A 70,998-nucleotide genomic window follows, 5' to 3' on the forward strand; every position below is an offset into this window, starting at 1 on the left:
CTGTTTGACTACCTGATAAGGCAGATTGGATCTAACTAAAGCTTGTGACTGCCGCAGGATTGAACTCTGAGCTAGGGTTGCTAGATGAAAAGAGAAACCCCATAACCAAGTTATAGGTTAACCTAGATAGAAATCAAGCAGGAAAAGTGAGAGGGTTTTAAAAAGCAGCAACAACAACAGCAAAAAACTATTTGAAAAAGCAAAATTCACTAACAGCTTGTCATTCCTTTTTTTTTGTTTCCCTTGGAACTTCCAACCAGAGCCTGGGCTGCATCAGGAGAAGTGTGGCCAGCAGGGCAAGGGAGGTGATTCTCCCCCTCTGCTCAGCTCTGGGGAGACCCCACCTGGAGTACTGCCTCCAGTTCTGGAGCCCTTATTACAAGAGGGATGTGGAGGTGCTGGAAGGTGTCCAGAGCAGGGCCAGGAGGATGAGCAGAGGGCTGGAGCTGCTCTGCTGTGAGGACAGACTGAAAGAGTTGGGGCTGTTCAGTCTGGAGAAAAGAAGGCTCTGAGGTGACCTCATTGTGGCCTTCCAGTATCTGAAGGGGGCTACAAGCAGGCTGGGGAGGGACTGCTCAGGATCTCAGGTAGTGATAGGACTAGGGGGAATGGAATGAAGCTGGAGGTGGGGAGATTCAGGCTGGAGGGGAGGAGGAAGTTCTTCCCCATGAGAGTGGTGAAGCCCTGGAATGTCCAGGGAGGTGGTTGAGGCCCTGTCCCTGGAGATGTTTAAGGCCAGGCTGGATGAGGCTGTGGCCAGGCTGATCTAGTGTGGGGTGTCCCTGCCCATGGTAGGGTGTTGGAACGAGATGATCCTTGAGATGATCCTTGCAGTCCCTTCCAACCCTGACTGATTCTGTGATTCTATGATTCTCTGTCACGGCAATACAAAAGGAGAAGAGTTGATGCTTTAAGTGTTAGGTGAAGAAAATGCTGAGAAAGACTTGCCAAACTCAGTGACACATTCTGTGCCTTAGCACAAAATTAGCCTTGCTTCTGTGGCTCCTGTCTGTAAAAGCATCTCATTTCTCCAGTTAATCATCAGCTTGTTTTGATGTTTTTCATCTAAAGCCATTGTTACTTACATATAAATGGCTTGTCATAATGCCTGCCAAAAATCTTCAGCCTCTGAAATGTTCTTGTAGCTACTCTGATGGGGTTTGAACCCTGTAAATTAAGACATTACTACTGACAAGAGCAAGAGTGTTTCATTTTTAGTTAATAAGTGCAGAGAAAGTAGGCTTGCAGCAGGTGTGCCAGAAAGAGTGTGGATATAGAATCACAGAATAAGGTAGCAAGTCCAACTGCCAACCCAACACCACCAGGACCACTAAACCATGTCCTGAAGTGCTGTGTCTACCCATCTTTGGAACACCTCCAGGGGTGGTGACTACCACCTCCCTGGGCAGCCTGTTCCAATGCCTGACCACTCTTGCAGCAAAGAACTTGGTCCTAAAATCCAATCTAAACCTCCCCTGGTGCAAAGTGAGGCCATTTCCTCTTGTTCCATTCCCTGGGAGAAGAAACTGACCCCCACCTGACTCCAATTCCCTTTCAGGGAGTTGCAGAGAGCAGTGAGATCTGCCCTCAGCCTCCTTTTCTCCACACTAAACAACCTCAGTTCCCTCAGCTGCTCATCTCCAGGCCTGTTCTCCAGACCCTTTACCTGCTTCATTGACCTTCTCTGGGCCTGCTCCAACATGACAGAGTCATTCTGGGGCTGAGTGGCCCAGAATTGAACCCAGGGCTCAGGGTGCTGCCTTAAAGGAGAGCGTACCCATGATGTGGGTCCCATGCAGGACTCTTACAAAGAAAAGGTCATCCCTGATACTCTGCCCTGTTGAATTGCTACAGGCAAATCCCTTCTGATTTTACATTGATCAATAAAGTTCTGGCCTTGGTTATCTAAAAATAGAAGCAAGGTGAGACTGTAGGCTGAGGCAAATAATAATGCTATTAGGCAAAATCTCCTGGGCTGTGAGAGAAGAACCATCATGGACATATTTTATGTTTCTCATCCAATTTCACCTTGCTACATACAGCTCTCATGAACCTCCCCCACTAATATTCTGAAGTGTTCTGATCATGTTAGAAGACAGCAGTGATGTGGCATTCCAGAAGACATGACCCAAGCATGTCCTACTCCTCCAGACCCAGAACTGACCTCTCAAGGATGGCATCTCCCTTTCAGCTGTGTCCTGGGCCCTGTTAAACCTTGTCCTGGAAGTGGGAAGGTGACAGGTAGAGGGAAGGTTGGAGAGAAGTGACATGCAGTGTGAATTGCATACTCTGTAGTGACAGGACAATGGGTGATGGCTTCAAACTGGAAGAAGCTGGTTTTAGATAAGATATTAGGAAGAAATTCTTCCCCATGAGGATGGTGAGGCCCTGGAACAGGTTGCACAGAGAAGCTGTGAAGGTTCCAACCCTGGAAGTATTCAAAGCCAAGCTGGATGTAGCCTTGAGCTGCTTCATCTAGTAGGAGGTGTCCAGACCATGGCAGGGGGGTTGGAATTGGAAGATCTTTGGGGTCCCTTCCAACTCAAACCATTCGGTAATCTTGTGAACAGGCTGTAGAGCTGCCATGGTTCATTGAACAAGATGCAGACTGAAGGATTTCAGCCTATTTTTTTTAGCCATTTCTAGCCTTATGTCTCACTACTACCAGGCTGAAGAACATGGACCAGGACATTCTGAAATACCTGGAGACTGGGCAATTTGAAGTACTTGGCCAGGATTTGCGGTGTAACACTTCCAATACACATTTGAATGAGAGAATGGCCACAACAACCCCAGGCAGTGCTGCAGGCTGGGGTCAGAGTGGCTGGAGAGCAGCCAGGCAGAGAGGGACCTCGGGGTAGTGGTTGACTGCAGCTGAACATGCGCCAGCAGGGTGTCCAGGTGGCCAAGAAGGCCAATGGCATCCTGGCCTGCATCAGGAACAGTGTGACCTACAAGGGTCATCTAATCCAACTTCCTGACCAATTCAAGGCTGGCCAAAAGTTAAAGCAAGTTGTTAAGGGCACTTTCTAAATGCTTTTTAGACACTGACAGGCTTGGAGAATCTACTGTGGCCAGCAGGAGCAGGGAAGTCATTCTGCCCTGTGCTCAGCACTGGTTAGGTCACACCTTGAGTCCTGTGTCCAGTTCTGGGCTCCTCAGGTTAGGAAAGATGTTGAGATGCTGGAAGGTGTCCAGAGAAGGGCAAGAAAGCTGGGGAGGGGTCTGGAGCACAGCCCTGTGAGGAGAGGCTGAGGGAGCTGGGGTTGCTTAGCCTGGAGAAGAGGAGGCTCAGGGGAGACCTTCTTGCTCTCTCCAACTCCCTGAAGGGAGGTTGTAGCCAGGTGGGGGTTGGTCTCTTCTCCCAGGCAAGCAGCACCAGAACAAGAGGACAGGAGGAGGTTTAGGGTGGATGTTAGGAAGAAGTTCTTCATAGAAAGTGTTATTGGCCATTGGGATGTGCTGCCCAGGGAGGTGGTGGAGTCACCATCACTGGAAGTGTTTAGGAAGAGACTGGATGGGATGCTTGGTGCCATGGTTTAGTTGATGAGATAGTGTTGCGTGATAGGTTGGACTTGAGGATCTCTGAGGTTTTTTCCAACCTGGAATGAGCTCAAATCACAAAGGTGCTCCTGCCTCCCTGCCTGGGCTAGCAGACTGGTTTGTTTTCCCATTGAACTTTTCCACCACGTTTTTGAGTCACACCATTTCCCTTTTCTTCCCAAATTAATCCCTTCCCTGTTCCTCCTCCCTTATCACTCGTTCTCTGTGTCATTCCAGTGGTATTGTTTTAACTTCCTCTATCCTTCAGTCCTTAATCTCAGGCTCCCAGTGTGATGTTTCACCATGGAGCACTCAGGATTTTGCAGGAGCTACCTAAAATCTTGGGGATTCAAGAGCAAAACATCACCTGTGGTGGATTATCTAGGGCTGGTTCTTAGAATAAGTAATGAGAGGCCATTTGGGGCCTAATGGTATCAAGGCAAGGAATGAGTGCCTGTTGTCTCTAATGGAAATCACAGACCTTTGCTACAAAAGCCTAGTTAATTAAGGTGGAGATTCTCCTCTCCTATCTAGGTCTGCTTTGTTCTTTCATTTTCCTCCATGCATTTTGCAGACTGTGCTGCCACAGGCACAACCCAGGAGGCTACAGCACTTCTGCTCTGCCTCTGCTCCACTGCAGGGCTCAACACTGCGGTGCAAAGAAGGCTTCTTGTGGGCACCAAGCACCCTCTCCCTTTCCTCATTCATAACTTGAACTGTGCTTGACTGCTCACAGCAGCCAGCTAACACAAGCAGGGTAAGCAGGTCTCGTTCTAGAGGAAGTTGTTTTGCTCCTGGAAATCACCACCACTGCTTGCACAATCACTGGCTCCCAGAGCACATAATCACCTCTTGTTGAAGTGTCAGAGGACAGCTATGCAGCAAGTATGGAAGCTGAGGGCACTGGCTGTGGTTTCCCAGTCAGCCCAGTGCTGGCTTCTTCACTTGGGATGCATGGCTCACTTCCATGCTGGCCACTTAGGAGAGCATCATCTTTAGAAAAGACTTTCTAAAGTGGCTGGGCAGATCAGTGTATTTTGAGGCTTCTGAGCACTCATCTCAAAGGATTTTGCTTGGGCTCCCGTGGAACAGACTGTTTGACATGCTGTCAGTTTGTATGCCTCTGGCATCTCTGCAGCAGCATGTCCAAATTGAAGGTGTTCCAGGAAAACTCAGTGAGGATTAGTAGAGGTGTGGAGAATGCAAGCAGCATAAGTTGTAAACACAGATAAAGAGTGTGGCTAACAGATGATTAAAGCCATGTAAATTTGGTGCTTCTCCTTGGTGTTAATTTGGTGACCCCCACCTGAAATGGATCTTATGTAACACAAGAACCACTTAGGATAGTTGCTTTTGGAAGTTGTGCTTGATTCCTGTCAGGGAAATGGGTGCTGGAAGGCTATTAAAATCGAGCTGCCACACAACAGTCAGTGCTCTTGTAAAATAATGATTCCTGTATTGCCTCTCAGGTCCATGGCAAGATCATTTGAGCAGAGGTTGTTCCATGCTATGCACACAAATCATGCAGGACCAAAGGGCTACACCACAACTGGTGCAACAACGGCATGAAGAGGTGAGAGGCCTTGAGCACAAGCCCTATGAGGAGAGGCTGAGGGAGCTGGGATTGCTTAGCCTGGAAAACAGAAGGCTCAGGGAAGACTTTCTTGCTCTCTGCAACTCCCTGAAGGGAGCTTGTAGCCAGGTGGGGGTTGGTCTCTTCTCCCAGGCAAGCAGCACCAGAACAAGAGGACACAGTCTCAAGGTGCACCAGGGGAAGTTTAGGCTTGAGGTGAGAAGAAAGTTCTTCCCAGAGAGAGTTGTTAGCCGTTGGGATGTGCTGCCCAGGGAGGTGGTGGAGTCACCATGCCTGGAGGTGTTCAAGAGGGGACTGGACGTGGCACTTGGTGCCATGGTCTAGTAGTCATGAGGTCTTGGGTGACAGGTTGGACTTGATGATCATTGAGGTCTTTTCCAACCCTGTTGATTCTATGATTCTATGAAAATAACTTAATGTGCCAGGATGGTGAGGCAGAAGAGCTGCCCAGGAGAGGGGTGGTAGGAGCTGAAAGGAAACTCAGGCTGGTAATGCTAAAGATTTCACCCAGGGGAAAAGACCTGAAGGATTATCTGGTCCAACCTTTCTGGGTGTAGTTGAAGTGAGCTGGCCCAGCAACCTGTCAAGCTAAGTCTTGAAACTGTCCAGAGTAGGGGAATCCACTCCTTCCCTTGGGAGGTGATTCCAACATCCAGCTGTTCACATGGAGAAACATTTCCTTCTGGAGTCCAATGGGAATCTCCCCAGCTGTAACTTCTCCCCATTATGCCTTGTCTTGTCCATGTGACTCTTTGTAAAAAGGGTGTCTCCCTCCTCTTGTTTCATTTATAGAAACAATCCTTTTATTTATAGCAACAATTAGCTCATGGGTCTCTCCTATTAGTCTGATTGGAAACCATTTCACTGGAATAGGATAGGATAGGATAGGATAGGATAGGATAGGATAGGATAGGATAGGATAGGATAGGATAGGATAGGGTAAGATAGGATAGGATAGTATAGTATAGAATAGAATAGAATAGAATAGAATAGAATAGAATAGAATAGAATAGAATAGAATAGAATAGAATAGAATAGACCAGACCAGGTTGGAAAAGACTTCAGCGATCATCGTGTCCAACCCATCACCCAACATCTTCTGATCAACTAAACCATGGCACCAAGTGCCTCAGCCAGGCTCTTCCGAAACACCTCCAGGGATGGGGACTCCACCACCTCCCTGGGCAGCACATTCCAATGGACAATATCTCTTGCTGTGTCCTCTTGTTCTGGTGCTGCTTGCCTGGCAGAAGAGACCAACCCCCACCTGGCTACAACCTCCCTTCAGGGAGTTGGAGAGAGCAAGAAGGTCTCCCCTGAGCCTCCTCTTCTCCAGGCTAAGCAACCCCAGCTCCCTCAGCCTCTCCTCACAGGGCTGTGCTCCAGACCCCTCCCCAGCTTTCTTGCCCTTCTCTGGACACCTTCCAGCATCTCAACATCTTTCCTAACCTGAGGAGCCCAGAAATGGACACAGGACTCCAGGTGTGGCCTAACCAGTGCTGAGCACAGGGCACAATGACTTCCCTGCTCCTGCTGGCCACACCGTTCCTGATGCAGGCCAGGATGCCCTTGGCCTTCTTGGCCAGCTGGGCACACTGCTGGCTCATGTTGAGCCTACAGTCAACCAGTGGCGCCAGGTCTCTTTCTGCCTGGCTGCTCTCCAGCCACTCTGACCCCAGCCTGTAGCCTGGAGTTAATAGAAATATCTGCCTGGTTCCAGCCAGGCCACTTGCTGCCTTTGCCTTGCTGCAATGATCAGCTCCTCTGGCAATCAATTAAATTTCATTAAAAGGTGAAGGAAATGAGCACCACAGACAGAGGGGCAGCACAGCCTGGCCTTATGTAGTTGGGATAGCTAAACTGGATTAGTGTATAGAAGGTGAGATGCTAAAACTTCCAGCCCAGGGTGCATCCATCCCTTGCCACTTTGCTTTGAGCCCATGTCAGATCTGACTAGAATATTTATGATGAAAGCCTTTTTCCTCTGGATGGAAATTTTGCTTGAATGAGCTAACAGCTCTTGGGGGAGTGGCACTGGCACTGCCTTTGTCAAGAGCAATCATCCACAGTTTTCATTTCAGTGATGCTTGTTTGTCCCATTCTGACTTGATTTGACATGAGTTCAGACATCTAAGGAAATATTTTCCTCTGCCTTGGTCAAAGTGATGAAGAAGCATCTTGACTCTTCTGAGGATACATCTTAGACAAGTCAAGGAATTCTGCTCAGGAAAAGAAGTTTTCAGCTTCTCATTCTCTAGTGGAGGAAAACAAAGTGAAACCTCTGAACACTGCCCACAGAAAGGAAACTCCAAGGATCATCTCAGTTTCACAGTGACAAAATAAAACTTATGACTGTCACAGCATGAGATGAGACACTCCCCATGATTGAAAAAAATAGGACTTTTTTTTTGGTAATACAAGCAGGATTTTGTGCTTAGTTTGCACAACACACAGGAGAACATTTCCAGACTTGCCAACAATGTCTTGATAGAATGGAATGGAATGGAATGGAATGGAATGGAATGGAATGGAATGGAATGGAATAAATTGGAATAGAATTAACCAGGTTGGAAGAGACCTTTGAGATCATTGAGTCCAACCTATCACCCAACACCAGCTGATTAACTAAACCATGGCACCAAGTGCCTCATCCAGGCTCTTCCTAAACACTTCCAGGGATGGTGACTCCACCACCTCCCTGGGCAGCACATTCCAATGGCCAGTCTCTCTTTCTGGGAATAATTGCTTCCTAACATCCAGCCTGAACCTCCCCTGGCACAGCTTGAGACTGTGTCCTCTTGTTCTGGTGCTGCTTGCCTGGCAGAAGAGACCAACCCCCACCTGGCTACAACCTCCCTTCAGGGAGTTGGAGAGAGCAAGAAGGTCTCCCCTGAGCCTCCTCCTCTCCAGGCTAAGCAACCCCAGCTCCCTCAGCCTCTCCTCACAGGGCTGTGCTCCAGACCCCTCCCCAGCTTTCTTGCCCTTCTCTGGACACCTTCCAGCAGCTCAACATCTTTCCTAGCCTGATTTCACAGGTCAGAAAGTTTTTGTATCATTTTTTCCCTGTGCAGTGCCTTTAATTACCTTATTTACCTAGAAAAGGGATGTGCTAGTAGAAGCAAGATTTTAAGCTACTCTGTGATAAATTTGGGATATGGTGAGGTGAAGCCAGTGGTACAGTTGTGTCTGCATTATTATGATGCTCTTCTCTATGGATCTTGCCACATATTTGTCATTTGAGCTGTTCCAGATGTCCTTTGAGGACACCATAAAGAGCTGAAGTAGACTCCAGGGAATGCTTTAACTTCTTATCATTATCTTGGCCTTCCATCATTTCTCCCAGAGAAAACCTAGATTAGGAGTGACTAAATGTGAAAGCTTGGGTCTGAGATCAGGCTTAGGCATTCTCCACACGTCAGGTTTTGCAGAGGTGGGTTGCTTTACATTTTAATGCTTCTCCCTAAACCCTTCCAAGCAGATCTGCTCTCCTTGGCAAGCTACAACAGCACAAAGGCTCCTCCAGTGTGTGGTTGCAGCTAGCACAGCTGAGGCCAACATCCTGACCTGAGGTCTGCACTCTGAGAGCTACACAACTTGCTGTCTCAGTGTGTCTGCTGACACCAGGAGGTGTTAGGTTTTGTATAGTGGTCCTCAACAAGGCTTCTGCTGTGAAGTCTAATAGACAAAACCTGTCCTGTTCTGCCCTTCCACGGGGTTGGCCTCCTCTTTTAGCAGTTAACAGCCTGTGTTGCTCCTAGGGGGGCCCAGAAGTACCAAGACCTCTTGGTTGCAGGTTTATATTGAGGCAAGTCCCACCTGGTGGCTCCAGCTTTGGGGTCATTTGAAACTCTGAATGGTGTTTGATGTCAGCCCTTCCACTGCCTCCATATGAGTGCCATGGGTTTGTAGAATCACAGAATGTTAGAGGTTCAAAGGGACCTCCAGAGATGGAGTCCAAGCCCCCTGCCAAAGCAGGACCACCCAGGGTAGTCTGCACAGGAATGCATCCAGTCTGGTTGTGAAAGTCTCCAGAGAAAGAGACTCCACAACCCCTCTGGGCAGCCTGCTTCAGTGCTCCACCACCTTCACCGTAAAGAAGTTTCTCCTCATGCCAACATCCCTCCCCCACCTCTCAGAACTCTCTGAGGACTGGGTTGCATATGAACTGAATCAGAAGATTTAGTGCCTCTGAAACGTCCCTGAGGCCACTTTGAGCAACTTGAACTTTGCAGAGGGGACACTTCATGACAGCCACTCATTGCGTATTTCCGGAGGGGAACGCTCTAGGGTCAAAGCTGATGAGCACAGCATGCTAGGACTTCATCTGGATCCTAGTAAGGATGTAATCCATGATTAAAACTTATCAGAGGAGAGATGAAGTCAGAGAATGTTTTAACAAAAATCCAATTTTATTTGATATTTTACTTGAAAGGCCACACTCAGTAAGAATTAGGCAAGCAGCACCAGAACAAGAGGACACAGTCTCAAGCTGTGCCAGGGGAGGTTCAGGCTGGACGTTAGGAAGAAGTTCTTCCCAGAAAGAGAGATTGGCCATTGGGAATGGGCTGCCCAGGGAGGTGGTGGAGTTACCATCCCTGGAGGTATTTAAGAAGAGACTGGATGGGGCAGTTGGTGCCATGGTTTAGTTGATCAGATGGTGTTGGGTGGTAGGTTGGACTTGATGATCATGAAGGTCTTTTCCAACCTGGTTAATCCTATCCTATCCTATCCTATCCTATCCTATCCTATCCTATCCTATCCTATCCTATCCTATCCTATCCTATCCTATCCTAATTACTGATGGAAAAGAGCCTGGGGAGGAAGGGCAACCTGTCCTATCCTATCCTATCCTATCCTATCCTATCCTATCCTATCCTATCCTATCCTATCCTATCCTATCCTATCCTATCCTATCCTATCCTATTTACTGATGGAGAAGAGTCTGGGGAGGAAGGGCACCTATCCTATCCTATCCTATCCTATCCTATCCTATCCTATCCTATCCTATCCTATCCTATCCTATCCTAATTACTGATGGAAAAGAGCCTGGGGAGGAAGGGCAACCTGTCCTATCCTATCCTATCCTATCCTATCCTATCTTATCCTATCCTATCCTATCCTATTTACTGATGGAGAAGAGTCTGGGGAGGAAGGGCACCTATCCTATCCTATCCTATCCTATCCTATCCTATCCTATCCTATCCTATCCTATCCTACTCTATTCTATCCTATCCTATCCTATCCTAATTACTGATGGAAAAGAGCCTGGGGAGGAAGGGCAACCTGTCCTATCCTATCCTATCCTATCCTATCCTATCCTATCCTATCCTATCCTATCCTATCCTATCCTATCTTATCCTATCCTATCCTATCCTATTTACTGATGGAGAAGAGTCTGGGGAGGAAGGGCACCTATCCTATCCTATCCTATCCTATCCTATCCTATCCTATCCTATCCTATCCTATCCTAATTACTGATGGAAAAGAGCCTGGGGAGGAAGGGCAACCTGTCCTATCCTATCCTATCCTATCCTATCCTATCCTATCCTATCTTATCCTATCCTATCCTATCCTATTTACTGATGGAGAAGAGTCTGGGGAGGAAGGGCACCTATCCTATCCTATCCTATCCTATCCTATCCTATCCTATCCTATCGTATCCTATCCTATCCTATCCTATCCTATCCTATCCTAATTACTGATGGAAAAGAGCCTGGGGAGGAAGGGCAACCTGTCCTATCCTATCCTATCCTATCCTATCCTATCCTATCCTATCCTATCCTATCCTATCCTATCCTATCCTATCTTATCCTATCCTATCCTATCCTATTTACTGATGGAGAAGAGTCTGGGGAGGAAGGGCACCTATCCTATCCTATCCTATCCTATCCTATCCTATCCTATCCTACTCTATTCTATCCTATCCTATCCTACTCTATCCTATCCTATCCTATCCTATCCTATCCTATCCTATCCTATCCTATCCTATCCTATCCTATCCTATCCTATTGTAATTACTGATGGAGAAGAGCCTGGGGAGGAAGGGCAACCTGCTTCATTCATAAAGATCATCAGCCATGGTGGGAATTTTCCCAGAGAGGAGAGGAATGTTCCAGAACTATGGCAAAGCTGGGTGCCCTTGCACTCTTATTCACATTTCCAGTGAAAAATACCTGCTTCCAGCTCTATCGATGTGGGCTGTGTAAACAAGTAGCTGAGGAAAGAGGAAAAAAACAAGAGAGAAGAGTACACATGTGGGAGCCCATGCCTGTGCCCACGTGGGGTGAAATTCCCACCGCTTGCCTCAACACACCCTCTGGGAAGTGTTTCCTCTGCTCCGCGGCAGCCGGAGGCGGCCCGAGAAGGCCACCTCCACTCGGAGAAACTGCTCAGCACGGCCATGACAAATGAGGTGCCGAGGAATGCTGTGGGCGTTCCAGCCACAGGGAGCTTCCTCGCTGCCAAGGGGAAGAGGCAGCTGGAATGCACTTCTTTCCCAGTGCCTGCGTTTGGAAAGGAACGCCGCTGCAAACGGCCTTCGTTTGGCGCAGGAAGGGGGAAACACCACCAGCCATCCCACAGGGTGGGGAGGGTGAGGAGTACAGAACACAGAACTATCCAGGTTGGAAAAGACGTCAGAGACCATCCAGTCCAACCTATCACTCAACACCATCTGATCAACTAAACCATGGCACCGAGTGCCTCATCCAGGCTCATCTTAAACACCTCCAGTGGTGGTGACTCCACCACTTCCCTATGGTCAATCTCTCTTGCTGGGAAGAATTTCTTCCTAACATTCAGCCCAATCCTCCCCTGGAGCAGCTGTGTAGGGCTTAGCTGCTGGCTGGGCTTAAACCAGGACACCAAGAAAATGTCCATTTTGATGAACAGGTAGTTTTCCTACAGAGAAAAACAAATCCAGTTTCAACAATCTGGGTAAGCCTACATGGCAACATATCCACTCCATCTCCTCTCAAGTCCTCCCTAAATTCTGCCAAGGCCTGTGGATGGAGGGTGGGATAGAATCCTAGAATGGTTTGGGTTGGAAGGGACCCTAAAGATCATCCAGTACCAACCCCCTGCCATGGGCAGGGACACCTCCCACCAGCCCAGGTTGCTCAAGACCTCATCCAACCTGGCCTTGAACACCTCCTGGGCAGGGGTATCCACAGCCTCCCTGGGCAACTTGTTCCAGTGTCTCCTCACCCTCACTCTAAAGAATCTCCATCTCCAGTCTGAATCTCCCCTCTTCCAGCTCAAAGCCATTGCTCCTCATCCTATCACTCCAAGCCCTTGTCAAAAGTCCCTCCCCAGCTCTCCTGTAGCCCCCTTCAGGTACTGGAAGGCTGCTCTAAGTTCTCCCTGTAGCCTTCTCTTCTCTATGCTGAACAGCCTCAACTCCCTCAGCCTTCATATGTGAGGTGCTCCAGCCCTCTGATCATCTTTGTGGCTCTCCTCTGGACCCACTCCAGCAGTTCAGTGTCCTTCTTCTGCAGGGGTGTTCTGCAGCTTTTGATGGAGTGTTGTGAAACTATGTCTGCAGTATCACATCCATTTTTGGCTCAGGGGAAGGGAAAAGAAGGGAAAAGAATACTGAATCAGTAGGAAGGGACCTACAAGGGTCATCTAATCCAACTTCCTGACCAATTCAAGGCTGGCCAAAAGTTAAAGCAAGTTGTTAAGGGCACTTTCTAAATGCTTTTTACACACTGACAGGCTTGGAGAACCTACTGTGGCCAGCAGGAGCAGGGAAGTCCTTGTGCCCTGTGCTCAGCACTGCTTAGGCCACACCTTGAGTCCTGTGTCCAGTTCTGGGCTCCTCAGTTTAGAAAAAATGTTGACTTGCTGGAAGGTGTCCAGAGAAGGGCAAGAAAGCTGGGGAGGGGTCTGGAGCACAGCCCTGTGAGGAGAGGCTGAGGGAGCTGGGGTTGCTTAGCCTGGAGAAGAGGAGGCTCAGGGGAGACCTTCTTGCTCTCTCCAGCTCCCTGAAGGGAGGTTGTAGCCAGGTGGGAGTTGGTCTCTTATCCCAGGCACTCAGCAACAGAACAAGAGGACACAGTCTCAAGCTGTGCCAGGGGAGGTTTAGGCTGGAGGTTAGGAAAAAATTATTCCCAGCAAGAGAGATTGGCCATGGGATGTGCTGCCCAGGGAAGTGGTGGAGTCACCATCACTGGAGGTGTTTAGGAAGAGCCTGGATGAGGCACTTGGTGCCATGGTTTAGTTGATTAGATGGTGTTGGGTGATAGCTTGGACTCGATGACCTCTGAGGTCTTTTCCAACCTGGTTAATTCTATTCTATTCTACTCTACTGCCTCTCCAGAAAGCCTGTTCTACTTCTTGTCTACACTCTGTAAAGAAATGTGAAGTCTAAACCTTTCCTGCTGCAGCTTTGATCCATTCCCATGCATCTATCACTTTATGATTCTATGATACCAGGAAGAGATCAGCACCTCCCTCTCCACTTCCTATTGCTTAAGGCTATTCTCAGCCATTAACTGCATATTAGGAACTTAATGTTCTCTCCTCCCCCTCTACTCTGCCCTGGTGAGACCTCACCTGGAATATTGCATCCAGTTTTGGTCTCACCAGCTCAAAAGGGGCAAGGATCTACTGGAGATCATCCAAGGAAGGGCCACCAGGACGATGAAGGGGCTGGAGCACTGCCTTGTGAGAAGAGGCTGAGAGCCCTGGGGGTGTTCAGTCTGGAGAGGAGAAGATTGAGAGGGGATCTGATCAGTGTTTATCAATAGCTGAGGGCTGGGGGTCAGGAGGGAGGGGACAGGCTCTGCTCACTTGCTCCCTGGGATAGAACAAGGGGCAATGAATATAAACTACAGCACAGGAGGTTCCACCTCAACCTGAGGAGGAACTTCTTTACTGTAAGGGTCACAGAGCACTGGAGCAGGCTGCACTCCAGTTGTGGAGTCTCCTTCTCCGGAGATTTTCCAGCCCCATCTGGATGCATTCCTGTGAGACCTGTGTTGGATTCTATGGTCCTGCTCTGGCAGGGGGGTTGGACTCGATGATCTCTAGAGGTTCCTTAGACCCCCTATAACATCCTGTGGTCTGTGATCCTGTGATGGTGGATGGTAGGATGACCCTTTTCACTCTGAAGGTGATACAGCACAGTCTGAATCCCTTCCCTGAGAAGCTGTCAAGATTTGGCTGGAGAAAGCTGTGACCAACCTGATCTAATGCTGGTGACAGTCCTGCCTGGAGCAGGAGGATGGGCCAGAGATCCCCAAAGATCCAGTTCAACCAGTATACACAGACAGAAAACTGTTTCAGCCAAGGACACTCAGTAATGAAAGAGGGGATGTTGTTAATAGGCATTTAAATAGAACCCCTGTAACATCAAGTTGCTTTGAGGTTGTGTAATGTGAAAACCAGCCCTTGGTTACGTGGCCAAGTTGCTGCTACTTCCTAAGCTGACTTCCTGCTGCTTCACTTAGCTTCACTCAGGGAAGTGATCAGCAAAATATTTTGTCAGCAGATGGTTCTGGTTATTGGCTCAAGATGGGTCTGGCTGTCACTTGCTCTGTCTGAGGGCTTCTGGGAAGCTGTTCTGGTGCCTTTTGAGATACAGCTGCAATGACATCAAGTGCTCAGTGTAAGAGCAGGGGTGGCCACGTGCCACTAAGAAAGCAAGGCTGGATGCAGCAGTAGTGGCCAGCAGGGCAGGCAGCCACGTGCACTGTTACATACATCACTGAATCATTTTTACTGGTTCTGAAATGGTGACCATGAGAAGAGGTGAGGGAAGCAGAAGGAAGAGCAACTGCAGCTGCTGTGAGTCACCAGCAACTGAGTTCAGTGGAGGCCTGCATGCATGGCTTGCTAGAAGAGCTGCAAGGACCCACTGGTATGTGCAGAGAACAAGTGAGGTAGCTCTGCCTTTGACAGTGTGTGCTGGGCAGAGCTGCTCAGAAGGGAAGTGCATAGCTCAGTCTTCTTTTGACCTCTTTTGGGGTAGGGCATATGCACACTGTGTAGATACTGGGCTACACTTAGCACACAGACTTCCCCAAGGGCCAAGGAAGCAGGAGACTTCACTTTACATGTGGGCTGTCATGGCAGTTGCACTTCCTGGTCATAGGAGCCCACATATCTGCCATGACTGGCCCAGGCACATGAGAGCAAGGATTTGGAAATAGCCAGGAAAGATGTGGGAGTGGGTTGTCACCAGTAGCATATTGGAGCTGCAGGAGGACACTCCAGGGACAGGACTCAGGCCTTTCCACAGTGCTTCCACATCAAGTCAAAGTTCCTTCAGCAGGAAAGCAAGCATGGAAAAGGCAGGCCATTGTCCCAGGGTCAGGTGAGGCAGCAAAACCATGGCTTCAGAGCTGAAATGCCCTTGGGCTTTTTCCCTCTCCTTTTAGGGGGGCGCCATGTGAGGGCATTCTGAGCTACATCACACTGCTTAGGATGGATCTGGACCCAAGGGCTGTGTCAAGCAATCTGTTTAACTATGTGCAGCCCTTCTTCTCTTTATTTTTGTTGTCCCAAAAGCCAATCTTCTCTTCCTATCAAACACAGCCTAATAGTTTTCTGGATTGGCCCATGGCCTGAACTCATTCAGATCCCTGGCAAGGTTTCATACATTTCACAATGTCTGGCAGTCCCTGCTCAAAAGTCATATTTCTGATTAAAGAGCCCAATGCTTGTGTGTTGGAGAGAGAGACCAAGAGCAGCAGGAAGCTTGTGCAGGGCTCCTTACTGTGCACTTTAAGTACAAAGAAAGAACCTATGATGGGAAATGTAACAGGACCTTGAGGTCTTGCACTGGTGTTAATCACGGGCTCACAGGATCTGAGGGGTTGGAGGGCACCTCTGGAGCAGGAGCATAGAATCTAGAGCAGGCTGCACAGGAACACATCCAGACAGGGCTTGAAAGTCTCCAGAGAAGGAGACTCCACAACCTCTCTGGGCAGCCTGCTCCAGTGCTCTGTGACCCTTACAGTAAAGAGGTTCTCCCTGGTGTTGAGGTGGAGCCTCCTGTGCTGCAGCTTACATCCATTGCCCCTTGTCCTGTCACAGGGTGCAAGTGAGCAGAGGCTGTCCCTGTCCCTTCCTTCCTGACCCCCACCCCTCAGATATTTACATACATTTATTAGATCTCCTCTCAGTCTTCTCCTCTCCAATGAAATGAAAATATTATTGAAAATATTAAGATAAAAATCCCATCAGCATCTCTGATTCAGCCAAAGATTCTGCTTTACTGAACGTTTCAGCCCCTTTGAGCAGAGGAGCAGCTGTTTCAGGACACTTGTGGCTGTGGTGGAAAGGCAGCAGAAGTGAAATGCTGTACCTCACAGGCATGTCTAAACACATGTGAAATGGAGATGAGCAAGATCTGCACTGTCAGGACGTCACTGCTCTGGGGAGATTATGCAAGTTGTTTTGCTTGATCCTGAGCAAGAAGGCAGCCGTCAAAGGGGAGAGTGGAAAATGTCAGGCAAACTGTTTCAGCTTCTGGGCTTGTGGTCTTCCCTCAGGTGCTTCTCACCACCCCCCCCCATCCTTTTCTTCATAATGGAGCTTCTTGCTCAGTTTCAGAAGGAAGCAGCAAAGATGGTATCATTGCCTCTTCGTCACAGAATAGAGCCTGGAAGAGAGTAAACACATTAACAAAGCCGGTAGCAGGCTGAGGAGCAGCTGCTGGCTCATGGCTTGTGAAACAACTCTCATTCTCTAGTAGCTGGTCATGCCAAATGTTACTACAGGGTTCTTCTCTGCCTGAGTTCCACTTGCTCAAGGCTTGCTGGTAAGCATCTTGCCATCACTAGAGATGGTCAGAGGTTTTGGTGAGGCTCACAGGATCCTCTCCTGCATGGTGTGAAAGCTGCCGCGAAAGCCTTGCCATTGAACTGTGACAGACTCCTGCCACCTCCCTGCTTGCTAAAATGCTTATGAAATCACTGCTCAGTGCTCTGCCTGGTGTGAATTCCTCCCATTCCTCACCCAAATGATTCCCACTATCAAACAGAGGCTGGATCTTTTGTTATCTGGAAACCCACAGGGTCTCTGTTAGAGCCTTGCACCGATAGATGAAGACTTGCCACAGAACCATAGATTCATAGAATCCATCAGGTTGGAAGGGACCCTCAAAGGTCATCTTGCCCAACACCCCTGCAGTGAACAAGGACACCTACAACTAGTGTTCAGGGCTCCACCAAGTTTGACAATGAATGTGCCCAGCTATGGGGCTTCCTCCACATCTCTGAGCAATCTGTTCCAGTGTTCTGCCGCCCTCATTGTGAAGAACTTCCTCCTGATGTCCAACCTAAATCTACCCTGCTCCAGTTTCAAACCACTGCCCCTTGTCCTGTTGCTATGTGTCCTTGTAAACATTCCCTCCCCAGCTTTCTCATAGACCCCCTTCAGATATTGAAATACTGGTATAAAGTCTGCCCAGAACTTTCTCTTTTCTAGACTGAGCAGCCCCAACTCTCTCAGCCTGTCCCAGTAGGAGAGGTGCTCCAGCCCTCTGATTATTTTCATGGCCCTCCTCTGGACCTGGTTCAGCAGGTCCATATTCTTCCTGTGCTGGGGGCTCCTGACATGAACACAGTACTCCAGATAAGGTCTCATTATAGTGGCAAAATCACTTCCCTTGACATGTTGGCCACACTTCTTTTGATGCAGCCCAGGCTGCCATTGACCTTCTGGGCTGTACATGCCCATTTCTTGCTCATGTCCAGCTTCTGATCCACCAGTAGCCCCTAATCCTGCTCTGCAGAGCTGCTCACAACCTCATCCTCCAGACTGTATTGATAATGATGATCACCTTGACCCAGGTGCAGGACCTTGCTCTTTGCCATTTGACCCACTGCATTTGTTGGCAGGTTCAGGGGACGGGGTGCACAACAAGCTCTTCCCTAGCTACTATGGAGAGCCACAGCAGCAAGAGGAGAAATGCCAATGGCCCCAAAGAAATACTCTAGGTGGTTGCATCTGTGACCCTGGACTTGGCAGCACTGGGCTGATGATTAGGCTTCATGATCTTAAAGGTCTCTTCCAAGCAAAAGAATTCTAATGATTCTATGATCTGGCTCATCAGAGGAAGGGCAAAGCACAGTTCTAAGGGTTTCCCCTCCTCCTCATGGCCTTGGTATGTCCAGGTCTGACTTTAATGGGAATCAAGCAGAATGACTTCACAAACAAATGAAGTACTGAGCTTGTGTCGCAGCCAAGAATCCACAGGGAAAGTTGCTCTTCTCGCTTTGCCTGCATCCTGGGCTGGGCTGGCATTGCATGGTGCTGAGGCAGCTCTGCTGGGGAATTTATCTGAGAGAGTGGAAAAAGTCAAGATGATTCCTGAGCAGGGAAACTGTGCCTGTGATGGGAGAGTCATAATAAAAAGGAAAACCAAAGGGCAAGGGAAGTAATGACAGAAATGTCTGTAGTGATTCATGTGGACAAATGCATGGATGTTATCTGCAAGATTTAGGGCATTCATTAGCTTCAGGGGAAGCTGGTGAGAGCCCTTTCAGTGCTTTATGACATCAAACTGCTGGAGCAGGTCCAGAGGAGGCATGTCACTTCAGGACATGGGTTAGTTGTTTTGGTGGGGGTGCATTGGCAGCTGTACTTGATGACCTGAGAGGCCTTTTCCAACTGTAACAGTTGTATGATTCGCTGTCCTGGATTCCTTGGAAAACCCCAATCAAAATCCATCTTGAGCTCTGTCAAGTGGAAAGATCATTCTTTTCAACTTGCAAAGGAATTTTCTTCTTTCTTTAACTCCCACAAGAGTTTCTGCCAAGAAGATGAGGAAGGCAGTTGTGTCCCAGTGCCCAGAGTGTCTGCCTGCCTTCTCGACTCAGAGTGCCTCTCAATTCCATGACACTCCCCATGAAGCCAGAAGGGAAGGCAGCAGACCCTGTGTTAGTGTCATAAAACACATCAATGTGGCAGAGAAATGGACTTCAGAAAGTGGGAAGAGGAAGCACTGGTCAGTACCTGCACCTTTCAGTTTCCACCTTTCCATGTGGTGAAAGAAAGTAGCAAAGAAAAGGCCTAGCACAAGATTTCCAGGATTTCTTTGGTTTTCAGAGAGGATGTCATGAAGACAATGAGGCATAGCTGGAAAATAAACATGAGGATGAGAGAGAGTGCTCTCAGTGCTGCCCAGCTGAGTGATGATGTCCCAGGCACTCTTCCAAGGGAAGGATTTGCAAACTCATGACAGGATGGGTCCCACCTCTTCTGGGGAGATACACAGGGAGGGATTTTCCAGAGGACTCCAACAGCCATGAGCTGTAAATGCTGAATCTGGGTTGAAAATCACCCCTGTGTGTTGCAAGTGTTTACTGCTCTCCAAAACTCTTTCTAGAGGTTCACCCATCACATTCAGACTCCCAGGTTAGATAGCTGGAACCCTTTCTACCAGCTCTCTGATACATTCTGGTTCCTCTGGGTAAAATCAGCAATCTTTGCACCAGCAACCCTTCCAGCAGAGAAGTTGTGTTGGGCCATTCCAGGCAGCAGCAGCAGCAGCTTCCAGGTTTGGTCTTTCACAGAAGAATAGAATAGAATAGAATGGAATGGAATGGAATGGAATGGAATGGAATGGAATGGAATGGAATGGAATGGAATAGACCAGACCAGGTTGGAAGAGACCTTCAAGATCATCGTGTCCACCCTATCATCCAACACCACCTAATCAACTAACCCATGCAACCAAGCACCCTATCAACCAAGACTTCCGGTGTGTCAGCCACCACTCTCAGCTTCATAGCATCAGCAATCATAGGATCGCAGGATGTTAAGGGTTGGAAGTGACCTCTGAAGATCATCAAGTCCAACTGTCACCACAAACCTCATGACTAAACCATAGCACCAAGCGCCACATCCAATTCCCTCTTGAACACCTTCAGGGATGGTGACTCCACCACCTCCCTGGGCAGCACATTCCAATGGCTAACAGCTCTCTCAGTGAAGAACTTGCTCCTCACCTCCAGACTAAACTTCCCCTGGCACGCTTTTTTCTCTTTCATCCTTCAGTTTCCTTCGTGCACAGTTTATTTGCAGAGGTCTGTACTTACCCACTCGCCTTTGTTTTGGGGGATGGCTTGGGTGCCAACTGGAGAGCAAACATGGGAAGTGAACTGTGAGTAAACCCAAATCAGCTGCGGCACCTCAGCCGAGGGGCACTACTCATTTCTGCTGTAGCAAAACCATGAGGGAAGCCAAGCAACGGTGTGTCACTCTGTTAGAAAGGGCATGAATTACCAAGCAGCAAAAGAGCCAATTCATTCCTCTTCACATTCCTGAGCAATTACTCTGTTGTTATTGCACCTCAGGAAGTTTGTGAGTTACAAGATTTTTAACAGGATACTTAAAGGCAATGGGGTGTTAAATACATAGAATCAGAGAGCTGTCAGGGCTGGAAGGGACCTCAAGGATCATCCAGTTCCAACCCCCCTGCCATGGCCAGGGACACCTCACACTTCACCAGGTTGCTCAGAGCCACATCCAGCCTGGCCTTCAAAACCTCCAGGGATGAGACTTCCACCACCTCCCTGGGCAACCTGTGCCAGTGTCTCACCACCCTCCTGGGGAAAGAACTTCTTCCTAACATCCAATCTCAATCTACCCATTTCTAGGTTTCTGCACCCCTCCCCTCCTCCCTCCCCCCCCCCGGTCTGATCACTCCCTGACACTCTAAAAAGTCTCTCCTCAGGTTTCTTGTAGCCCCCTTCAGATACTGGAAGGCCACAAGGTCTTCTTGGAGCCTTCTCTTCTCCAGAGTGAACAACCCCAACTCTCTCAGTCTGTCCTCATAGCAGAGCAGCTCCAGCCCTCTGCTCATCCTCCTGGCCCTGATTCCTCCAGCACCTCCAGGTCCTTCTTGAACTAGGGGCTCCAGAACTGGATGCAGTACTCCAGGTGAGGTCTCACCAGAATGGAGTACACACAGCATGTTAACACTTAACAGAAAAATCCCATGTCAGAGGGCCAGGTTCCTTGGGGTTCCATGATGGCATGGTGCATGGGGCCATGGTCTTGCTCTTTACCCTGATGTAGTCACCCTGGACATTGCAGATTCCAGGTCAGGTTGTTTGGGACTCTGAGCAACCTGCTCTAGTTGCAGATCTCTCTGCTCACTGCAGGGGGGTTGGACTAGATGAGCTTTAGAGGCCCCTTCCAACCCAAAACACTCTGCAATTCTATGATTCTTTGATAGCAGCTCTTGGTTTTATAGAACATAGAATAGAATAGAATAGAATAGAATAGAATAGAATAGAATAGAATAGAATAGAATAAACCAGGTTGGAAGAGACCTTCAAGATCATCGTGTCCAACCTATCAAGCAATCCAACTCACCTAAACCAAGCACCAAGCTCCCCATCAAGTCTCCTCCTGAAAACCTCCAATGATGGCGACCACCACCTTCTCAGGCAGCCCATTCCAATGGGCAATCACTCTCTCTGTATAGAACTTCTTCCTAACAGCCTAAACCTCTCCTGGCGCAGCTTGAGACTGTGTCCTCTTGTTGTGGTGCTGGCTGCCTGGGAGAAGAGACCAACATCTGCCTGTCTACAACCTCCCTTAAGGTAGTTGGAGAGAGTAATAAGGTCACCCCTGAGTCTCCTCTTCTCCAGGCTAAGCAGCCCCAGCTCCCTCAGCCTCTCCTCACAGGGCTGTGTTCCAAACCCCTCACCAACTTCGTTGCCCTTCTCTGGACACCTTCCAGCAAGTCAACCTCCTTCCTAAACTGAGGGGCCCAGAACTGGACACAGGACTCCAGGTGTGGCCTAACCAGTGCAGTGTCCAGGGGCAGAATGACCTCCCTGCTCCTGCTGGCCACACTGTTCCTGATGCAGGCCAGGATGCCATTGGCCCTCTTGGCTGCCTGGGCACACTGCAGACTCATATTCAGAATCAGTCATATTTTGAGTCAGGCCAGCAGGTTGTGCTTTCCTGTGCAATACAAAAGCAGACTTCACCTTTTAAAAGCATCACTCTTGTAGCTGGCAGTGCTGCTGCTGTAGTGGCTCCTTGACAATTAATAGCATCCCAATGAATCTGCCACAATAAATCATCTTTGCTTTTTGTTTCACTACATCCCTGCTGGTGGCAAACCTCAGCCTTGAGTGAAACAGTACGAACTGCTTTTGGGCTTGGCCATGGCACATACCTCCTGGGGTAGATTATTGATACAGCTGTTCTCTAATTTCTCTTGCAAGGATGCAAATAGCCTTTTCCTAAAAGGAAATTACTTTGTCATACCTGCACAGAATAATTGCATAGCAGAGGACTTGGGGAATGAGTCATGGCTGTTGTGTCTGCTTAGGTAAACTTAGAGCTGGTGTAGTTTTCTTTCAGCTCTAAAAAAAGCCCCCAAGAAACACAAAAGGAACAAACCAGCTTCAGATGATTATTATGTTTTTTAATCACAGAAACATTCAGGTTGGAACAGACCCTCAGGACTACCAAGTCCAAGCCATAGTTCTACTCTGCAAAATTCACCCCAAGCAGCACATCTGAATGACCATTAAATACATCCAGGGTTGGTGACTCCACCACCTCCCTGGGCAGCACATTCCAATGCCTGACCACTCTTTTTCTTAATGTCCAGTCTAAACTTACTGAGCTGCTTGTTCTGTCACTGATTATCTGGGAGAAGAGACCAGCACCAGCTTCTCTACAATGTCTTTCAGGTAGTTGTGAAGAACAATGAGGTCTCCCCTCAGCCTCCTCTTTTCCAAACTAAACAGCCCCAGCTCCTTCAGTCACTCTACGTAAGATTTATCCCCCAGTCTTTGGCTCTCCAATTCCTCTTAGCCTTTAAGTGACTTTATGCAATACTTCAACAAAATGCATGTGCAAATCCTTGCATTCTCAAATCCTTCTGCCCCTGTACACTGTGCTGGTCAGGCCACACTTTGAGTCCTGTGTCCAGTTCTGGGCTCCTCAGGTTAGGAAAGATGTTGACTTGCAGTAAAGTGTCCAGTGGCAACTAGGCTGGGGAGGGGTCTGGAGCACAGCCCTGTGAGGAGAGGCTGAGGGAGCTGGGGTTGCTTAGCCTGGAGAAGAGGAGGCTCAAGGGAGAACTTCTTGCTCTCTCCAACTCCCTGAAGGGAGGTTGTAGCCAGGTGGGGGTTAGTCTCTTCTCCCAGGCACTCAGCACTAGAACATGAGGAGACAGTCTCAAGCTGTGCCAGGGGAGATTTAGGCTGGAGGTGAGGAAGAAGTTTTTCTTAAAAGAGTGATTTGCCATTGGGATGTGCTGCCCAGGGAGGTGGTGGAGTTACCATCCCTGGAGGTGTTTAGGAAGAGACTGGGTGGGATGCTTGGTGCCATGGTTTAGTTAATTAGCTGGTGTTGGATGATAGGTTGGACTTGAGGATCTCTGAGGTATTTTGCAACCTGGTCTATTCCATTCCATTCCATTCCATTCCATTCCATTCCATTCCATTCCATTCCATTCCATTCCATTCCATTCCATTCCATTCACTCCATTCCACTGAGTTGCCTACCCTTTATGTGGAATTGAAGTTATTCGGAGCTTCAACCCCCCTTCCCCCTCCATAATCTGGACGGGACTGAAGGATCCAAGCCAAAGGAAACGCTCCAGTGACTCATTAAAAATGTTGACACTAATGAACCTTGCTGAATGCCATCACCCAGCACCTCAGCTCGGGCTCTGTTCCTGTTGTTGTTTCAAATCACTCCAGTGTTTAAGTGGCCACATATTTTTAGAGGCTCTTTGTTGCAATTAAACGCCCGCCTGGAGTGACGCCTACACTGAAGGGCTCCTCTGAGTCAGAGCAAAAGCACTGAGCACTTTCCAGGACTGAGTTCCAGAACTTTAATCACCATTCAGCAGATTTTTTTAATGTTTTTTTTTTTCCCCCCAAAGCATTCAGACTTCCTACAGGCAGTTTTATTCTTGTCTAGGAAAAACCAACAACCTGCCAGCGCCAAAAGCTTACAGAACCAGAGAACCCTACAAGCCCGGCACGGTGAGAACCATAGAATCAGTCAGAGCTAGAAGGGACCACAAGGATCATCTAGTTCCAACCCCCCTGCCATGGGCAGGGACACCTCGCACTAGATCAGCCTGGCCAGAGCCTCATCCAGCCTGGGCTTAAACATCTCCAGGGATGGAGCCTCAACCACCTCCCTGGACAACCCATTCCAGGGCTTCACCACTCTCATAGTGAAGAATTTCCTCCTCACCTCCAACCTGAATCTCCCCACTTCCAGCTTCATTCCATTCCCTCTAGTCCTATCACTACCAGATACCCTAAGGAGTCCCTCCCCAGCCTTCTTGTAGGGCCCCTTCAGATACTGGATTATCCAACTCCCCCTGCTAATGCAGGGTCACCCACAGCAGATCTCCCAGGATTGTCCAGGCAGGTTTGAACCCTCTCCAGAGAAAGAGACTCCCCAGTCTCTTCAGGCATCCTGCTCTGCAGCTCCAGCAGCCTCACAGCAAAGATTTTTCCTTAAGTTCAAGTGAAACCTCCTGGGTTCCAGTTTGTGCCCACTGCCCCTCATCTCTTCACCAGACACCACTGAAAAGAGGCCAACTGCATCCTCCACCATTTAGATCCTTACATGCATTGAGAAGATTCCCTCTGGATCTTCTCTTCTGGAGGCTGAAGAGCCCCAGGTCTTTCAGCCTTTCCTCATCAGACAGGTGTTCCAGTCCCCTCATAATCCTTGTGGCCCTCCACTTCACTCCTGCAGTTGTTCCCTGTCCCTCTTCAACTGGGGAACCCAGAACTGAACACAGTACTCCAGATGTGGCCTCACCAGAGCAGAGTAGAGAGGGAGAATCTCCTTCAGCTTGCTGGCCACAGTCTTCTTACTGCACCTCAGAATACCATTGGCTTTCTGGGCCACAAGGTCACACTCATGGTTCAAAGTGCACTTGCTGTCCACCAGCACTCCCAGATCCTTCTCCACATGTGGGGTTGGTCTCTTCTCCCAAGGAACAAGTGATAGGACAAGAGGAAACAGCCTCAAGTTACACCAGAGGAGGAACAATTTCTCCTCTGAAAAGGTTGTCAAGTCCTGGCCCAGGCTGCCCAGGGCAGTGGGGGAGTCACTGTCCCTGGAGGGGTTTCAAAGCCCTGTAGATGCAATGCTGAGGGACATGATGCTCTTAAGGATCTCTTACAACCAAAATGATTTGATGATTCTACAGCTTTTATGGGGGACCACACTGCTGGAGAGGAGCAGATGCTCAGTGCAGCCCCCTGACCAAGCAGCTGCTGTGAGCCTGCATCAGGTGAACTTGCTCACCAGGAGTAGGTTTGGGTTTGGCTTCAGGATCAGTTCCATATGGACATCTACCTGGAGGCATGGCCTGCGATCGGCCTGAAGATGGTAAAGACACACTCCCCTTGGTGTGGTGAACCAGCTGTGTTTATCCAGCAAAACCCCCACAGTGAAACTGCAATAAATAAGACTAAAATGATCTCATTTTGCATGATATAACCATTCTGTCATTTCAGTCGTGCCTGTGGCCAATGGCCACATGAACTGTCTCACAGCACAGTCAGGTTTATAGGGCAAAAGAAACCCCAACAACCAAACCTTTCAATATAAAGGCTCTGCTATAATGCAGAGAACTCTACTTGCCAGAGGTGAAAGTTCTGCTCTTCTACCACTGTAGAATAGAATAGAATAGGATAGGATAGAATAGGATAGGATAGGATAGGATAGGATAGGATAGGATAGGATAGGATAGGATAGGATAGGATAGGATAGGATAGAATTAACCAGATTGGAAAAGACCTTCGAGATCATCAAGTCCAACCCCTCACCCAGCACCATCTGATCAACTAAACCATGGCACCAAGTGCCTCAGCCAGGCTATTCTGCCCTGCACTCAGCACTGGTTAAGGCACACTTTGAGTCCTGTGTCCAGTTCTGGGCTCCTCAGTTTAGGAAAGATGTTGAGATGCTGGAAGGTGAACAAGACCCATAGAGAAGAGCATCATAATAATGCAGACACAACTGAACCACTGGCTTCACCTCACCATATCCCAAATTTATCACAGAGTAGCTTAAAATCCTGCTTCTATTAGCACATCCCTTTTCTAGGTAAATAAGGTAAATAAAGGCACTGCACAGGGAAAAAATGATGCAAAAACTTTCTGACCTGTGAAATCAGACTAGGAAAGATGTTGAGCTGCTGGAAGGTGTCCAGAGAAGGGCAAGAAAGCTGGGGAGGGATCTGGAGCACAGCCCTGTGAGGAGAGGCTGAGGGAGCTGGGGTTGCTTAGCCTGGAGAAGAGGAGGCTCAGGGGAGACCTTCTTGCTCTCTCCAACTCCCTGAAGGGAGGCTGTAGCCAGGTGGGGGTTGGTCTCTTGAAGGTCTCTTCCAACCTGGTCTATTCTATTCTATTCTGTTCTATTCTATTCTAAAACACTGCTCCCCCTCTATCAGTTCTGGACAGGTCCAAGCTGCAGGTGGTGATGGGAATGAAAATGAGCTAAATAGGAAAATTGTATTATTTTGCATCTGTAATTCTAACAATTTCTTTGCCATTATTGTTTCACCTTACAAACATCTGCTGGTGAGCCGTGGGGCTTTCCACCAAGCTGCACACAGCCTCAAAGCACAGACAGCACTCACTGGGCAGCTGTCTATGGAATCATCAGTAGAAGGTGCCCAGAAATTAATAATTTGGATTCAATAATCTGTTCCATGTTTTCCATTGAGTCATGCTGTTGAGTCTGAGGACCTAGAGGCCAGACTGAGAGGAGAGTCACTGAGCTGCTGAGGTTGTCTTTTTTAGGCAGCTATTTTGGGCGCTCTGACTCACCTCCTGAAGGTTCTTGCTTCACACTGGCTGGAGAAGGATGCTAAATAGAGATGCTGTGGACATGGCTGAAGGGAAATGGTGTGCCAATAGTGCAGGGTATGGCCTCTCAACTAAAACTGATGACCATGGTGTCCAACGTTCCTGTCTTACAACAGAGGAGGGTGGATGCTGCCTGCAGCAAGCCCTTTGCAGCCCTGAGGAGATACTGACAGTGGAGGGATTGAAGGCTCTGGCTCTGATGTCCTGCTCTGGGTGCTCAACATCCTTCACTCTCTTTGGAAGCACCTGAATTTCTGTGCTGTCTTTCTTTGGACTCTGCCCTCCTCCACCCCAAACTTTCAAGCTCCTGGCACCAGTACTGAAAAGAGAAACAGAATTCAAACCAGTCCAGCTGAGCTCCTCTGGCAGGGGACATGGTCAAAGAATGCAGTGTCCTCACAGTCCATCATGCTTTCTTGAAACTGAGCCTACTATAACCATATAAAGCTGAGGCTGGAAGAGGTTTTGAGGTCACTGCAAGCAAATCCTGCTGTCACAAGCACTTCTCATCAGCATTTGCATCTTTACAGAAGCTGGGTTTGCACTGAGGGTTTCTCTTGCTGCTTGCTCCAAGCACAACTTGTATCCCTCCCATTTTTCAGAGTCCTGCCAGTTAGAGGTGCCAGAAAAAGAATCAGAGGCTTGTCATTTATGTTGCTTTCTTGGTTGGTTATTTGAGTTGAGTGAGCTCCTTTCTTTTTGTTTAACTCAGGACAGGGTCACTGAACAAAAGGAGTTCTTTGTCATTTTGTGTCTAACAGCATTGTGAATAACAATGACAATGTTAATTCAAGAGCATGAGCAAGTGGCTGAGGCTTTTGCAGGATGCTGTTCGCTCTTTAATATCTTTATTGATGATCTGAATGAGGGGATGGAGTCCATCAGCAGTAAGTTTGCAGGTGACACCAAGCTGGGGGCAGGAGTTGATCTGTTAGAGGGTAGGAGAGCTCTGCAGAGGGACCTTGCCAGGATGGACAGATGGGCAGAGTCCAAGGGCAGGAGATTGAACACATCCAAGTGCCAGGTTCTGCACATTGGCCACAGCAACCCCAGGCAGTGCTACAGGCTGGGGGCAGAGTGGCTGAGAGCAGCCAGGCAGAGAGGGACCTGGGAGTAGTTGTTACACTGAACATGAGCCAGCAGTGTGCCCAGGTGGCCAAGAAGGCCAATGGCATCCTGGCCTGCATCAGGAAGAGTGTGGCCAGCAGGAGCAGGGAAGCTGGGGAGGGGTCTGGAGCACAGCCCTGTGAGGAGAGGCTGAGGGAGCTGGGGTTGCTTAGCCTGGAGGAGGATCAGTGGAGACCTTCTTGCTCTCTCCAACTCCCTGAAAGGGAGGTTGTAGGAGGTGGGGGTTGGTCTCTTCTCCCAGGCAAGAAGCACCAGAACAAGAGGACACAGTCTCAAGCTGTGCCAGGGGAGGTTTACACTGGATGTTAGGAAGAAATTCTTCCCCTCAAGAGAGATTGGCCATTGGAATGTGCTGCCCAAGGAGGTGGTGGAGTCACCATTACTGGAGGTGTTTAGGAGGAGACTGGATGGGGTGCTTGGTGCCATGGTTTAGCTAATCAGATGGTGTTGGGTGATAGGTTGGACTAGATGATCTCGAAGGTGTTTTCCAACCTGGTTAATTCTATTCTATTCTATTCTATTCTATTCTATTCTATTCTATTCTATTCTATTCTCTCCAAAGCAATGTGGATGCAGAAGAGGAGTGCAGAAGAAGAGATCAAGGATGATCCAAAGGGGTTCAGAGGGCTGCTGTACATTTTCAGGGAGCACACAGCCCCCAGCCAGCCTGTGGCACAGTAAAGGTTTTCTCACTCAGTGACTGTGATATTGCCTCCCTCTGGAAAGCGCTGAAGAAAATAAAATGAAGCAAAACCAAAACCAAAAGTAAAGCAAATGCAAACCTCCCCAGTCCCTCAGCAAGTGCTGGGTGTAGCCTAAATAATGAATCTGTGTCAGATCAGGCATGACCTAATTTTCCGAGCCGAGTTTTGAAGAGGTTGGGTTCAGGCCAATTTCACGGGAGGTGAAGCCTAATTGTAATCCTGATTTCAAAGTCTTCACAGCTCTGCTGAACTTCAGATCCAACTCTGTAATCTCTGGTATTAACCTTGATCTGATTTTGATTTGCTGCCCCCGGGTGAGTTGGGATGGAAGTGTTTTGCATTGACTTCACTTTGATAGAAGTCCCTATTTGTCTTTTCTGTAGCAGTTAACAACCAGAATTAAGCCAGTAACACACTGATGGGTTTTTTTTTCCCCCCCTTATCAATCAAGATTAGGAATAACAGAATTTATTAACCCTGAGAGATGCTCCTTAGCTAAGCAGAAAGCAGATTTCAGGGTGCAACTTCTCATGAGAAGGGCTGAGAGACCCTGTCCCAGCAGCTTTGCTTGTGAGATTGCCAGAGCTTCCTGTTTCTGCTTGTGTCACCAAGAGCTCATACGTACAGAAAGCCACACTTCTGCCTCATCTGAGGGCAAGGGGAGGGATTTTCAACACTTCTCTGTGACTTCAGTGCTTTCAGTTAGTCCTTCCTTTCTCATGGACTGATCGCTGCAGTGAGGAACCAGAGCAGGGGCTGTAGGTCTGAGGTGCTGCTCAGAGGAATGAGGACACTCCTGCAGAATCAGAGAGTCACAGAATGGTAAGGGTTGGAAAGGACTTCCAGAGATCATCACAGAATCACAGAATCCCCAAGGTTGAAAGAGACCTTAAAGATCATCAAGTCCATCACCACAGACCTCATGACTAAACTGTGGCATCGAGTCAAATACCCCTGCAAAGCAGGAGCGCCTAGGGCAGGTCACACAGGAATGCATCCAGGCAGGTTTGGAAGACCTCTGGAGAAGGAGACCCCACAACCTGCTCCAGGACTCCAGCATCCTCATAGTGATAAAAAGCCTTTTCTCATGCTGAGATGGAATTCCCTCTGAGTTTACATCCATTGCCTCTCATCCTAGCAGTGGGTACCACTGAAAAGAGCCTGGCTCCAGAGGAGCTCATCAGCTGCAAATGCTGAAGCTGAGGCCATGGGAGTGAGTTGTTCTCCAAAGAGCAGTGCTGGTGGTGTCCCTGAACAGATGTGGCACTGTGCAGAGGGTCAGCCTGGACTTTCCTTTTTACTACAGGATTGTTATGACAAAAAAAATTACCTGCTTCAAAAACTAGGAAAGAAGAGAAGGAGAAAAGGATGACAGGGCAAAGTGAAGCTGCCTGCCAGAAAGCAGGGAGGCTGCTGCTTGGCTCAGGGCCTTGTTTCAGTGAAAGCCATTTAACATTTTTATAACTGATGGCAAAATTGCACAGGATTAATGGGCCCTCTTTGTGGATATAATTTATTCTTATTTCTCAGAGGCAATGGAGGAGAGGCCAGACTGCTTTATCCTGTGGTATTAAAAAGCCTGGGGCTGAGAAGCTTAGCTCTGCTTTGTCAGGATCTTCTCCATCTGGCAAAATAATAGAAGGAAATAGAAGAAAATCATCTTGTGCAAAGAATTGCCTGTCTCTTTCAATCCAAAGCCTTCAGGGAAAGGTGGGAGGGCTGGGGGTGGTGTGTGTGAGTAAATGTGTATTTTCATTCATTAGCTGCCTTTTCTTTATGCAGGAGCTGTGATTCCTGACTGCAAGCCTTGCTTAACTTTCTCTGGGCATCAGTCATGTGTATTGAGGTGGAGGCAGAGAGAGGTTAAAAGCCTCATTTTGTAGCCATGAGAGATGTATGGAGGCCAGAGGGATGAGGAGATCCCATGGAGGTTACAATGTCAGAGGCAGGGTGGGCTGACTCTTGTAAGAAAAGATTGATAAGGGGAAAAACAAGAGTGAAGGAAGGAAGGAGGGAAGGAAGGAAGGGAGGAAGGGAGGGAGGGAGGAAGGGAGGGAGGAAGGAAGGAAGGAAGGAAGGAAGGAAGGAAGGAAGGAAGGAAGGAAGGAAGGAAGGAAGGAAGGAAGGAAGGAAGGAAGGAAGGAAGGAAGGAAGGAAGGAAGGAAGGAAGGAAGGAAGGAAGGAAGGAAGGAAGGAAGGGAGGGAGGGAGGGAGGGAGGGAGGAAGGGAGGGAGGGAGGAAGGGAGGAAGGGAGGAAGGGAGGAAGGAAGGAAGGAAGAAAGGAAGGAAGGAAGGGAGGGAGGAAAGGAGGGAGGGAGGGAGGAAGGAAGGAAGGAAGGAAGGAAGGAAGGAAGGAAGGAAGGAAGGAAGGAAGGGAGGGAGGGAGGGAGGGAGGGAAGGAGGGAGGGAGGAAGGAAGGAAGACAGAGAAACATGGATTTAGTTTCCTTCTTGTCTTTTCCCCCCCGACCATTAATAGCAAAAGGAGTTGTGGTTTATTTATTCATTTATTATCAAACCAGAAAGTCTCTCTAGCAATGAATCATACCAGCTGCTCATGACCTTTTGAAAGTGTCTTTTGTGTTTTGAAGCCACCTGGCCAATGGGATGAAACCTCACCAATATGTGCCACCAGTTTCTGGTGGCATACCACCAGTGCAAAACGGCTGCTATCAGGAGGATTTTGAGTGTGCTCACACACACTAAGTTGCATCAGTTGACAACCTCAGCTAAGCCTGAGTAGAAGAAAACACAGGGTTTCTGAAACCAGGACCAAAATCCAGCACTAAATGTTTTAATGTGAACACTTCACCAAACTCTATCCGTGTCAAGGAAAGAAGGTGCAGGTATGCAAGGGGAAAACTCAAATACCAGTGAAAATAGACATCATCAGCATCTCAGGGGTGAAGTGGAAAGAGGAAAGAGTGAAGTGGTACCAGCTTTTGCAGCTTTGTGGTCCCTTCCCTCTCCATACTATAAGAACTCTCTCAACCTCTCCTATGAAGAGAGGCTGGGAGAGCTGGGGTTGTTCAGCCTGGAGAAGGCCCTAGGGAGACCTTCTGGCAGCCTTCCAGTATTTGAAGGGGTCTACAGGAGAGCTGGAGAGGGATTGTTTTATAAAGGCATGGAGTGACAAGATGAGGGAGAATGGCTTCAAACTGGATGAAGATTGATTTGGATTAAACAGTAGGAAATAAATCTTTCCCTGTGAGGGTCAAGAGGCACTGGGACAGGCTGCCCAGAGACGTGAAGGCTCCAACCCTGGGAACGTTCAAGGCCAGGCTGGATGGGGTCTTAAGCAACCTGGTTTAGTAGGATGTGTCCTTGAGGGGGATTGGAACTGGATTATCCCTTCCAACTCAAATAATTTCATGAATCTATGAATTCAATTTCAAATGAATGCCTGTGTTACTGCAATGCATCACATAAAAGGCCCTGAGATTACTCTTTTATCCTGCATTATCAAAACTTTCCAGGAAGCCAAGAAAAAATATCATAGAATCATAGAATCATAGAATCACAGAATTGTTTAAAGAAGACCTGTAAAGATCATTGAGTCCAACTGTCAGCCCAACACCACTGTGGCCTTTAAACCATATCCCAAAGTGCCATGGCCACAGGTTCCTTGAATACCTCCAGGCTGGTGACTCCTCCACCTCCCTGGGCAGCCTGTTCCAATCCCTGACCAAGGTTGTCTCTCCCCTGGACTGCTCAAACTCCACAGCTCTCAGATGAAGGTCAGGTGTAAAGTTGTCTTTGGGGAAGCCTGGATCTCGGATCTCAATCTTGGATTTTCAGCAAGTGCATGCACTGAGGGGGTATTTGCACCCCAGTGTGGTCTGAGGTCAAACAGGCAGGACAGGATCTGAGGAAAACGCAGCATAATGAACTTTGTTCTGTGGCTAGATTTGCAACTAGGTTTTAATACTTGTTATTGAAAGGTCTGGAAACTCCAGGTGAGTGCAGAGACTGAGCACTGTGTGTACACAAAACCTCTGCCCCAAAGGGCTTCGTATTTAAATAGAAAAGATGGATAAATAGTGAAAAGGAAGACACACTGAAGAAATTTGCATAAAGTGCATAGCAGAATGCGGCAGAGAAATCTCCTCTAAGCCCCATGGCTCCTATATCCTGTCCCAGAGTTTTAGCTACCAGTCTGAGTCAGTAATTTCATCATCATTGCTTTCATACAATCTGCCCATAACCCTGCTCCAGAGCTGTGGCTGCAAGTTCCAGCTGCAAAGAAAGTCTTGACTGCAAGCTTTGACTTCCTACTTCTGTGGAAAGACCAGGTGAAAATACTGCTCCTTAGAATTCAGTTGAGGAGTTTTCCCCATCTCCTGCTCACAGGCTTCTTGCCAGGGGTCCGTTAGCCGCCAAGTCTTGACGTTGCTCAGCCTTCCCATAATCCTGTTGCATTTTAACCCGTGTTTTGAGGGGGGGGCTGTTGGTTTATACGCTGGACAACAACCCTGCCCTGAGTCAAACCAGAGGAATCCAGGTGTGGACCTCGCAGTGTTTAAAGTTTGGGTTTGTTTTTTGTTCTGGAACACTTGCAGAGTTCCTTGTTTACCCAGGTGACGATGCAAGAGAGGGAATTTCAAACAAGGTGTTGCCTAGCAAAAAGCAGGCTCCTGGTGCTCAGAGCAAGGCGAGTCTGGGCAGCAGCGGGAAGCCAGAGAGCTGCTCACATTTCGTCGCTGTACCTCAGGACCCCAAGGACGTTTTCGTTGGGAAGAGAGATTTCATTCAAGAATTTAGGGTGGTTCAGTGTTACTGATACTCGGTCCTTCACATTCAGGTGTGTCAAGTGGAGCTGGAATAAGGTCTTAAAAGTCTTTTCTCGGCAGGTTTCTGACGCACACCACGTGGATAACGTCTGCCGGCTGACTTTGTCATTCACCAGGAATTCCATCTTGAGGTCAGTGGGGCTGGTGGAGCGGTCAGGAAAACGAAAGTTCAAGTGGCAGTAGATCAAGTAGAGGCCTTGTTTCCTGATCACCAGCTCTTCTCTCTTGCAGTGGATGCCTTCACAAACACCCTTCTCGACCAAGCTCACCTTTGAACCATTTACAGGTCTGGACACTAGAAAGGAAAGCAAACAAAGCGAGAATGAGCCACAGAGTCCAGCGATGTGAGCTCAGCCTTATGTGACTCACAGCACTTTGTTTCTTGGGAAATGGGGAGATTTGTTCAGGGCTTTTGTGAGAGACCTGTTCACCCTTTTTGCTGCAGGAAGCTCCAAGACAAGGCCTTGGCCACGTGAGTGGGATTTCCCACACGGACATGGGGTTTTTAGAAGTGCCATGGACTTACACAGCCCTTGGGAAAGCCAGGACAGGGAGATGCAGTGAAAATGGCCTTTTGCACACTTCAAGGGAAATAATGGAGATGAGTCATTGTGTGTTTGTCTTCAGAAGGCATCTTCATTTATTCTTTCTTATCAAGTTAAACCCCACAATCCATGTGATCAGACAGAGGGTTTATCAAACACTCTCAGATCTGGGAACAGGTTGCCCAGGGATGTGGTTGAGGCCCTGTCCCTGGAGACATTCAAGATCAGGCTTGATGTGTGGCCCCGGGCAGCCTGTTCTAGTCAGAGCTGTCCCTTCAGGTTTGGACAAGATGACCTTTGAGGCTCCCTTCCAACCCGATGCAATCTGTGAAGCTGTCAAGCTCTGGAAATCCTAGGATGTTGTTTTCTTCCCTATAGAATACCCATGTGGTCTAAAAGCTATTTGTCAGAGTCACATGAGCAGCCTGCTCTTTGGCCAACTGTGCCCCACCAGTGGGCCCCCCACTCACCTCTCATGTACGCAGCAGCTTCCTTGGTGGCAACATTCTGGAGGATGCTTAGATAGTCTTCAGAGGTGTTCCCTGAAAGAAACAACAGATTAAGTCACCACTCCTGATGGTTTTGTCCCTTAAAATGATGCCAGCACTGAGCACCTCACCTATATGCTGCAATTGTGCTGTGAATGACCTCCACAGCAGCAGCTCCAAAGCAACAGGTAGCAGCAGCTAAAAGAGCCTTGGCTGATCATCTCTGATCTGCACAGGGAATTTACAGCAGTGTAACTTGATTGGTACGTTTACAACGGTCTAAAGCTCTGCTAAATTGCAGCTATCAGTCCAAAATATTCTGCTTCTTGCTCTCCTTCTTACAAACAGAATCATGTGCAGGTAAGATTAATGGAACCGAATTATTTGCAAGATGCGGTGACAAAAAGAAGCTTTTAAACATTTAACTGCAGCATACTTCTGGTATGGCTCTTTGGGTGCCCCTGAAATGTCCCTCAGCTGTCTCATGATTAGAATTTGGCTGGCTTTAGGTGGGGCTGCTGGTTGTTCAGAACCAAATCTGCATGCTAGTGGAGCCGGGACAGCACTGGTCCTGCAATGACGGCAGGAAGGGGTCACGCACACTGCCAGCACCTCGGCTGCGTGCAGAAGGCTTCGCTTGTCATGGGAATGTCCCCAGATCTCAGAGCGCCGGCCCGGGGATGCGCCGGGGCTGCCCCGCTGCAGCCTGTCCGGCGGGGCTGGCTCCCTCCCGCGGCCACGTCCCGCACTGCATCCCGGCACGGCATTCCGGCACGGCATCCCGGCACTGCATCCCGGCACTGCATCCCGGCACTGCATGACATCCTGTACTGCATCCTACATCACATCCCCAAAGTGCAGGCTGCCAAAACTCCACATCCTGGCCCTGCATCCGTGCATCACATCCCACAGCACGTCCCACAGCACATCCCAGCACTGCAGGGCTGTTGCAGCTCCATGCCACAGGACTGCAGGACTGCCATAGCTTTGCATCCCAGTACACATTTGCAGCCTTCATCCCAGCACCACAATGCAGTGTCCTATCTTCTACATGCCAGCACTGCATCCCTGGACAGTCTCCCAGGCCCTGCTTCCCACACTGCACTCCAGGAAGGCATCCTAGGCTCTGCATCCCAGCAGGGCATCCCAACACTGCATCCCATCTCTACATTCTGGGATGGCATCCCAAGTCCAGCAGCCCAGGTCCAGCATTTCAGCACCACCTCCCAGTATCCCCACTCCTGCATCCCTGACCCTGTATTCCACCACTTCCAACTCCTTTCCAGCTGAGTTTCCCCTTCCCACCTGCTCTGCATACACTTTTCTTCCTCTCCTGACTGGGCACTGAGTGCAGGGCACTGATTCTCCCTCCTTTGCTTTGTAGTGGCTTGGAGCAGGGCAGGTGCTGTCCTGTGCATCCCACAGGCAGAAGGATACTGCTGTCTATCCCAGTGGCTAAACCAGAGAGGTTCAGTGTCTTTCCTTCTTCCTATATGGACCTACTGCAGCCATGGAAGGGATATTTCTCACAGGAGACCCTACAAGGGTCTCTGAAGAACCAGGAGGCTGCTCAGGGAGGTGGTGGAGTCACCATCCCTGGAGATATTCAAGAGATGTGTAGACATGGCATTTTGGGCCATGATTTAGAATCATAGAATCAATCAATAAGGTTGGAAAAGACCTCAAAGATCATCAAGTCCAACCTGTCACCCAACACCTCATGACTACTAAACCATGGCACCAAGTATCACATCCAATCCCCTCTTGAACACCTCCAGGGATGGTGACTCCACCGCCTCCCTGGGCAGCACATTCCAATGGCTAACATCTCTCCCTGGGAAGAACTTCCTCCTCACCCCAGCCTCAACTTCCCCTGGTGCACCTTGAGAATGCGTCCTCTTGTTCTGGTGCTGGTTGCCTGGGAGAAGAGACCAACCCCCACCTGGCTACAACCTCCCTTCAGGTAGTTGTAGACAGCAATAAGGTCTCCCCTGAGCCTACTCCTCTCCAGGCTAAACAACCCCAGCTTCCCTCAGCCTCTCCTCACAGGGCTGTGCTTGAGGCCTCTCCCCAGCTTTGTTGCCCTTCTTTGGACACCTTCAAGTCTCTCAATGTCCTTCTTAAACTGAGGGGCCCAGAACTGGACACAGGACTCAAGGTGAGGCCAAACCAGTGCTGGCCATGGCGGTGTTGGGCTGGCAGTTGGAGTCGATGATCTTGGAGGGGATTTCCAACTGAAACAATTCTATGATTCTGTGATTCTGTTTTCACAGAAACTTGCTGGCATTGGAAAGGTTTACCCTAGAAAGCAGAAAATCCCCTTCTGCTTGAGCAGATCTTGGAAGCTGCAGCCCTGCCACATCTGCTAAGCTAGGAAAGCGCTGCGCCTGCACACCACCAGTCTGCTGCTGCCAGGAGCCCCATCACTCATAAGCTGTCTCAGGGCATTCCTGGCATCTCTCAAGATCTCCCTCTCACCGCTCTAGCTGCACTTTGCATTTCCAAAGCTGCACTTAAATCATAGCATCATAGAATGGTTTCACTTGGAAGGGACCTTAAAGATCCTCTAGTTCCAACCCCTGTGCCATGGTCTGGGACACCTTCCACCAGTCCAGGTTGCTCAAGGCCTCATCCAGCCTGCCCTTGAACACCTCCAGGCAGGGGACATCCACAACCTCCCTGGGCAACCTGTTCCTGTGTCTCCCCACCCTCACTGGAAAGAATTTTGTCCTCATGTCCTTGCATTTGTCGATGTCAGGAAGTCTGTGTGTGCTTTTGAACTGTTCCTTTGGTGACATCAGATGGGTTTCTGAGAAGGTTATGGAAAAAAAACCCCATCCTTCCAGTTCTCACTCTGCTGAGGCATTTTGTAACTGTATTCTAGTCTTATTTCTCAAGTTAAATCTTCTGTTAGCAAGCCAGGAGAGGCTGAAATTACTACTTCCAGGGCTGATCGATGGATATGTTCTACCACAGCACCAAATTGGCTTTGCGCTGGGAACGGCATAAAGCAGGAGTAATCCCACCGCAGTCAATAGGATTATAGGAGCTCAACAAGAGTGAGGAGGAAGGAAAGCAAAGCCACATTTGGGCTGGTTTCACTGTCTTCTGTGGTGCTCTATAGAGCAGACTGCTTCAAGGAAGCCTGCTGGTAAGGAAGGAGGCTTGGTAGGGAGATGTAAGGCTCTTTTGTCCTAAAGAAGCTGCTGGGAGAGAATTCACTTATGTCTTCCTCACCCCCTTTTGAGCATCCAGAGGGTGTAGCCCTCAAGGAAAGAGGCAAACTGTTTCCAGGGGCTTAGTGCAGCTTTTCTCCACTGTGAGATGGGGCTTAGAGGAGCTGCAGCCTCACCAGTGCTCCCATTATTTTCTCCTGCCATGCAGACTCTTTCCAGTCTCCTCAAAACACAGCAGGACCCTGTCCAGCCAGGAGGAACCCAAGGGCAGTGGGATGTGTGGACATGTGGACTGTTGCCAGCCAGGTCCGAGGAGTTGTGACTCTGCCTGGGGAACTCTCCTTACTGCTGGCTGCCTCAGTTTCCCCACCACTGAGATGGATGCAACAGGACCATGGACAAAGAGCAGCAAAACCAAGAGCAGAGAGTGGCATGCCAGAGTGCAAAGTGGTGCTGCCCAGACAGCAAATGGGCTTTCTGCAGAAGCCCTTAAATGCCCAGACCTCCAAATGGACTTTCTGAAGCTTGATCCACTACTGCTCACCTGTCCCAGTGAGATCCCTGGGCAGGGTGTGTGGCACTACCACTAGCTGGAGGCTGAGTAGGGACAGGCATAGCAGCAGATTAAAAGCCTGCATTTATTTAATGAACTCAAGTTGTACAGGCAGACAATAAACAGCTTCCAGCTCCCCACGCCCCCCACTGAGTTAAGTGCTTATAAACTGAGATGAGGTGTTTTCATACATCTCTGTCAGCATGCTACAGCTGCCAGAACTTGCCTCATTTTATTTCTCAGCAGCTGTCAGCTGAAGTCCCTGTAGCTGTCTTTAACTCTCTCCTGCCACTTAAGTGTCCTGCGCACAGCTGCCAGCTGGAGCTGCTGCCTGGCCCAGCCAAGTGGTGCTGTGACAAGTGCCAGCTGGGGGATGTGCTCTCCTGTGCCTATCACATGCACCTTTGGTCCTGGAGACCCCAAGGGTGCCCTGGTTCCAGGCATAGAAGGAGGACTGAACTCAATTACCAACTTTGTATTCATTTTTGTCCTCCAAAGTAGGAAGAACCTTTTCTGAACTCATCACCACTGCCCCCCCTGCCTGCTGCCAGACTTGCAGAGTTCAAAGCCAACACCACTCAACTCTCTAGCCTCTCTAGCTCATCAGTATGCCATAGGTCAGACAATTCCATCAGCTATTCATCTGTAGCTTGTGTTTTAAGCACTGGGGAGATGAAGATCAAACGTTCAGCATCTTCTATCAGCGTGGATAATCTCGTTATTAATTAAATTAGCAACCAGCCCCCGTTTATGACTAACTGGAATCTGCCAAGCTGCAGTTTCCTCCGGATGCTTGCCTAGGAGGGTGCTTGTGTACTTTTTTTTCCAGCATTTGCAAGCCCAGGCTTGCCAAACTTTTGCAAAGAAACAACTCATCTGCCCTGACCATCCTAGAGCAGGCAGGACCTCACCGGGCTTTGCCGTACGCTGCTTGTGGGCTGCCTCAAAAAGAAGCTTGCCCAGGAAGTGATTCTGCCGCTCTGCTCTGCTCTCCTGAGACCTCACCTGGAGTACTGTGTCCAGCTCTGCGGCAGGGACATCTGCAACTAGAGGAGGCTGCTCAGAGCCCCACACAACCTGACCTGGAATGGTTCCAAGGATGGGGCATCTCCCACCTCTCTGGGAAATGATTGTGAGGATTGAACCTCTCTAGACTTCAGCAGGCCATGAATTTCTCTGTGACTTCATTTTCCCCTCTAGAAAGTGAACCTAACAGCAATACCTCTGTGGCCCATGTTAATATGCAGCTTGATCTTCATGAAATGTGGATGAGCCTCCACAAAGAAATATTTCCACAGAGAGAACATTACACAAACATTTCATTCAGGCTGCACCAGGGGAGGTTTAGGCTGGATGTTAGGAAGAAGTTCTACACAGAGAGAGTGATTGCCCATTGGAATGGGCTGCCTGGGGAGGTGGTGGAGTCACCATCATTGGAGGTGTTCAGGAGGAGACTTGATGGGGTGCTTGGTGCCATGGTTTAGTTGTTTAGGTGGGTTGGATTGGTTGATGGGTTGGACACGATGATCTCGAAGGTCTCTTCCAACCTGGTCTGGTCTATTCTATTCTATTCTATACCATTCCATTCCATTCCATTCCATTCCATTCATGGTGCTCTTAACTCTTTCCTTCTGTTCCTCAGGTGCTCCACCGACAGAAGATTTGCTGCCATTTTTTCACACAAACATTTGATCAGCTGGCCTTGCATCTCTCTCAGCCACTGCTTGTGGATTCCTGCAAACCCATCCATTGAGGACTGACAACTCAGTCAGGAACCTCCTATAAATCTGCTTTAGGGCCCACTGGTGGTTAGCTAATAGCAGGACAAAATCTCTTTGGAAATCTAAATGGAATCATCCTGGGTTTCCTGCTTTAATGCTACAAAACTCATTCAGAGAAGTAGCTGTGTCTGGACCACTGTCCCTTTGCATCACGACACTCTCTGGCTGTATGAACCCAAGCTGTCCCCACCAGCACAGCCCTGCATCCCTCTCCAGCAGCTCTGAGATATTTTGCACAAGTAGGTATCAACAGGGGGCTGGAGCAAGGCTGAACACCCAGCTGACAACTTCATTTTTTGCTTGCTTGCCTCAGGTTGTGCCAGGGAAGGTTTGGGTTGGACATCAGGAAAAACAAAGGGTTCACAAGCCTTGGAACAGGCTGCTCAGGGAGGTGGTGGAGTCACCATCCCTGGAGGGATTTCAAAGATGCTTGGGTGTTCAGAGACCTGACTTAGGGGTAGTAGCTTAGCAGCAGGAGTGGGACTGTGAGCTCTAGGTGAGTGGTTGGGCTTAATGAGCTCAAATATCTCTTCCAGCCTCAACATTTCCATGGTCCTATGATTCTGTGCTTACAGTGCAGAACTTTGAGGTCCTGGTTTAAAGCAGGTGGGTAAACAAACATCCAAATTACACTATCAACATCCAGCCTGCCTGAGAGGTAGACACAGAGGCAAATTTAAATCCAGAGCAGCTTCATCCTCCCCACAGTCCCCATGCTGTGATGCTTCTTACACTTCTGTTCCTTGCAGCCCAGCAGCTGCAGGATGGGACCTGGCAGTGGTCACCACTTGCTGCTCAGAAGCCAGCACAGGATGCCAGGCAGCATACAACAGAGCTTCCTGCTGAGGGGTCCTCAGTCAGTCACCCCCTGGGATATATTAATCAGTGAGCCCTGCTTCATGCATTTGAAGTGAAAAATAAAAGGCCACTGTGATTTGCTCACCCTTTAGTGCTCTGTTACCCTGCCAAAGGCACCCACAGGCATTGAGAGGTAGGCTGGCACAGGACTTTCTCCCATTGCAAACAGCTTTTGGCAGCTCCTCCTGCCCTGTGGGAGTTTCCCTACCACTCCCTCATTTGTCTTTCACTAATGGCATCATCACAGATTTAGCAGCAGTACTGGGAACAAGAGGGTGCCTGTAAGTGATACTGACCTAAAGGCAGAATCTGGCTAAGGAAGCAGCACCTTGAATGTCCCTGGAGAGCACAGCCCTGCTGCCTGCCACCTGTCAGCTATTGATGAGCAGACAAAACAGCTGGCACAGGTTGCCTGATCTATTGAGACCTCTTCTCCCTGCCCTGAAAATGCCAGAATTCATCTTGCATTGCTCTGGAGAATCCTGACCTAGAGACACCATCTCTGTGCTCCCTCCTCTGCTCAGCACTGGACCCCACACAGGCAGCCTGCACCACCTCTTTCTAACGGGTGGGAAAACTCAGCCACAGAGATCAGCACAGTTCTGCTGGCTTCTCTGAGGTTACACTGGTTCACCAGAGCAGATGTTCTGCTCTGGGGCTGAACCAGGTTGAAGGTGCTGGAAACTCTCCATCATCACAGAAGACACTTGTTTAGTAGGCTGATGCTTTGCAGCCTGTTATGTTTGCAAACCTCCTTTTTGTGCACCTTTTGGGGTGCACAGGGGTGAGGCTGTGATGTGACTTTCCAAACAGAATGAGAGAATCACAGAATGATAGGAGCTGGAAGGGCCCTGAGCAATCTGATCTAGTTGGAGGTGTCCCTGCTGACTGCAGGGGGGGCTGGACAAGATGATCTTTGAGGGTCCCTTCCAACCCAGTGCAATCTGCAAATGTGTGAATCATCGAGTCCAGTCTCCAACCTAAGAGCACTCTGGCCATTAAACCATGTTGAAGTGAGGATTTAAGGTGTCTTACCTTTCCTGATTGGTTTTGCAATGCCCTCTGCAGCAGGATCAGCTGCCTGAAAGACAAGAGAGAGAAGGGAAGGTTATTCTGGGAGGGTGCCCATCTTGCACTGCAACCTCTCTTTAGAAGTAGATCTTAAAGTTTTCTGTGGCACATCCTGAAGGCTACAGAGCCTGATGCACTGGAAGCCAACAGCAGGCACTACAGAGTGTATGGTTTCTGTAGAGCCTCCCAGGTCAGTGAGGGATTAACATGGAGCAAACATCTCCAGCAAGCTCTCTGCACTCATCCAGACATCATCCTCAGCCATCCCTCATCACTGCTTTACAGGAAGGCTGGAGAGGGACTTTTCATAAGGGTATCTAATGACAGGACAAGGGGGGATGGTTTGAAGCTGTGGGAGAGCAGGGTTAGACTGGAGCTTAGGCAGAAATTCTTCACCATGAGGGTGGTGACACTCTGGAATAGGTTGCCCAGAGATGTTGTGAATGCTCCCTCCCCGGAGGTGTTCAAGGCCAGGCTGGCCAGGAGGTGCTCAAGGCCAGGACTTAAGCAACCAAGTCTGATTAAGTAGTACCTCTGCTCATGGCAGGGAGGTTGGAGTAGATGATCACTAAGGTCTCTTCCAACCTAAACCATTCTATGATTCTAACACAGCACAGCTCTATTGCTGACACAAGCAGCAATTCTCTCTGCGTTCTAAGGAATGTGTGCAGGTTATGTTGGGGGTGTTTTGGAAGCACAAACCCTGAAATCCTGACTCTGAGCTTGAGTCAGTAGGACAGAATGGGACTGGACACCTTTGGAAACCAGTGGTTGGATGACAATGTAAACTGTAGGGCCTCAACACAGGTCTGAGGGTGAGAGTGTTCTCCAGCTTCACCTCTCCTCCTACTTGCTGGGATGTAGACCCAAGGATCAAAATGGCACAGGAAACTCCCCTCAGTCAGCATGGGCTGAGAACTTCTCAGGAAGCAAGCTCCAGGTGTGCCACAGGGTAGGCTTCCTCTGTGGTCTTGCTTCTGTTTCATCACACCTCTGGGCCATCCAGACTCACAACCCGGAAGCCTGTGCTTGCTTGCATAATACTTTCACCCAAATGAGGTCACTGAAAGCTCATAAATGTCCAACAATGCCCTTGAGGAGCAAAGAAAGACTTTCCAACGGAGGAAAGATCCTTGGAGCGTCTCAGCGCTTCAAACTCTGTGTCACATCCCTTCGCTCACGCACACCAGGCAGTCCAACAGTGATTTCACTCTCAGGGGGTGGCTTTTGCTCAGGCTAGCCTGAACCAGCTCCTCTTACGTGAGCACCAATTGCCTGGGCTGATCCTGCAGGCTAACCAGACCTAGTTTAGCGCAGATTCATGGAATATCTGGAGCTGGAAGGGACCATAAGACAGTTGAGTCCGACTGCCTGCTCCTCATAGGACTACCTCAAACTAAACTGCACAACTAAGAGCATCACCCAGATGCTCCTTGAACTCTGACAGGCTTGGTGCTGTGACCACTTCCCTAGGGAACCTGCTGCAGTCACTGAACAGAGTGATCAAGGAGAACAGCATTGGGAAGCTGGCAGTGGCTTTAGCAGAACATCTAATATCTCCCGAGGTTAATGAGACATACCACGCCTGTAATGGGACACAATTTAATCCACAGTGGTCTTAAAATAGAACCACTTTAGTCAGGGTGTAAATAGGATATGGTGTGAGGAGAAGGAGGATGGCTGGACAGTGAGAGAAGTCATGAGCCTGCTTGTGGCGCTCAATGTTCTAGCCTTAAATCATACACAGAATAGGAGAGGCTGGAAAGGACCTCTGGAGGTCATCTAGCTCAACATCCCCTGCAGGGTCACCCCCCAGCAGCCTGCCCAGGATCACAATGTCCAGGCAGATTTGGAATCTCTCCAGAGAAGGAGACTCCACAACCTTTCCAGGCACCCTGCTCCATGCTCAGCACCCTCACAGTAGAGAAATTTCTCCTTATCACAGTATCACAGTATCACAGTATCACTTAGGTTGGAAAGGACCTCGAGGATCATCGAGTCCAACCTATCAACACAGACCTCATGCCTAGACCATGGCACCAAGTGCCACATCCAATCTCCCCTTGAACACCTCCAGGGTCGATGACTCAACCACCTCCCTGGGCAACCCGTTCCAATGCCGAATGACTCGCTCGGTGAAGAACTTCCTCCTCACCTCTAGTCTGAACCTCCCCTGGCGCAGCTTGAGACTGTGTCCTCTTGTTCTGGTGCTGGTTGCCTGGGAGAAGAGGCCAAGCCCTTCCTGGCTACAACCACCCTTCAGGTAGTTGTAGAGGGCAATGAGGTCACCCCTGAGCCTCCTCTTCTCCAGGCTAAACAATCCCAGCTCCCTCAGCCTCTCCTCACAGGGCTGTGTTCAAGGCCTCTCACCAGCCTTGTTGCCCTTCTCTGGACACGTTCAAGTGTTTCGATGTCTTTTTTAAACTGAGGGGCCCAGAACTGGACACAGGACTCAAGGTGTGGCCTAACCAAAGCAGAGTACAGGGGCACAATGACCTCCCTGCTCCTGCTGGCCACACTATTCCTAATGCAGGCCAGGATGCCCTTGGCCCTCCTGGCCTCCTGGGCACACTGCTGGCTCATATTCAGGTGGCTGTCGATCAGCACACCCAGGTCCCTCTCTGTCTGGGAGCTCTCAGCCACTCTGACCCCAGCCTGTAGCTCTGCATGGGATTGCTGTAGTCAAAGTGCAGCACTCAGCACTTGGACTTGTTGAATGCCATCCCATTGGACTCTGCCCATCTGTCCAGTCGGTCGAGGTCCCTCTGCAGAGCCCTTCTGCCCTCTAACTGACTAACATCTGCCCCTAACTTTGTGTCATCTGCAAACTTGCTGATGACTGACTCTACCCCCTCATCCAGATCATCAGTGAAGATGTTGAAGAGGACAGGGCCCAGCACTGATCCCTGGGGGACACCACTGGTGACTGGCCTCCAGCTGGATGTGGCACCGTTCACCACCACTCTCTGGGCCCGGCCCTCCAGCCAGTTCCTAACCCAGCACAGAGTGTAATGGTCCAATCCACGGGCTGACAGCTTAGTCAGCAGTTTGCTGTGGGGGACGATGTCAAAGGCCTTGCTGAAGTCCAGGCAGACCACATCCACAGCCTGCCCCACATCCACCAGATGGGTCACCTGATCATAGAACATTTAAGAAGACATTTAATTAGACTCTGGCCTAATTTGACCACATCTTCAACCATGTCTGAAGTGTGCATCTCCATCTGACCCCAGCAAGACAATGTTATCCTTTGGTTGACTGCCAGAATGCTGTGTTGTGCAGGCAGGGATGGCACAGGTGCCATGATCTGGGTGTCTGTAATATCTGGTTTGTTCATTTCATCTCCCCACACCTATATGAGAGGGGAGAGAAGCTGTCTGTTGAGGCAGTATTTCTCTAGATCTTTCCATGGCTCTTCCTGAGCTCTTCCTCTTTCTACATCTCTTCCTGAGCTGCACAGGTAGGCTGCTGGGTTAGGAGCTGAACAAACACCTAGAGATGGAGCTTGACAAACCAGACATTTCCAAGCTCTTTTTTGGGTTTCTACACAATATTCTCCTTCCCAAACTCTTATGTATCCTATGCACTTGAATCATCAAACATGGGTCTGAGAACAGCCTCAGCTGAATACACTCCCAAGGAGGATCTGCCAGAGGCTGTGAGCCTTGCCCTGGGCTGCCCATCTCATGCACTCAGGGCACAGGAAGCATAAGTTTCTAGTGCAATCTCTCAGCATTTCTGCTGAGAGAAGAGAAGGCATTTCTGCATGGGGGAGAGGTGATGCTCTGTGCCCAGCTAGATCACCTAGCTGTGAGAGATGGAGCTGTTCAGCCTGAAGAAAAGGCAGCTCTAGGGACACCTTGGAGCAGCTTGCCAGTACCTGAAGGAGACCTACAAGAAAGCTGGGGAGGGACTTTTTACAAGGGGCTTGTAGAAACAGGACAAGAGGCAATGGATTGAAGCTGGAAGATGGGAGATTTAGACTGGAGATTAGGAAGAAATTCTTTCCAGTGAGGGTGGGGAGACACAGGAACAGGTTGCCCAGGGAGGCTGTGGATGCCTCCTCCCTGGAGGTATTCAAGGCCATGTTGGATGAGGCTTTGAGCAATGTGGACTAGTGTGAGGTGTCCCTGCCCATGGCAAGGAGGTTGGAGCTGAATGATCTTTAAGGTCCCTTCCAACCCAAACCATTGTGTGAGTTTATAATCTATGCCCATGCTGAATGAAATCAGGCAGCAGAGCCACTTCTGCCCATAGGGAAGTGTAGTAAAGTGAGTGAGATGTTATCATCAGTGAGATGTTCATCTGGCAGCCCCACCCTTGGAGATGGCAAGCAGGACAAGGCTGATGAGTCCTTACCACAGCTTGCTCCATAGTAAGAGCAGCAGAAACAATCATAGTATCATAGTATCAGTCAGGGTTGGAAGGGACCACAAGGATCATCCAGTTCCAATGCCCCTGCTGTGGGCAGGGACACCCCACACTAGATCAGCCTGGCCACAGCCTCGTCCAGCCTGGGCTGAAACACCTCCAGGGACAGGGCCTATCAATACAATGTCCATTGTGTTCTCACCTGGGAAGTGTCCCAGTGGCTGAAGCCAGCAAATACTAAATGCAGTTTGTTTTAGTGACAGTTGAGTAGATATTCAAATAGAACCTCAGAGCTTGCTTTGAAACATGACTGGCATTGCTCCTGTCTTTCCTAACAGCAGCAGCATTGTGTGTAATGCTAGGAATGGAAAGGCAAAGAGGCACACAGCAGGAGCCCAAAGAGATTAAACTCTACAGCACCAGCTCAGGAAGAATTCCTGAGAATGAATTTCACCCTGCCTGGAGTCATCTGGGAGCTGCTGCTGAAGGATTTCAGTCTTTACTCAGCAAGCAGAGTAATCTGACTTTGCTTCATTAGAGAAAATGATCATCAGGTTCCAGTGAAAGTAATTTCTTTCTTCTTTAATCACTTTACAAGGAATTTTCCTAAGCTGTGACAGTCTGGTGCTGCTGGAGGGACCTTCTAATGTCCTGTCTCAGAAATGTGAATATTGATTTAATGAGAGGTCCCTGAAGTGTGTATGAGCCTCTAGGAAGTCCAAAACTTCCCAAAGTCCACATCTCCAAGTCCACAGCCCTCCAGAAACTGGCCTGGGTCAGCCCAGCTAGGTCTAAGGCTCACACAAGAGCTCTGTGGGGATGAGCTCTTGGCACTGGTCCTCTAAGGGCATTTTGCCATGTGAAAATCAGCCTCAAGGCTCTCCTGTACTTCTGCTCAGACCCAAACCAGCATCACCCATCCCTGGCTGAGGGCAGGGAGGGGAAGGCACTGGCACCTCAGGGAGGTGGCCATGACTTGCCAAGGGACAAAAGTAGAAACCAGATGTGAAAGAGGAGCATCATCTCACAGCTGATCTGATACTGAGCACCACAGGAAACCGAGCTCCACGTGGCATTCATTTTTTCCAGTGCTGACAAATCCTGTTACAGTGACAGCTCTAGACAGCAGGTGACTGTCACTGCACAGGATGCTGCTGGCCAGAGACAGAACAGTGCAGTGCTCTTCTAAAATGCTCCAGTGGTTTTCTTGTGATGTTCATCTGGTGAGGCCACTCCTCAAGTGCTGGAATCAGTCTGGGGCCACTCACTACAAGAAGGATATTGAAGTGCTGGAGTGTGTCCAGAGAAGGATAATGAAACTGGTGAAGGGTCTGGAGAAGAGGGCTGGTGAGGAGCAGCTGAAGGAACTGGGGTTGTTTAGTTTGGAGAAAAGGAGGCTGAGGAGAGACCTTCTGGCTCTCTACAACTCCCTGAAAGGATGTTAGGATGTTAGGGGTTGCAAGGGACCTCCAAAGATCATTGAGTCCAACCCCAAAGCCTCCCTGAAGCTTTCTCTTCTCCAGGCTGAACAGCCCCAATTCTTGCAGCTTGTCCCCACAGGGGAGGTTCTCAAGCCCTCTGATCACCTTTGTGCCCTCCTCTGGACCTGCTCCAGCAGTCCCACGTCCCTCTTACAGGTAGTCAGGCCACTTGCCCTCCAGTGCCCGACACTGGAACACCAACCCTGGATACTGGCAGCAGATTTACTAATGAAAGTCTCCTGTAGGTGATGTTCATTTCCTCAGCAGAACAGCCTAAGCTTCAAAAGCTTAGACACCAAAGATTGCTGCATGGCTGGATTTGTTTGCTACAACTAATTAGATCAGAGTAACCAACTCAGAGCTGTCTCCATGTAGATGAAGAGGAATAAAGATTAAGATAATTTAATGTTTGAGGGTTTTGTTGGTTGGAGTTGTCCATTTTTTTTAACCTATTCGAGCAGCCTGGTCTAGGAGGTTGGAGCCAGGTGGGAGTGGATCTCTTCTCCCAAGGTAAAAGTGATAGGACAAGAGGAAATCATAGAATCATTGAATTGTTAGGATTGGAAGGGACCTCAAGGATCAGCCAGTTCCAACCCCCCTGCCATGGCCAGGAACACCTCATACTAGATCAAGTTTCTCAGAGCCACATCCAGCCTGGCCTTCAAAACCTCCAGGGATGAGGCTTCCATCACTTCCCTGGGCAACCTGTGCCAGTCTCTCGCCACTCTCATGGGGAAGAATTTCTTCCTAACATCCAATCTGCATCTACCCATTTCTAGTTTAGCTCCATCCCCCCAGTCCTATCACTCCCTGACACCCTCAAAAGTCCCTCAGATTGCACCACAGGAGGTTTAAGTTTAGGATGTGAGGGACAATTTCTTTCCCAAAAGGGTTGTCAAGCCCTGGCACAGGCTGCCCAGGGCAGTGATGGAGTCCTCATCCATGGAGGAATTTAAAGCTGTGTAGATGTGGTGCTGAGGGACCTGGTTCAGTGGTGACCTGGCAGTGTTGGGTTAGTGTTTGGACTCGACGCAACCAATTCAATTCTATGGCTGACCAAGTGGGAAATCTGCTTTGAGGTGCAACTGTCAGCGGCTTGGTTTCTTTTCTTTTAGTTTTTGCCAGGGTTCTCCACCAGAGGGGGCCAAGAGGCCCCGGTTGGGGCAGGGCTGTTGTGAAGCTGACGAAAATCATCGAACACTGCAGGAGGGTGCTGGGTGCTGCAGGAGCGATTTCTTAAAGGCTAGAGCAGCACAACCAAACATCTGCACTGACTCCTGGAAGGCTTTATACAGAGGAGGAGATTCTGCCCCTCTGCTCTGCTCTCATGTGTCTCTGCATGTCTCTGCATGTCTCTGCACTACTGTGTCCAATTCTGGTGCCTGCAGCATAAGAAGGACAGGGAGCTGTTGGAGAGGATCCAGGGGAGGCCACAAAAAAGGGCTGGAGAACCTCTCCTATGGGACAGGCTGGGAGAGTTGGGGCTCTTCAGCCTGGAGATGAAAAGCCTCCAGGGAGACCTTGGAGCAGCCTTCCAGTACCTGAAGGGGACTACAGGAGAGCTGGGGAGGGACTTTTGACAAGGGCTTGGAGTGAGAGGATGAGAAGAAGTGGATGAAGCTGGAAGAGAGGAGGTTTAGACTGGAGATTAGGAAGAAATTCTTTACAGTGAGGTCGGTAAGACCCTGGAACAGGTTGCCCAGGGAGGTTGTTCAAGAGCAGGTTAGATGAAGCCTTGAGCAGCCTGGTGTAGAGGAAGGTATCACAGAATCACAGTATCACCAAGGTTGGAAGAGACCTCAAAGATCATCAAGTCCAACCTGTCACCGCAGACCTCATGACTAAACCATGGCACCAAGTGCCATGTCCCTGTCTATGGCAAAGGGGTTGGAAGTGGATGATCTTTAAGGCTCCTCCCAACCTAAACCATTCTGTGAATCTAAGAAAGATTTCATACAGACAATTAAATGCACACATTCTCTAGTGTACATCTGCAGAGTGATCGTGGACTTCACTCTTATACAAAGCTAATGATTTCCCTCATGCACTCAAGATCATAATACTATTCTGAGTTCCAAACAGACTGTGTTTTAATGTGTTCCTCCTTCTTATGATCATGTTTGGTGTAAAATTTCATGGCAAGGAAAAAAAATAAAGCTGCATAGATAGCAATTTGTCTCCTGGACAAACTCTGTTCCCTTGGGAAGCCTGGAGAAGAGGAGGCCCAGGGGAGACCTCATTGCTCTCTACAACTACCTGAAGGGAGGTTGTAGCCAGGTGGGGGTTGGTCTCTTCTCCCAGGCAAGCAGCACCAGAACAAGAGGACACAGTCTCAAGCTGCACCAGAGCAAGTTTAGGCTGGAGGTGAGGAGAAAGTTCTTCCCAGAGAGAGTTGTTAGCCATTGGAATGTGCTGCCCAGGGAGGTGGTGGAGTCCCCATCCCTGGAGGTGTTCAAGAGAGGACTGTACGTGGCACTTGGTGCCATGGTTTGGTGGTCATGAGGTGTTGGGTGATAGGTTGAACTTGATGATCTTTGAGGTCTTTTCCAACCTTACTGTTTCTATGATTCTATGAACACTCTACAGGTGTTTCCAAGCAAGATCCGTTTCAGCTGTGGTTGCCACCTCATGGTGAGATCAGATGGTCTCACAGTTGTGTGTACAGGGAGCTGTTAAGTTATGACTGGACTCCATGATCTTAAGGTTATTTCCAACCAGGTGATTCTATGATTCATGCCATTTGCCATGCTGAAAAAGATTTTCCCACAGAACCTGGAGGTTAAAAATACGAAGCCAACAAAACCCAGAGCAGGGACAGGCTGTCCCAGATTAGGGATTTTGGACATTTGCACAGAATTTGTTCACAGAGGTAGGTGGCCTAGCTCTTGGATAGAGTGTGCCTTGCAATGCCAGCACAGAAGTCATGAGAGTGGTGAAGCCCTGGAATGGGCTGTCCAGGGAGGTGGTTGAGGCCCTGTCCCTGGAGGTGGTTAAGCCCAGGCTGAATGAGGCTCTGGCCAGGCTGATCTAGTGTGGGGTGTCCCTGCCCATGGCAGGGGGGGCTGGAACCAGATGATCCTTGTGGTCCCTTCCAACCCTGAGTGATACTACTACTACTAAGTCCCTAGGGTCTGTGTGTCTTACAAGTCCATTTTTCTAGTCCTTTCTGTCCCATATTGTGTCACTGCAGCTCCCTCTCTCTTCGTACATAAATACCTACCCAGACATATATACATAGATATATCCAGCAGCAGTCAATGCAGCAGGCAGAAAGTGAAGGTTTTAGCACACTTGCAACAGTATTAAGAAGAAAAATGAGGGCTGTAGACCACCATGCAAGCAGCTAGTCTGACTCCAGAGAAAAATAAAGTCACCAGTGAAAAATCAACACAAGTGAATGGCCTGAAGCCAAGGGTTTGTGCAGGTGAAAGCTGAAAGCACTGAACTGACTTCAGCATCTCAAGTAGTTAGTTACCCCCCCAGAAAAGTGATTTAGGTCCAAAAAATGACACTTTTCAATTCAAATGTTACTGTGCTCTGCTGCCCTTCCTGACAACATGGCATAAAGGGAATTTCTTGGGGTATTTATTGGAAGATGTGGAAGGGCAGATAATGTATCTTTGAGGTGCTCTCAGGTTCAGAGAAGCAGCTTTGGAATCATAGTTGCTTTCTTGTTTTTAGCCTTTCATGTTGGATCTCCCTTCTGCAGAGTACCTAGACTTGGGGTGTTGGGCATGACTTGTTTCTGCACATCTGATTTTCCCTTTCCAGTGTGTTTTCCTTCATCTTATACTAGGCAAGTGTAAATTCATCTAAAGGAAGACAAGCAACCAGCTTCCATGGATCTGGGGCACTGTGTGTTCTGCCAGAATCACAGAATCACCAAGGTTGGAAGAGACCTCAAAGATCATCGAGTCCAACCTGTAAGAAGCCTCCTCTTAATATGGTGGGAGCCAAGCCATGGATCACAAGGCCTGAACTGTCCCTAGAATCTTCTAACACTGCTTTGGATAGAGGAACATAAAGGTTTCTAGCTCAGGTCACCATAAGATGGGCATGAAGTTGCCACCATTGCTCCTGTGGCCAAGGACCACCCACATAACCCATTTAACAAGATCTGGAGAGAGAACTGGATCTTCCCAGAAGGCTGATGACACAAGATGTGAGTCCTTCCTTCAGAGGTTACAAAGATAATAGCTAAGCTAAGCAAGGATAGGATAGGATAGGATAGGATAGGATAGGATAGGATAGGATAGGATAGGATAGGATAGGATAGGATAGGATAGGATAAACCAGGATGGAAGAGACGCTCAAATCCCTACAGCAACAGGGCTCAATGGCCACAGGGCTGCACGTCCACCCTGTGCAGGAGCTGCTGAAGTCAGTACAAGATGCTGATTTCAATCACAACTCTATTTACCAAAGGAATGTGTGTTTGACCTGATGCTGACAGTGTGGCCATGAGCTAATGGGGTTTTGGAGCAATCCCTGAAGTTCTTTGAGGAGCACATCTCGCAGAAGCAGCACTTGTTCTCTGGTTTGGAAGTACACCACCAGTCACAGATGGAAAACAACTGTGCTGCCTCTGAACTCGGGGTCTTTCAGCTCCCTGGGAGCAAGAACACAAGTCATGCTTGTGCTGCCAAATTCCTCTCACAGCCTAAAATTGCTGCTGGATTTTATTTGTGTTTCTCACACACTTCAGCTTCCTACTTTCTCCTCCAGCCAAGCTCATTTCCAAAGCAGCTGCAATAATGTCATTACTCTTTTAAATGAAAATCTTGACTCTTTCAGTAATATTGTTCATCTGGCAACGAGTGGGACTGGGTTTATCCTGATGGAGAGGTCATTTAATGCTTGCTTTCATAAGAAGTACAAATGAAAGCCTCATTATACAGGAAAGCTGAGGCAATTCTGTAATTACCCAGGCTGTTGCTTTAAAGATCCCCCTTAATGTCCCAACATTTATCACCTGAAAATCCCCATGCCTCATTCTAACTGTGCCCCAACTGCTTCATTTTTTTGGGGAAGAACACTGCTTTCAGGTAAATAGCTCCTCTCTGGTACAACTTGAAGAAGCATCACTCAGGCCTTCTTGGTTTAATTTCTAGGTAATGTGCATGCACTGGCACACACAGTCAACAGGGTGAATTTAGTATGAGAAAATATTGAGCTGAAAGGACCATATTTTGTTTTTCATGGCCAACTTCCTCCAGCAGCCCCACGCTGGTGGTTTCATTCTATAAATAGCAGTGGAGGTACTTCAAGTTTTGCAAGATTTCAAAGTCTGTAAAACTTCTACCCTGGCATTTTCCCCCTGGCAAAGTTCATGGCAGTGTTCCTGGCAGGTTTGGAAAAGCACTTTTTATATGCACAGCCACCTGTAGCTGTGCCCCAGCTGTAGCTGCGTCACTGACTCCCCACCAACCCCAGGTCCATGTCAGAGCAGCCCTATTCAAGGATAAAACATCTCTAGGAGAGGGAACAGTTGTTTATGTGAGACCCTGCCTCACTTACATCCTCAACCATCCTTGCTATAGTTCTGTTTTTACAGCAAAAATCACCCCCAAGAGCAAGGCTGACAAAAGAGAGAGCAGCACCAAGCTCCTTTGACCCCATCAACCACTCTGGGACTGCTTCAAAAGAGCTCTGCTCCAGCACATCACACTGCTTCCCAGCAGACACCACCAGTGTCACACAGAGGTGCCTCATCTTAAGGATATTACTGAAATGCAACAGCATTTCAGAGGAACAACTGCAGACACTACCAGAGCAGAGCATCTCAGGCAGTGGATGCTCTCCAAAGAAGTGAGAGGAGACACAGGTAAAACCAGGGAGCAGACACTGAGGCACTGATCTATCTTCTCCCCACCTCTCCTCCTACCAAGGCAGGACAGAGGGTGGTTTGCATCTTGAATTATGAGCTTTCCACCTGCATTTAACAAGTTGAAATGGCATGCTGGAAAGTAGTGCTGTCCATGGAGAGAGAGAGCTTCTTTTGGGGCTTTGGAAGTTCTTTTCCTCTTTCTTCCACCTTCCTTTGGCCTAATTCACGTGTGTGCATTTAAAGCAGGGGACAGCAAGTGTTTTGCTGGCTACAGAAAGATTTTGAAAGAGCAGTAGGCTAAAAAAAATAAGAGAAAAAAGAAATGAAGAGGAAAAAAATAAGAAATGAAGATGAAAAAAAAAGGAATTAAGAAGAAGAAAAATAAATTAAGAGGGGAAAAAAGAAATGAAGAGGGGGGAAGAAATGAAGAGGGGGGAAAAGAAATGAAGAGGGGGGAAAAGAAATGAAGAGGGGGGAAAAGAAATGAAGAGGGGGGGAAGAAATGAAGAGGGGGAAAAGAAATAAAGAGGGGGGGAAAGAAATGAGGAAAAAAAGAAATGAAGAGAAAAAATAAATGAAGATAAAAGAAGAAATTAAGAGAAGAAAAAAGAAATTAAGAGGAGAAAAAAGAAATTAAGAGGAAAAAAGAAATGAAGAAAAGAAAAAAGAAATGAAGAGAAGAAAAAATAAATGAAGAGAAGAAAAAAGAATGAAGTGAAGAAAAAAGAAATGAAGAGGAGAAATAAGAAATGAAGAGAAAAAAGAAATGAAAAGAAAAAAGAAATTAAGAGGGGGAAGAAAGAAATTAAGAGAAAAAAATAAAGAAGGAATAAAAGAAGAAATAAAGAGAAAAATAAGAAATAAAGAGAAAAAAAGAAATGAGGAAAAAAATGAAGATTAAAAAAAGAAATGAAGAGAAGAAAAAAGAAATAAAGATGAGAAAAAAGAAATGAAGAGGAAGAAAAGAAATTAAGAGGGGAAAAAAGAAATTAAGAGGAAGAAAAAGAAATGAAGAGGGGAAAAAAGAAATGAAGAGGAAGAAAAAGAAATGAAGAGGAAGAAAAAGAAATGAAGAGGGATAAAAAGAAATGAAGAGAAGAAGAATGAAGAGGGGGAAAAAGAAATGAAGAGGGGAAAAAAGAAATGAAGAGGGGAAAAAAGAAATGAAGAGGAGAAAAAAGGCCAATGGATAAAGTAAGAAATTTCTTACCGTCTTCTGAATGACTAAGACCATGATGGTGGCTAATGCAAAGACGAGTAACGCAGCAAGGGTGGTGATGATGAAATACAAACAGGTTTTGTTAGTGGCCTCAAGCCTCCTCGACACGGTGTCTTCACTCACATCCATGGCTGATTCATGGGAGTCCTTCACCTGAAAAGCTCTTTGCTCTTGGGCTGAGCACACTCTTATATAGCTCTCAGGGTACTGCCCTGTAGCTCTCCTCGAGCAGCTTCAAGTTGCAGCCCATATCTGCTCCTGGCAGGATTTTCCCCCTTCATCCTGGCTCATGTGATCTGGAAAAAAACCCTTCATCGCCTGCAGTACAAAAGGCGAGGGACCTGGGGGCGTGAGGCAGGGCGCAGCTGTGAGGAGGGGAAGGAGCTTCATGCTCTTGCTCAGGGATCTCGCCACGGTAGTCCTGCGCTGCACCCGAGGTTTCTGATGTCAGAAGGTGAGTGGTTACCCAGATGAGTCCTCCTCCCACAGTGGCTTTCTGTGAAATGGAGAGCTGTGCAAATTCTGTTTCATTTTATACTCAGTGCAGCTACAGCTCGGCACAGTAAGTCACCCCACAGCGCTGCCTTCCTGATGCACAGTCATACAATCACAGAATCATTGAATTGTTAGGGGTGGAAGGGACCTCAAGGCTCAGCCAGTTCCAACCCTCCTGCCATGGTCAGGGACACCTCACACCACAGCAGGTTGCTCACAGCCACATCCAGCCTGGCCTTCAAAACCTCCAGGGATGAGGCTTCCACCACCTCCCTGGGCATCCTGTGCCAGAGTCTCACCACCCTCATGGGGAAGAATTTCTTCCTAACATCCAATCTCGATCAACCCATTCCTACTTTTTTTCCCATTCCCCCTAGTCCTATCACTACCTGACACCCTAAAAAGTCCCTCACAGCTTTCTTGTAGGCCCTCTCTTCTTACTCCCAATAGCATCCCAGAGCTTGGATCTCCCTAGCTCTCTGTTCAGAGGTGGCCCAGGCTTTGAGCTGGGTGATTGCTGGTCTTGATTGTATGGGCTTGGAAATTCTGGGTGAGATTTTCATTGAAGCATTTCATAAAAATGCATCAGGAAGGCATCTTTGATACAGGATGCAAGCTCTAAGCAGAGGTAGAGAGAGAAAGAGGTCACACCAGAGCAGCTGAAAGCACCATGGTAGGAAGTGCCCACAGGGGATGTCTCTTAACCTTCCTGCCCTGGCTTATTTGCAGCTGGTGAATTAATGCTCTTTAATATCCTCCCCACAGGCTTCTCAGTCCTAACCTGGGACTACCACCCAGCCCTGAGGCTTCTCACAGCACTCAAACAAGATTTTTTAAGACCCAAAACCTTCCTGCTTCAGGAGAAATCACAGAATTGCAGCATCCTTTTGGTTGGAAAAGACCTTGAAGATCATTGAGTCCAACCATTCCCTAACTCAGCCAAGTCTGGGGCTAACCCATGTCCCTCAGCACCACAATTCTGCATCTTTTTAATACCCCAAGGGACAGGGATTCAACTGCCTCCCTCAGGAGCCTGTTTTACACTATTTGAGAACTCTTTCCAGTGAAGAAATTTCTTCTCATACCTAATTCATACCTCCTCTGGCACAACATGAGGCCATTTCCTCTCATCCTATGACTTGTAACTAGGGAGAAGAAAAGACCTCTCCCTGGTGTTAATCTTCTATACCCGCTTTCCTGGTTGAGTGCTCTCTGGGCTTCAGTATCTGCCCATCTTCTTGTGCCACTGGCCAGGTGGTGTGACTTTCCCAAAGCACTTGCTGCTCCAGGCTAGGCAGACTGTGTAGGCAGAAACTGAGGCTTTTGCTCTGGGAGCATGGTGTGTGAGCTGAAAGGCCATCCTTCCTAACTCAGCACCTGTTCTGTGAGATGACTCCTTGCTTTGTGGCCAGGCCAGCTCTAAAGACACTTGGGTATTTCTGAAAGCTGTCCTGGTTAGATGTGTGTCCTCCTCTGGTTTGTATCTGTGCAAGCTGGTTAACTCCTTGTGATGGGTTATGCCCATCCTGAAAACAGGGTGGGAGGGCTTGTGAGTGCTTTGTCCTCCCTGCAGGGCATTTTCCCCCTGGGAAACTGAATCTGTTCCACTCCCATTCCCTGTCCAGCTAGGGTATAAAAGAGAGGACACTGCAGCCATTAGCTCTATTTTTTGGCTCCTGCCTTTCCTGGAGGAGAGCTACTGCAGCTGCCTTCCTGCTCTTCTGCCACGTGGGCCTGATCCTTCTCCCTGCTGCCTCTGTGCCTCTTGAGAGAGTCTGGTTTTGTACTCTTGCTTTTTTTCTCTCCCATCCATCCTTGTTCCTTGCCCTTATGAATCTTACCTGTTACTGTTATCTATCTATCTATCTATTGTTCAAAAACAACTCTTTACCTCTCCACTTCCAAGCCAACTCCAAATTATTTCTTGGAGGATTTGCTCCCTCCCTTTCTTTTTTCCCTCTCTGTTGGGAGGGAGGAAGGGGGAGGGGGGAGGGATTCTCAGCCTTGCCCCCATCTGAGCTCTTAAGTCCCAGTTAAGGCTCAAACCACTACACTCCTGTAACATGATCAGCATGCCTGGGAGTGCTGCCAGCTGTTCCCAGCTCAGTGATCTAAAGACATCAGAGAGGCCAAGCAGGATCTCACCAATGGTCCATCAGCTCAAGAGCTGCTTTCAGTAAAGAGCAACAAGAGGTGCCTTGGGAAGAATATTGGAGGAGAAATTCTGGTATTTATTGAGTGCAGTTTTCCCATTTCCTCTGCTTTGGGCATGTGGGACTCCCATTCAGCTCTTCTTCACACCCCTGACATCTTACTGTTATTATTACTATCTTTAATAAACTCACAACAGCACAGCACTGCACAAGCTTCTATAGATTTCCAAAGCAGTGTTTTTCAGAGCATCTCTTATCACTGTGGAAACAAGCACCATCTATTTTAGTCAGAGACAAAGGGAAGCAGCCTCCTCTCCTTAAGGATGAGCCAGCAATGTCACTTGGTGAGGAAATCAGTTCCTCAAGCCTGACAGGTTGGATGAGGCAGATCCTCACCCACCCCATGGAAGCAAAAATTCTGGGCAGCTTCTAGCAGCAGTGGCTCTCACCTACCTTAATCTATGCTGGAGGTTAACCTTGATTTGCAAGGGAAGGATTTACACAGTCTGGCCTGTGAATGTGCATTTGAGCCCTTAAAGCAGCCACTCCTGCAGAGCAGCAAACTCATCCTTTGGGAAGCAGAGCATGGAGATCACCAACACTGGCTCAGAATCATGGAATCATTTTGGTTGGAAGAGACCTGTAAGATCATCCAGTCCACCCATCAACCCAACACCACCATGGCCACTGAACCATGTCCTGAAGTGCCATGGCCACAGGTTTCTTGAACACCTCCAGGGATGGTGACTCCAGCTCCTCCCTGGGCAGCTTGTTCTAATGCCTGACCACTCATTCAGTCAAGAAATCATAGAAATCATAGAATCAACAAGGTTGGAAAAGACCTCTAAGATCATCAAGTCCAACCTGTCACCCAACACCTCATGACTACCAGACCATGGCACCAAGTGCCATGTCCAATCCCTTCTTGAACACCTCCAGGGATGGTGACTCCACCACCAACCTGGGCAGCACATTCCAACAGCTAAGAGCTCTCTCTGTGAAGAGCTTTCTCCTCACATCCAGCCTAAACTGGTGCAGCTTGAGACTGTGTCCTCTTGTTCTGGTGCTGGTTGCCTGTTAGAAGAGACCAACCCCCTCCTGGCTACAACCTCCCTTCAGGTAGTTGTAGGCAGCAATAAGATCTCCCTTATCTCTCATCCAAGCCTTCTATTCCTGCAGTGTAAGGGAGGACTTCCAAGAATAGCAATGTCCTTTCCTCATTTTGTTTCTCCAATAAAATTACTGTGTAAAAATAGACATCAAATGGGAGGGAAATAAGACAGAAAAAGAGAAAGGTTAGAGCTGCCTTTGAACAGCAAGTATCTCCTTGGGAAGCTACACAGCATTTATTCATGCTGAGCAACCATCTTCCTTGTTCAAAATAATTATATCACTCATCCTTGTAAGGCACTAGACAAATAGGTACATTAAATTAGTTGAAAATTTGCTATAGGGGTGACAACCATCCCTTTATATTGGAGGTGATGTGCACCATTCATCTCTCCTAAAGCACAGGTAGAAAAGAGAGGCATTAGGATAGGGAATAAAATGCAATAACAAAGCTGTACAAATGGGAGAGTTAGAAAAGGGCAATAACTACCACAGGTCTGCCAGAGAGTGCATTTGCTAAGTGGGACTGAATTTTGCTGCCCAAACAGGAACAGTTCCCCTCAAACAGCACCTTCCCTGAAGAAAGGAGCTGCCTGCTTTGCTGGGAAATCACAGAGGGCACTGGGTTGGAAGAGAGCTTTAATATTCCTCTACTCCAACCCCTACTGCAGGGATATCTCCAACAAGAGCAGGTTGCTCAGAGACCTTTCAAGCCTGACCTTGAATATCTTTGGGGATGGGGCCTCCAGCACCTCTCTGGGCAGCTTGTCCCAATGCTCCACCACCCTCCCACTAAAGAACTTCCTCCTAATGCCACATCTACCCTGCTCTAGTTTCAAAGCAATGTCCCTTGGGTAGCTTGAGTATCTTTCATCAACATCTGCTTGTAAGAATCAAACCAAGTGGAAAGGCTCTTTTCTGGCTACTAAACCCCTCTGTATTCTGATCAGCACCTTGGCAGGAAGATGAAGAATAGAATAGAATAGAATAGAATAGAATAGAATAGAATAGAATAGAATAGAATAGAATAGAATAGAATAGAATAGACCAGGTTGGAAGAGACCTTCAAGATCATCACGTCCAACCTATCACCCAACACCACCCAATCAACTAACCCATGTAACCAAGCACCCTGTCAAGTCTCCTCCTGAACACCTCCAGAGATGATTAATGAATCATAAAGCTGGGAGAAGTGGGGAAATGAATAGCAAAGCTTAAATAAACTAAACCCAAACCAAACCAGAGTTATTTAGGAAGAGGCATGTCTGGAGGTTTCAGATACCTGAAATGCCCTTGTTCTGTTAGGAAGCACCACAAGGATCTTCATTTCCACAAGGTTCACTTCCTCAAAACCAGGTTCTTTCTGCATGATTTAACCAGCACAATCAAAACCTGAGCCACCCAGAAGTATGGTCAGACCCTGGTCAGATTCTGATCATAGAATCATAGAATCTATGGAAAAGACCTCAGAGATCAGCAAGTCCAAACTATCACCCAACACCTCCTGACAACTAAACTATGGCTTCAAGTGCCACATCCAATCCCCTCTTGAACACCTCCAGGGATGGGGACTCCACCACCTCCCTGGGCAGCACATTCCAATGGCTAACAACTCTCTCTGGGAAGAACTTTCTCCTCACCTCCAGCCTAAACTTCCCCTGGTGCAGCTTGAGACTGTGTCCTCTTGTTCTGGTGCTGGGTGCCTGGGAGAAGAGACCAACCCCCTCCTGCCTACAACCTCCCTTCAGGTAGTTGTAGAGAGCAAGAAGGTCTCACCCTGAGCTTCCTCTTCTCCAGGCTAAACAATCCCAGCTGCCTCAGCCTCTCCTCATAGGGCTTGTGCTTGAGGCCTCTCACCAGCCTCATTGCCCTTCTCTGGGTCTAGGTTAAGAAGGGCATTGCTCTGCAAATACAATCATAGAATCATAGAATTGTTAGGGTTGGAAGGGACCTCAAGGATCATCCAGTTCAAACCCCCCTGCCATGGTCAGGGATACCTCACACTACAGCAGGTTGCTTACAGCCACATCCAGCCTGGCCTTCAAAACCTCCAGGGATGAGGCTTTCCACCACCTCCCTGGGTAACCTGTGCCAGTCTCTCACCACCCTCATGGGGAAGATTTTCTTCCTAACACCCAATCTGAATCTCCCCATTTCTATTTTTGCTCCAGTGCTGTGATGTAATAATAAGAACTTTCCTCTGTGTGAATATGAAACTTCTAGTAATTGGCCATGATACAGAATCCTGGAGTAGTTGATCAGATTTATGTCAGAAGCTCTTATTTGTGTTCCCTGGGCTGGAGGAGTCTATTGAAAGTTTGTGATTGAAGAGAGCTGGGTGATCTGAAGGTCAGAAGGAAAGTAATGAAACCTTCATGGAGACCACATTATTTCTGGTTAAACTTCCCTGGAAGAGTAGAATTGCATCATGATTGAATTTAGCTGGCAGTATAATGTATCCAGATAAGAAACAAAGACCACACAAAAGGATCACATTCTGCATTTGACAGCTACTAAATCTCCCTGTGTCTTATAAAGAGGGGGGATATCCACTCTACTCAGCGCGGCCTTCCTGCTCTAAACCTGTTGGGAAATAACACAAGGACCAGCCAACAGCCAAAGTCACAGCCAGCTTGAAAGGCAGCTTATAGATCACAGGAGGAGCAGGAATGTAGGGTGAAAGTATATTTATAACTCTGGCAAGCTGAAAGGCTTCACTGGTTCACCTTTCTCAAAATAATAAAGCTCCATCACTCTTCCTCTCAGGGGAGAAACTGTGAAGTTGTTTATTTTTGCCATCCCTGGAGTGCAAGGAAGGGAAGAGGCTGCAAAGATTCTGCTGGAGCACATGTGCTAGAGTTAGCTGCATGAGGTAACAGAGCTACCTTAGGTCACCTCACAGTCTGAGACTGACATGGAATGGAATGGAATGGAATGGAATGGAATGGAATGGAATGGAATGGAATAGCATAGAATAGCATAGACTAGAATAGAATAGAATAGAATAGAATAGAATAGAATAGAATAGACTAGAATAGAATAGAATAGAATAGAATTAACCAGGTTGGAAAAGACCTTTGAGATCATCAAGTCCAACCTATCACCCAACACTATCTGATCAAATAAACCATGGCACCAAGCACCCCATCCAGTCTCTTCCTAAACACCTCCAGTGGTGGTGACTCCACCACCTCCCTGGGCAGCACATTCCAATGGCCAATCTCTCTTTCTATGAAGAACTCCTTCCTAACATCCAGCATAAACTTGCACTGGCTACAAGCTCCCTTCAGGTAGTTGTAGACAGCAAGAAGGTCTCCTCTGAACCTCCTCTTCTCCAGGCTAAGCAACCCCAGCTCCCTCAGCCTCGCAGCACCTAGTTAAGGTAGGTCAGGGCTAGTGTTTCTCCACAATATCCTCATTAAAGACAAGCAAGAACCATCTGAAAGTGCCTCTCTCCAGTCTTGGTGGCTAAACACAAGTGTACACTCAATTCTGGGCACCCTCTTTAGGTGTTGGTGCCCACAAAGGTTCCCTGAAGAAGCCTCCAGGCCCCGGCAGAGTTGGTGTGGCACGGCTCATGAGCCTGAGCATGCTGAGCACGCACAGAAAAGCTGCAGCCAAAGGTATCTTACCTTAATGATCCATCAAAATCCACTCACAAATCAGTGGCTAAAGAAGGAAACAAAGCCTGCCTGCTCAGGGCCAGAAGAGACTCGCTCCAGATGTGGAATTGGTAGGAATCCTCAGAATGATGCAAGGATGAGGTTTTAATAAGCCCTAGGTGACGCAAGTCATCTAGAGCTTTTTACTCACAGCAATTAGCACAAAGTCAGCTTGATGCTACTGGTGGCTTTTGCTTATGAGGTTCAGCCTGGCCCACCTGCAATGAGTAGCTGCCTTCCAGCCTCTCTTAACTATAGTTAAAGACAAAAATCCCCTCAAGAAAAGCTGCAGGTTACTTCCTTGGTGCAGTGCAACATTTGGCTGCAGTCAGCCTCTCTGTGCAGAGCTGCTGGGAGCCCAGCCCTGTGCTGTTTACAATTGTGCTAATTGAGAGTTGTGCTCATTCACAACTCCAGATCAGCATTTTCCTGCAACTAATTTTCAGAGCTCTTTTTGACTTCTCACAGGCTCAACTCCTTGACAAGGGGCTTCATAAAGGTGCTGGATGAAATGCTTCCCAGCTCCCCAAGCCAAGTTTGGAGGCAGGAATCTGTGTAAGCTAGGCCATGCTTTCTTGGTAAGTGATTCATCCTGGCTTAAAGTAGCTGAGTTAGGTGGGGTGAATCAGTTCAGCAATGTTTGTGTCCCCAGCCCATATCTTGGAGGGATTAGAGTAACAGCCTAGACAAGTTGTTTGGTCTAGATATATTTTCTACAGCTAAAGGCAGGGCAAATGACTGATTTAGGAGCAAGAAGTTCATTAGCAGGCAGAGGGAAGGGAGGTTAATCATTGTGATTCTTGTGAAAAATCACAACCACCCTTTGAGATCACTCTTCTGAGGGTGGCAGCCCTCAGCCAAACAAGCAGAATGCAGCATGTTTGGGAATGAATTGATGAGCAGCCATCATCAAGCAGGGACAGCTCAGGAACTGAGTGCACCTGAAAGGTGGTTGTAGCCAGGAAGGGGTTGGTCTCTTCTCCCAGGCAACCAGCACCAGAACAAGGGGACACCAGCACCAGAACAAGGGGACAGAGTCTCAAGCTGTGCCAGGGGAGGTTTAGACTCGAGGTGAGGAGGAAGTTCTTCACCAAGTGAGTCATTCGTCATTGGAATGTGCTGCCCAGGGAGGAGGTGGAGTCCCCATCCTTGGAGGTGTTCAAGAGGAGATTGGATGTGGCACTTGGTGCCATGGTCTAGTCATGAGGTCTGTGTTGATAGATTGGACTCAATGATCCTCGAGGTCTCTTCCAACCTTAGTTATACTGTGAGACTGTGATACTGTGGGACTGTGAAGAGCGGCAACAGGAGGATAAGGAAATGAGGGCATCACTGTGCCACACAACAGCCATGACTGCGTGGTTGGTATGCAGGATCACCTCTGGAAACACTGACCATCATCATCCCTGGAGCAGGGTCAAAAAATATGTGGCCATGGCACTTTGGGACATGGTTTAATGGCCATGGTGGTGTTAGGTCCACAGTTGGCCCTGACGACCTTGCAAGTCTTTTCCAACTGGCATGATCCTCTGATGATATGGTTTACACAAGCCAGAGAAAATGTATAAGCCACAGGAGAATAAAAACTACAATATTCAACCTTGAGTGACAGTCCTTCTTGGTCCTTACAAAGGTAGTTGTCAAGCAAACCCCTGCACCTGCCAGCATGTTCACTAGAAGTTATCCTAACAATACCCAAAGCTTCTATCAAGAATCATAGAATCAGTGAGGGTTGGAAAGGACCACAAGGATCATTTAGGGCAGGGACACCATGGATCCTGCTTTGTTTGCCCTCTGGGGAATTAGATTTGCTCTTTCTGTCTTTGATTCCAGCCATGGTGTGCACAAGCTCTGTGCATTCCCACTGATATTCATATAATTTCTACTTCAGCTTCTCATGAACCTTAATGATGTCAGTCTCAGTTTAGGTAGGCTTATGCTGAAACCCTCAGTCTTGTCCATTCTTGAATTCCCTCACCCCCTCAATTTCCTTCAGGTTTTTTTTTTCTTTGATGTCTTTATGCAAATGTCTCAGTTGCTTCCTTGGACATGAAACACACAGCAGGTTTTGCTGTTGGAAAAGAAGGGTTTTCACCTTGCCCAGGAGAGTTAAACACTGACATGCCCAAAGAACCCATCAATAACCACTGTACCAAATAGAGAATCAGGGGAAATCAAACTGGGTGAGCCCTCAAGGATCATCTGGTTCAAACTGTCTTGGCCAAAGAAAGGCTCTGCAGCTCAGTCAGCTGGACCTTAACACTACCTAATGTTGGAGATTCCACCATTTTCCTGGGGCTGTTTATCCTTGTTATGAACAAGTTTACTCTTGTGAGCGGTTTGTTTTGGTTTGTCTTCTTTGGGTTTGGGTGGGGTGGGGATTTTTTTGGCAATACTGCTTCTCCATGAATTTTGCCTAGGCTTTTCCACTCTGGAAGCCTTCCTTTGGATTTCTAGCTGAGCAAAGCAGGAGGAAAGCCACAAGGAGAGGCTCATCCATGCTTTCAGAGGTATTAGCTTGACAACACCACCACCAGGGTATCCATGCATTCCTACAGCAAGTTTTCACTGAAAGGGTTCTCAAATATGGGAAAAGATTCCCCAGGGAGATGGTTGAATTCCTACCACTGGAGAGACCCTTCTATCGAGAGAGCCTTCTCTGAGCCTAGAGAAGAGGAGGCTCAGAGGAGACCTTATTGCTGTCTACAACTACCTGAAGGGAGATTGTAGCCAGAAGGGGGTTGGTCTCTCCTCCCAGGCAGCCAGCACCAGAACAAGAGGACACAGTCTCAAGCTGCACCAGGGGAAGTTTAGGCTGGAGGTGAGGCAAAGTTCACTGTGAGTTGTTGGCCATTGGAATGTGCTGCCCAGGGAGGTGGTGGAGTCACCATCCCTGGAGATGTTCAAGAGGGGATTGGTTGTGGCACTTGGTGCCATGGTTTAGTCATGAGGTCTGTGGTGCCAGGTTGGACCTGATGATCTTTGAGGTCTCTTCCAGCCTTGGTGATTCTGTGTTGAAAAACAGCAGAGATATGGTGCTGAGGGATATGGTTTAGCACCAGATGCGGTAGAGTTAGAGAATGGTTGGACTCAATGGCCTTAAAGGTCTTCTCCAACCAAAATGAGTCTATGAGTCTGTGATTCCAGGGCAATTCACAAGTAGCCAAAGAGTGGTGAGGTCCACCAGCCAGCAACTGTGGTTCAGTGAGTAAGCAGAAAATATCACTCAGAGCATCTTGAAGTGGTACTAAGCTCAGTCACCAAACCTGACCTGCGGTTTCATGCAAACCTTTTAGACTCTGTAGGTTCATGCCCCCTGAATTTCACTCTCAGTTTCAGGTATCAATGAATTCAAAATCTTCAGGTAAAACTCAGCTAGAAAAACAAAAACAAAAAACCCCAAACAAACTACCAAGTTTGGCCTACTTTCAGTACAAACCTAAGCAAAACCACAGGATTGCTCATGGTTTCCAGCCCACACCGTACATTTCCCTCAGTTTTCAGGGCTTGCATTATGAAAGCTTCATGGGGTCTGAAAAAAAAAAAGAGAAAGGAAGAAAAAACCCAACCCAACACACCCATGAACTTTAAGCATTTTGAATTGCTGTCTACAGGCTTCTGTCTCCTGAGAAGAGAATGGTTGACAATGCAATCTGCTCTCAGACACCTGGCTGCAAAGTGACAGCTCTCTGCACTCTGTGAAACCCCATTTTGAGTGAAACCAGACCGGTTTGTTGGCCCCTCTCAGCTCCTGAGCTTTCAGCTTGGGTTCGGCCCTTGTGGTGGTCCTCCTAGTATAGTTTCAGCCTTGAGTATATATATCTGGAGTACAAAACTCAAGGATTCTCTTTGGCATGGTAGGAAATCTATGGATGGGGCAGGCAGGGCATAGACAACTGGAGGTGTTTAGGAAGAGGCTGGATGGGGTGCTTGGTGCCATGGTTTAGTTGATCAGATGGTGTTGGGTGATAGGTTGGACTTGATGATCTCAAAGGTCTTTTCCAACCTGGTTAATTCTATTCTATTCTATTCTATTCTATTCTATTCTATTCTATTCTATTCTATTCTATTCTATTCTATTCTATTCTATTCTATTCTATTCTATTCTATTCTATTCTATTCTATTCTATTCCATTCCATTCCATTCCATTCCATTCCATTCCATTCCATTCCAATTCTAGTCCTATTCTATTCTATTCTATTCTATTCTATTCTATTCTATTCTATTCTATTCTATTCTATTCTATTCCATTCCATTCCATTCCATTCCATTCCATTCCATTCCATTCCATTCCATTCCATTCCATTCCATGTTTACATCTTTTGTATCTCAGGGTTTAAAGACACTGGGAAAACACTGACTCCAGGGTTGTTTTCTCTTAATGATTACCAGCAGCTCCTTCTAGTAGATGATAGAACTTGGATCATTTCAAGCCCAGTAGCTCATCAAGAACTTAGTAGCTCAGGCTGCTTTCATGCATGTGAGTGTGGGAGCAATGCCCATAAGAGAAGGCTTCAGCCTTGAATTCCTAACAATAAAATAACAGATACATGAAAACAGGAGTGAGGTGAAGGATGAGCAGCATTAGAGAGATATTCTGCTGCAGAAAAATTGTCTTGAAATATGGCAGTTCTTAGTGATCTATAAGCAAATGTGTGTGTGTTTGCTGGGTACATTTCCAAAGGCCACGTCTCACCTCCTGAGCCAATTCTGTCATCCAAGATCCATCAGTGCCAATTCTCTTGCTGAATTCCTTAGAAATCTCCTTATTGAGCACAAATGAGCCAGGAAACTCAACTCAGCTGGAAGATCTCATTTGAAAAGGCAGCCAGCTTTCGTGTCAAAGACTTCAAGTCATGCCAGACCTGCCATTTCTGTCAAGGAGTCATGCCAGTGTTGAACTAACTTCAATCCCATGGATTGGCTTCTATTTTCTGTTGGATTTACAGTCAGACAGAATCACAGAATGGTAGGGGTTGGAAGGAGCTTCTGGAGATCATCCAGTCCAAGCCCCCTCTGCTAGAGTAGGGTCACCCAGAGCAGGTTGCACCGGATGGTGTCCAAGCAGGTTTGGAATGACTTCAGAGATGGAGACTCCACCACCTCTCCAAACAGCCTGTTCCAATGCTCTACCACCCTCAAAGTAAAGAAGTTCTTCCCCATGTTTAAGATCACAGAATCACCAAGATTGGAAGAGACCTTAAAGATCATCAAATCCAACCTGTCACCAGAGACCTCATGACTAAACCTTGGCACCAAGTGCCACATACTCTTGAACACCTCCAGGGATGGTGACTCCACCACCTCCTATGTTCAGGCCTGTGCCCATTACCTCTTGTCCTGTCACTGAGTACCACTTCAAAAAAAGCCTGGCCCCATCGTCTTGACTGCCACCCTTACAGTATTGATAAGCATAGGTAATATGCCCCACTCAGTCTTCTCTTCTCCAGACTCGGAAGCCCCAAGTGCCTCAGTCTTTCTTCATAAGACAAATGTTCCAGTCCCCTAAACATCTTTGTAGCCCTTTGCTGCTCTCAAGAAGTTTCCTGTCCTTCCTGAACTGGGGATCCCAGGACTAGACCCAGTGCTCCAGATGTGGCCTCACCAGGGCAGGGTAGAGGGGCAGAGTAGAATGACAGGAAGGAGGAAAAGCCACCTGGGTCCTTTGGGGTTTGGGTGTTATTTTTTGGCCTGATCTGTCATTAACTTTCATTTCCACTGATCAAAACTTTCCTTTTCTTCGCATAAATTCACATGGACAAGGCACAGATATCTTTCTTCCCTCAGTTTTCACAAATAAATAAACCAAACTGCTCAGATTTCATAGAATAGAATCACAGAATCAATAAGGTTGGGAAAGACCTCAAAGATCAACAAGTCCAACCTGTCACCCAAGACCTCAGGACTACAAGGGAGATGTAGTCCTTCTCTCAGAGGAGGTTCTTTTTCCCTAGCCCCCCAATCCTGTGTTCACTCCTGCCACTTCAGCTGTGCAGCTGCTCAGCAGGGAAAATCTCTCACAGAGAATGTTTCTCAAAACATGCAGGATGGGAAAGTGCAAACAGCAGCTTCAGACAGTGCTTTGGGCGAGAAAAAAACCCCAAACACACAGAATAATCAAGAGGCAGAGGCACCCACTCAGACACAAAAATACCCCAGCTCTCTGTGGCCACAGTTAAATGTTAGGAGGCAGTTTCAGGACGTGTCTCAACAAGCTGCTTTGTTTTGGTTTGGTTTGGTTTGAGCTGTTTTCTGGAGAGGGTTGGGCTGTGAGTAAAACCCAAACCAAAAGGAAATCTGGTTTCACATCTGGGCTCTGCCACAGCCGTCCCACCTGACCGATGCTGTGTCACTTGCTGTGTCCCGTTTTCCCCAGTGGCTCTGCTGGGAGGCTGGGCAGACAGACAGCCTGGACATCTCTCAGCAGCCCCTGAAAGTGGAGGATGATTTTAGAGAAGGAAGTATTGACTTTGTCTGGAGTTTGTGAGTCCAAAAGGGAGAGAATGGAAGGGAATTGAATTACTACATTGCCAGGAAAAGCCATCAGTGGATGCTCTGCACTTTGCTGCTTCTGTGGTTGTTTCTGAAGAGAAATACTGGAAGCCAGTTCTGAATAGAAGAGCCTGCTAATGTCTTTGGGTCTCTTGCAATATACCTGACTCCAGCCTTTTCCACTCCAGAGCTCAAATCCTGTACAAGAAAGATCTTCCTGATTTCTGCCATTTTACAGATTAAAAAAACCTGAGGCCAGTGATGCAGGACTGGCCAACAGAGCAGAGGCATCCTGTGTCTTTGCTGGATGCATTGAACAAGTCAGGTCACAGAATCAGAGCATCCCAGCATGGTGGGGAATGTAAGTGACCTCTGGAGATCATCCAGTCCAACTCACATGCTAAAGCAGGGCACCCACAGCAGCTTGCCCAGGAGCACAGGAGGGGGGTTGGAATCTCTCCAGATAAGAAGATTCCACAACCTCTCTGGGCAGCCTGCACCAGGGCTCCAGCAGCCTCACACCAAAGTTTCTCCTCCTGTTCTGATGGAGCCTCCTGGGTTCCAGTTTGTGCTCATTGCCCCTTGCCCTGTCACTGGGCACCCCTGAACAGAGTCTGGCCCCAGCCTCTTGCCCTCCACCCTGTAGCTCTTGCTGAGTATTAAGAAGGTCACTCCCCAGGCTGCTCTTCTCCAGGCTTAACTGCCCCAGGACTCTCATCCTCTTGTCACAGAGATGCTCCAGGCCCCTCAGTGTCTTTGTAGCCTATTCTGGATTCTCTTGAGTTTTCCTGAACTGAGAAGCCCAGAACCGGACCCAGCACTCCAGATCCATGGAGCTGCAGTGGATTTCTATCATGAACTTAAAGAACATGCAGAAACAGGATCACAGGCCAAAGAAAATGGATTAGGGGGTTGAGTCAGTCATCAGCAAATTTGCAGATGACACCAAGTTGGGAGCAGATATTGATCAGTTAGAGGATAGAAGGGCTCTGCAGAGGGACCTCAACCGACTGGACAGATGGGCAGAGTCCAACAGGATGGCATTCAACAAGTCCAAGTGTTGGGTGCTGCACTTTGGCAACAACAACCCCATGCAGAGCTACAGGCTGGGGTTGGACTGGCTGGAGAGCTGCCAAACAGAAAGGGACCTGGGGGTGTTGATTGACAGCCACCTAAACATGAGCCAGCAGTGTGCCCAAGTGGCTAAGAAGGCCAATGGCATCCTGGCCTGCATCAAGAATAGTGTGGCCAGCAGGAGCAGGGAAGTCATTGTGCCCTGTGCTCAGCACTGGTTAGGCCACACCTTGAGTCCTGTGTCCAGTTCTGGGACCCTCAGTTTAAGAAGGACATCAAGACTCTTGAACATGTCCAGAGAAGGGCAACAAGGCTGGGGAGAGGCCTTGAGCACAAGCCCTACGAGGAGAGGCTGAGGGAGCTGGGGTTGTTCAGCCTGGAGAAGAGGAGGCTCAGGGGAGACCTCATTGCTCTCTACAACTCCCTGAAGGGAGGTTGTAGCTCTTCTCCCAGGCACCCAGCACCAGAACAAGAGGACACAGTCTCTGGCTGTGCCAGGAGAAGTTTAGGCTTGAGTTGAGGAGAAAGTTCTTCACTGCGAGAGCTGTCAGCAATTGGAATGTGCTGCCCATGGAGGTGGTGGAGTCACCATCCCTGAAGGTGTTCAAGAGGGGATTGGATGTGGCACTTGGAGCCATGGTTTAGTCATGAGGTCTGTGGTGACAGGTTGGACTTGATGATCTTTGAGGTCTCTTTCAACCTTGGTGATTCTGTGACTGTGATTCTGTGAAGAGCTTCACAAGCAGTTGTGACAACAGATTGCCCCTGCTGTCCTGGCTGAGGCCAATCAGTCTCTTCCTTTGCAGCCAGGCAAAGCAAGGAATGAGGGAAAGAGTTAGGTGAAGATAATGAGAAAGAGGAGGAGGTGGTGGTGTAGGTTGTGAGAGGAGCTGAAGCAGCTTTGACACAAGCGCAGGAAACTTCACCTTTGGAATTTCAAAAGCCCGACTCAACATTTCTGCTGTAGCAGATAACCATCTATCTGTTTTATTACTGGGAATCATCATTTCTTTTTTTTCCTGTCTCTAAATAGAAAAGGCAGGTTACCTCATG

At 48.3% G+C, this 70,998-nt stretch overlaps 1 protein-coding gene across 2 annotated transcripts; it reads right to left on the bottom strand.

Annotated features, from left to right (window-relative positions):
- Positions 1-29,103: 29,103 nt before the first annotated feature.
- Positions 29,104-55,413, bottom strand: TNFSF8 (TNF superfamily member 8). Of its 2 annotated transcripts, XR_010989485.1 has the most exons (5): positions 54,950-55,413; positions 42,025-42,070; positions 34,604-34,675; positions 32,432-33,883; positions 29,104-29,595 (listed from the first exon to the last, which is right to left on the bottom strand). XR_010989485.1 is itself a non-coding variant. In XM_068155599.1 (4 exons), exons 1-4 carry the CDS (start codon positions 55,085-55,087, stop codon positions 33,486-33,488), a joined length of 654 nt encoding a protein of 217 aa, XP_068011700.1. In that variant the 5' UTR covers positions 55,088-55,413; the 3' UTR covers positions 31,276-33,485. The 2 variants fall into 2 exon arrangements, 1 of the variants encoding a protein (XP_068011700.1); XM_068155599.1 differs by lacking the exon at positions 29,104-29,595 and having other exon boundaries at positions 31,276-33,883.
- Between the last annotated feature and the right edge of the window lie 15,585 nt (positions 55,414-70,998).

This window comes from Melanerpes formicivorus, unplaced genomic scaffold (genome assembly GCF_026170545.1).
Source record: "Melanerpes formicivorus ecotype bairdi unplaced genomic scaffold, bMelFor1.0.p_v2 SCAF_33, whole genome shotgun sequence".
In the NCBI taxonomy this organism is placed as follows: domain Eukaryota; kingdom Metazoa; phylum Chordata; class Aves; order Piciformes; family Picidae; genus Melanerpes; species Melanerpes formicivorus.

Coding starts and splice junctions, on each gene's coding strand:
- TNFSF8 (XM_068155599.1), bottom strand. CDS start 55,087: ATGGATGTGAGTGAAGACACCGTGTCGAGGAGGCTTGAGGCCACTAAC. Junction 42,071..54,949: donor TCTTAGTCATTCAGAAGACG/GTAAGAAATTTC, acceptor CTTGTCTTTCAG/GCAGCTGATCCTGCTGCAGA. Junction 33,884..34,603: donor AGCTGCTGCGTACATGAGAG/GTGAGTGGGGGG, acceptor TTTCCTTTCTAG/TGTCCAGACCTGTAAATGGT.